General features: G+C 38.2%; 1 protein-coding gene across 2 annotated transcripts; it reads right to left on the bottom strand.

The window, feature by feature from the left end:
* Nucleotides 1-338: 338 nt before the first annotated feature.
* On the bottom strand, nt 339-27,271 carry LOC149775785 (vacuolar protein sorting-associated protein 37B-like). 2 transcript variants are annotated; one of them, XM_089943685.1, is made up of 6 exons: nt 27,147-27,271; nt 21,756-21,845; nt 18,944-19,184; nt 14,188-14,359; nt 10,360-10,442; nt 339-4,925 (listed from the first exon to the last, which is right to left on the bottom strand). In XM_089943685.1, exons 3-6 carry the CDS (start codon nt 19,106-19,108, stop codon nt 4,659-4,661), a joined length of 687 nt encoding a protein of 228 aa, XP_089799811.1. In that variant the 5' UTR covers nt 19,109-19,184; nt 21,756-21,845; nt 27,147-27,271; the 3' UTR covers nt 339-4,658. The 2 variants fall into 2 exon arrangements, with proteins under 2 accessions (XP_089799811.1, XP_089799812.1); XM_089943686.1 differs by having other exon boundaries at nt 21,756-21,842; nt 27,147-27,255.
* Nucleotides 27,272-51,649: the final 24,378 nt, after the last annotated feature.

Here is a 51,649-nt window from a genome sequence, read left to right as displayed (position 1 = left end):
CCACTGCTGATTGGGACTTTTCAAAGTCCATGCCAGTCCACTCTTTGATATTATCTTCCCATCTGTTCTTCTGTCTGCCTCATTTTCTCTTTCCTTTCACTGTGCCCTGTAGCAGTGTATCCCCCAGGGGTGTAAAATTGAGGGTAAAAAAAAAAACTTCTTGTCAGAACTGAGGGTCAAATAAAAAATGTGGGGGTCAAAAATGTACTGACAAATTTTTATATGACTTGTACTTTTTCAGCTTGAAATAGAATATTGCAACTTGCACAACATACTCTCTCTCTCTCTCTCTCTAAACATACAAATAAACCAACATGCAAAATTAACAAACAAATGCATTGTCCATTCAAAGAATAATTTTATTAGTTCATTTTTGTTTTAAAGTCGTGCTTTTAACAGTCTCCTTATAATCATTATGAAGCAATATTATAGCCCAACACAGTATATACAAGCCAATACAAAAAACCAAATAAATCTTTTAAACACAATGGCAGTCAAATAAATGCCTTTCATAAAATGTGTACTATCATTGGTTTCATTGTACTTCGTCCTAGAACATATTTATCCAAATATCAAGGAAGATAATGATTCATCTTCTTTCTAATAAGTTACACTTGAACTTTAAGATCTATCTTTTATTGCAGCAAAGTTAAAAACCAATAAAATCTGCAATGACCCGCTGACTTTGTAATCCAAATAACGCATTTGTCCTGGCAAGTTTACTGATTTCTTTGTTGTGAAAGAATTTCTTGGGTTATAATGTGTTCTCCAGATATCTTGTGGCAAACGAGGGCAGATTTTTAAAACTTCTAAAACCCTGTCATGAAAGGATTATTCACTTTTGCAGTCTTCGCAATCACGCGATCATAAGTCATATCAGTAATCCTAATGTATGAATACCGTATTCCAGTCAAGGGTATTATTTTCTCCATTTTTCATTAAAGTTAGATCCACGGTTACTCTTTTGTGTTCTGCTTCTTTCACTTTCTTCGCTAATAATTTTTAGTGCACGTCGTTTTAATCTGGAGATCACTTTCTAGTGCAACAATCATTGAGATTAAACATCTAGATGACAGTTTGCTGAGCGTGATGGAAATCGCGTGAGAGCTCGCGAGATTAAGGGAAGCTACTCTGTCATAATATTGCCTATGCTACTCTGGTTCATTGTTTCAAATGTTCCCTGCATTGCACTCTGCTATACGAATAGAGGAGCGCAAGGCAAGGAACAAACAAAGTGGGGAACCAGTCAATGCCTATGCTCAAAGTATATACGATGCCATCCCTCGTCCAATGCATTGGGTATTAAATAAATCCTGATCACATTATGAAAATCCTTTGCGTCAAAAAAACGCACGGAAACAAAATGTGTGTGTCAATTTTCTCCAGCATGCGTCTCTGACGCACAAATGTGCGTAAAGGGAAACACTGAATGTGGTCTAAGTATGTTCATGATCCTTTGACAACATCTCATTTCTAAGGCATGTATTCTTCTCTCTAGTTCTGCTGTCAGGGTCTAAGTCTCACATGTATACAGGAATACGGACATGACGAGAGCACATAATATCTTTCAAACAAAACATACTAGTATATATTTCTTCACAGTTTAATATCTGTTCTTAATAACTATTCCCTTATGTCAATTCAAATACAGATACATAATATCAATCAGTTTACAAAAACCGGCTACAAAAGAGCTAACAAGTAGTGTATAATTGTAAAAAGATAAATTTTTTTATCTAATGTTACAAGGTAACATGTAACATATATATATATATATATATATATATATATATATATATATATATATATATATATATATATATATATAGGGCATGAACATAAGTGTATTATTAAAATTAATTCCAAATAATATCATTGACAACTGCATTTATTTATGTTATCCTATTTAGCACCAAATATAGAGCTGCTATTTTTCATTTATCCACTCAAGTTATTAAAGATATGCCTTTTTTCACCAAATTACACAGGGCACTTGAAAAATGGAGCAAGGGTATATTTTCCAAGACGGCAAAATGAAAATATGCCCCAAAGAAAACCACAGCCCCCCCCCCACCAGTGATTACTGCCAAGGGTAAAAATGAAATCATGATAATTTTTCTAAAACATCACATACCAATACATGTATATATTACTCCTTTTATATTTCATTAATAATAGTTATCATAAGCTCAGTTTTTTTCTCCGTTAACTTTACATTGTTAGAATCATGTAGTATTATTTCCATACTGCAAGGCTTCATATTGCATGACATGTCTAAAAATAGCCTAGTATATTAGGAACTAATTTATAAGCAAACACTGTATGCTCATGTAGTTGATGCTTTAGCATTTGGTTTATTAGATTTGTTTGTGGATGAACTAAACAAGTCCATTTGAAAGTAGTGATAATAAAGTTAATGATGTTGATGAGTTCACTAAGTCACAAATGAAATTTCCAAACAAGCAAATGAATGAACATGATATTAGCAATGTCCACAACAAACGTGAGAGATGCAGTATAAAAAATACCATTCTGATCATTTGAGTTATTTAGGAGAAATGTTTCACAAACTGAATGGTTCAGATTATGACCAGTGCTCTCTGTGCTCTATAAAAATGCCATGAAAGGAATATTGAGGCCAACTGAATATCTATCAGATACGGACCATTTTACAAGTCGGTCGAGACTCTAGATTCTAGAAAAAAAATGGAATTGAAGGTTTTGGTAGAAAACTAAGAGCCACAGAGCCAAAAAGCCAAGATGACAGCGAAGTTTTATTTTTGTTAGCTGTCTCACAGTAGCATAGCTGCTTTGAAAATTTCCATTAAGTTTTTGATGCAATGTTTTGTATGTACGCTAGTGATAGAAGCCATACAGGCATAGTACTTAGGTGGGGTCCCTCCAACAGGGAGCATATAAGTGACAGGGCATAAACATGTCTTCCTTAGCTGGTAATCAGAATGGCAATAAAATATGCTTACACTTTTTGCATTTGAATTTCCTCAAAATATGCTTTCTTAGTTCTGCAAATCCAAATTACATCACCCATGTCATGGGTTCCCAACTTTAATATGCCTACACACTGCAAAACTGTATTATAATTTTGACAACAACAGAAATTTTATTCTCCTTACTGCGCTCAGAACATAATGAATGTGACTTTCCATAGCATCTTTGAATAACTTCAGTTAGAAGAATTAATATTTTTTGCACTTTATGAATCCAAACAATCAATGACACAACAGAGGTACAGTTGATTCAATGCCAATCCACTGTTAAAATCACATGTACATCGTATTGGAATTAACTTGGCTAATAAATCCAATCCATCACAAGCAGAAAAGCAAAATTGAGTTGGATAAACAGATAAACAAAATCCACAAAGAAAAGCTTTTAAAACTAATGTTGAGCACATGACGAAGTTCAAAGGTCGATGGGCAGTGCTATGTGCACATTAATATTGTTACTGTGTATTGATGAATCTCAAGTTGTGTATTTATTTTGGAATACAACATAAATTCAATTACTTTATTTTTTGTTGTGTATTCTCTTATTATTAAGCCTTAGGTAGGAAAACAAAATGAGTATATAATAAAAAGGTTACTGTAATTGTATGGGAAAATATAACTTGTTTTTTTCAGACTAATAGTGCACTCCCAATGTTGTTCAGTGTTACTTTAAAACACTTATTCATATTTTCCCATACAGATGTTGCAACCTGTAAATACTGGATGCTAAAGTGTAAATCTAATTTTAGCCTAGATGAATTCAAGTTATGATGAATACAGAAACAAAATGTGTAGCATACATTTCATATACTTTTTGCAGCATGGAGTACAAGTACTGTATTTAAAAGTGATTACCTTAAACCAGCTGTATCACAGAAACTAGTGGAAAAAACCCTACAAATCCTCGATCATGGTCTAACATAGTTGAACAAGAGAAAACCTTTGATGGCACAGCAAAGTCTATCACATATTCCATTTAAAATAGCAAAACATATATTTAAAGAAAGGGTATCTGATGGGCTCTTTGAGTCAGTGTCCCAAATTTCATATCTTTCAGTATAATGGCAAAATATTTACCCTTTTACATTAGATCCTAAAATATCCCAAGATGCATTTTCTCTGGCTGTTTATCCTTATTAATTAATAAGTTGTCTAGAAGGAACAACAGTCAATAGTTGTTAAGGAGTTATATTCAGAGACATATCATTAACAAAAAGCATTAAGTTTGAATATAAAGTGCATTAAAAATCCATTCAATAGACTACACTGTGAAAATTCCACACAAAGATTACGCGTAATGTAGAACTATGCATATTTGTAATTCCCCATGGTTTTCAGATATTGCAGTTGCCCCTGTATTTCAATATGAATGAATTACCATAGTTGCAGTGTCACTCTCATCCATCTATGACAAGCAAATTCCTCTTGTATTAAATGTTCATTCCACTTGTGTTTTGTTTTTTATACAGCAAACAGCATATACCCCAATATGCTGGTTTTCGGTATGATGGCACATATGCCTCTATGGTTTTCAATTTGATATGCTTCATATGCTAATTAAAATGATGAATATGCTGAAAAAGTACCATATATTATCAAGGAAATGTCATTTTTGTAAAAGTCAGACAAAGTTATATGAGTCTCTTCTCTTCATCTTGGATACACATATGGAGCTGGCATTGAAAACTGGTTTCCGGTTGGATAAGGTGCTGGACTACTTGATGGGAATGGAGCCTTTCCCACTGTGGGCCCTGTCCCATACATAGGGTACCCTGATTGTGATGGCCCCTGATTAATCAGTTCTTGCATTTTCTCTGCTTTTGTCCGCCATAAATATGCCTGTGTTCTCATTGGAATATACACACTGACAAACTGATCAACAGGAACTGAGTTCTGGCAGAACTGATCTGCTACTTTCTGAAATAAAAGTAATATACTCAAATACAATAAACTAACATTTTATATTTTCAAAAGATGTCAGACAAGTTTCCAAACTTTCTCCTGATTTCTACTGTTACTTTTTCATTTTCCAATTTTCTCCTTCTACTTTATAACTTCAATTTTACAAACAATATCATGGAAAAAAGCACTGACAACATATTAGGGACCCAATGATGGTCCATTCAAAGTATAGTAGTCACCCAGATATGCAATTTAGAATTTTGAATAATTTTCTTATGAACACTGAACAATCATATCACCCTGGCATATATTTTTGCTGTTGTGGCATTAACACAATTTTTCAGTACATGATATGCCATACATGGCAGCCAGTATGATTGGTGGAGGAAGAAACCAGGAAGTGAATTGCAAGCTTTTTCACATACCCACAATGACCAAGCCTTAAAGAGGTGAGGTGGCAATGCTTGAGACCACTTGGCCACCTGGGGTCTGCATATCTTTTTGGGTACCATGTATGTTTAAATGGAGGAGCCCCAATATTGCTAAAATAAAAGGCTGATACAAGTACCATGTAAGTTTAAATGGAACAGCCCTAATAATACATATCATCTATATTGAATTAAAAGTTGTTTTTAAAAAAGTATGTATCTAAAAATCATATAATTTACATATAATTTCATATGCGAGATTTCTTCGTCAACAAGATAAATGATCGGATGCCCCCAACATGCAAAAATTGGATGAAAGACTGATTCCTGGAGGGAGCATTCCATATGAATGACATGTCCCTTTCTGGAGCATGTGACAGCCAGGACATTGCTGGGAATATGCCAGATTTTTACACTGATTTGGAGTTGGTAACACCAATGTAGAAACTGACAACCAGAACACACAGGTCAGGTGATTTGTTAAACCTCACACCCTTTCAAAAAGATAGACCACCACTATAAAGTATAATCAGGACTCTTTTCCTAAAGAGTTGGTCTTTTTATAACTGAAAGAAACTTCAAGAAGGTTGATGTGAAGAGGCAGTTCCTCTGGCTCCAACATGCTGCTGACTGTACTGCCCCCACCCCCAACAGGTTGGCCACCCAACTGTTCATACTGGCATCTGTATATACTGTCACTTCCAACTTTGGTCTGTTTTAGAAGAATTCCTGTTATGAGTCAACTGACTGAGGAAAAATTATACCTTGTTCATGATCCTGACCTTTTGAATGGAAAATGGGTGCCATCGAGTAAGCGAGGTCATCTGTAAGAGAAGCTGAAAAGACAGCTCAGCAGGATTAAGTGCACTACTGCATTGAGTAATCTGAGGATTTGCAAGAACTGTTGCTGAAATCTAAGTACTGCTGGAAACAGATGCAACAAGTTTGACAATCCATAATATGTGAACATGAAGGAGTTGTCATTCTAGAGTGAGACTGGTAATAAACTCCATACCCAGATGGACAAAACTTAGATTAATGAAAACTGCACTTTCCTGTTCATGAAAAAAACTGACATGATCCAAAAGGTATTGGAGATCATTTCTGCTCTTGAGAAGAACAGAACTTACCTCATGTATCTGAAGGTTGTCTTCCTAGTACGCCACTGTCACTAGATCCAGTTAACTGGAAGTTGACATGATTTTTTGATAAAGACCCAGGTGCTAAAGGTTTGACCAAAATTGAAGACTCTAAAACTGATTAACCTTGTAAACAATAAGAAGAAATTTTCAGGATGCCAGGTGGATAGATATATAAAAATATGCATTGGTCAGATCAAACCTTATGGCATATTCATCCCTGATGGACAGTTATATCAATCTCACCATCTCCATCTTGAACTCAGGCAGAAGAATGTATAGCCTATGATGATTCAGGTTTATGATTTGCCTCAACTTGCTGATGGCTTTTTGTATAAGGAAATGCCTTGATTAAAGCCCCCAAGATTGTGGTTTTATCACAATCTCCACAGCCATTTGTCAACAAGTGATGGGATCTCCTGTTGTAGAATGTTGTTATTCTTCTGAACTGTTGGTACATCTGTCAAAAATGAGATAGAAAAAAGAGGAAAGGGAATAAACAAAATCAAAAGCCCTCCAAAATGACCTGGATCACCCATTCATTTTGAAAAAAATAGACTGATCCAATGAGAAGGGAATTGCAGGAGTCTGGTACCCACTGGTAGCCTGCCTGTGAGGTCAGTGTTGCTAATTAGTAGCGATGGAACAGGAGAAACATATTTTTGTTCCCCCACCCATGCAATATGAGCCACTGCTGACCAGGAATGCTCCCTGCCCAATTTTTCAGCCAGTTGGAAAATCACAAGTGAGACCAAGTTTAACATATAAAACATAGTGGCATTTCAAACCAGTTTTGATGTGGCAAGAAACACTTTCTTATCCACTTTGTAAAATAGTGGAATGGACTGCTACTAAATTCTTATCCAAAGCCAGGAGTTCAGTATGGATTGTGTTTTGTATCAGCGCAATGAAAACATCACTGGTACCTGACTTTCTGAAAAGAAACACTTAGCATCCCTCTGATCACAGATTTTTCCAGACATTAATCTCTCTGAGCTTCACTGACTTTGGAAGCTGCTGGACGGATGAAGTCTCATCCTCATCATCAATATCTTCAAGATGCCTTGATTGTCATGTGTGGCTGTTGAGGGTGGAAGGCATTCTAAAGCCAAACAACACCTAGTATATATTTTTAATGGCAGCCTTATAGGTGAAATCAGTCTGCTCCATGGTTGGATCAGAGTAAGGCTGTTGTTCAAAAGAATCTTCACACTCCCTGAAGGTATCAGCCTGTTCAGGTTCTGTCTGCATATCCTGACAAAATCCCTGGTGGCAAAGATGACTTAATGCTGTCATCTATATGTAAGACAATGTAACTTTCTGCAGGTACGCAGTGAACATGTGGTAAGCTGGTTCTGCCACATGAACGAGTACAGATATCTGGCTCACTGGAAGTCTGGTTGGCATGGCTGCCAGCCATAAAGAGGCTGTCTAGTTGTTACAGCAGGAAAGACAAATAAAAAAGGAAGGATAGATAACATAAATCCCCATCATGGTAGGTATGTGCAGCAGTAGGCCTGGCAAAAGAGATGGATCTATCACAAAGATCCTCATAACTGTAGTGAGATAAAGCCAAAGGCATGGCAAATGCAGATGGATCCAGCAATAAAATCCCCAAACAGAGATGAACAGACTGGCGGAATACCTTATTATGGCGATATTGTAGTATAGGCCATATGGATCCGTAACAAATTCCATGTACCTTGACTTAAAGGCCTGAAGGCCATGCATGCAATGTGGGGGAACTTATGTCCACAGGGCTACCTAAAATGGTGTGAACACTTCCCCAATGTTCCAGAATTACCTAGGGGCCCCACGTGGCAGAGTGGCCTAAAGCACTCTCTGTTATGGATCACTGCCATCTCACCTCTTGTCTGCGTGGGTTCGAGTCTTGGATTCAGCCAATGTGGGTATGTGAGAAAGCTTGCCAGTAGCTTCTCATGGGTCAGTGGTTCTTTACTGGGTTTTCCTGAGTTCTTCCTCCACCATTAATACTGGCTGCCATGTATAGCCTATCATGTGCTAAAAAATGGCATTAAACCCTATAACAACAACAACAACAACCAGAATTACCTGTAAAGAAAGAGGGATACAAGGGCAAAATCTGCCATGAATTTTTGACAATTACATTGCCATCTTCTGAACCAGACAACTCATTTGTAACTCAAAGTCCAACATATATAGCTGTGACTACAGAACCTCCAATTTCTGCATGAGTGACATTTTCTGATGGCTGTAAATGCAGCACTTTATGAACTCCTGACCTTGAACTTTACTGCTCTTCACTGACATGTTTCTACCTGAAGTAAACTAATCTCCGAGGCTGAATCTTAAATTCATAAATCTGTGCATTTGGCACTAGACTGAAACCGGATCTCAACAGCCACTAAACTCCATGGTAAGAAATGTAGGATCTTGGATGTGGGAATTTTGACTACCCAAACTATGTAAATAAATGCTTAACAAGATGTACTAGACATACTCCCAAAGAAATTCATCTGCCATCTTTTTGTTCGTACACATGCACTGTGTTCTTTAAGATGCTTTTCTGCTCTAGAAAGCTTTGTCAGTGAAGCATTCAAAGCAAAGAGCAGAAGACATTAAGTAATTTAAGCACACATCTGCAATCTAAAAAATTATTGCATGGGTAAATCCATTATTGTAGCCTACACTTTACACGTTTCCTGTGACTGATCATTTTAAAATACACCCTTTAAATATTGAAGATATTGTGTATTGGACTCTCTGCACTATTATAAGCCCCTATCATATCTTGTAATTCTCCCCAAGTGTTAATCAGTATTAATAAAAGCTGGAAAACATAGATGGTTCTAAAATATAGGTAACAATTACATTGCAAAATTTAGTACACAAAAACAATATAGAAAATATAGCAAATGTGACATATACCGGAATCTGAAGCTTTTGTGCCACAACAACAAGACCCCATACAATAAATGTAGGTTACAAAGTATTAAAATTAGTGAAACAGGTCAATTTTAACTGAGAATTAAATATTGATTTAAGAGAAGAAAAAAAATTTCACTGCAAATCTGATCAAACTTTATATTTATCTCACATAAAGAGTTACACAAAATCATTAAGAAAAATGAAAAGAAATGTTCAAAACAACAAATATTTTTAATTTTATAAGACACAAGTGGTCAATATTGGACTTTGGGGAAATATAAAGGACATTAAGGGAAAATTGCAACTTTTTATGTTTCACTGGAATATATAGGACTGCCCGACACCCTGTAATGTTTACAAAGTAGTTTTGTTGTTGTGGGTTTATGCCATTTTTTCAGCAATGATAATGATAAATGGTATTGCCAGGAAACCCCCAGTAAGAACCACGGACCCACCAAAAGCTATTGGCATGTTTTTTCACATACCCACATTAGCTCAACCTGATATTCGAACAAGCATACACAGCCACGAGATGGCAGTGCACTTTAAAGACAAGTGCTTTAAACCAATCAGCCGCCTGGGGCCTCACTGATTTAGTTTAGCTTGTCTTTTACTTTAAGACAGCAATGAAAATATATATAATTTTGTGATTCGCCTTCTTGAAATATTATCTTAAAATAACGCCATAATCATTCTCAGCTGCTGAAATTTAAAAGCAATCAGACTTAAAATACAGTGTGAAGTTTTAGTGGTGGAAAACTTTTGTCATTCAGCAGTCTTAAGGGCAATCAGAAAAAGAAAAAAAATCCAACTGAAATTTATCACTTCAAATCAGTAACCTCTTGAGATCAGTAACTGCTGAAATATAATGAAGTAAAAATAGCTACTGTTGGTGAACAAATTGCAAACTTTACACCTGTAAAAGAATTAGCAACTTTATGGTATATATCTGCTTGTAATTTGCAAGCTCACCTCAGACTCCTCATCTGTTTCAGCTGCTTTAGCCTGCAATACTGCTAGCATAGCCTCTGTAGACTGCTTGCCTACCTTAGATTCTGAAAACAATATATATGCACAAGCATTATTTAACAGGCAAAAAAATTAATTAGTGTACATACCATTTGTTTTGCTTTGTTTCGATAGTGTGTGAATATACAAATACATGTCTGCAGCTGCAAAAAAAGTGAATACAGATGCAAAGGAAAGAACTTAAGGTAACTGGAGGGACTGTTCATAATTAAAATATGATATATTATAAATATTTAATGTGTTTTGTAAGCAAGTTTTTTTGTAGGCTTGGGTGTTTATTTATCTCTTAGATAAATAAAAGTTTATTGATGGTGATAATGATGCAAAAACTGTGAGATGATTTTTTGTAACAGCCAAAACATATGCAAACTGCATTCACAAAACTCCATCAATCAGCACCATTGAAATTAATATCTTAGTTCAAAACCACCTTTATTGTCAAAATATTTTTGTCTTTTGTTGGTTTTAAAGGCACTTTTAACACATTACTGGCTGTATCATTCAGAGGAAATCGAATCATAGTGCCTTTTACAAGGACACACTTAAGCAAACATCGGCTGGCCAAGGTGGGTACTGAAGCTACAACCCTGGGATTACAAGCTTGATGCTCTACCAGCTGAGCACAGTCCACATAATTATAAACCCAGAACTGGATAGCTAAGTCACTTTTAAAAAAAACAGTTGCATCAAATTTAATGGGACAAAAAATTAGTTAACTCGACTATTATATTGACATAATAGTGGAACATGTCTTAAGTATACACCCCTCTTTTGGGACAAAACTTGCAAAACAGTTTCGTAAATCAACACATTTTTCTATCCCATCATACATTGCTGGAGGAAAGCAGTTGCAAAAACATCATGATTGCTGAGAGAACGTGTTACTATGTACATCTGATGTCTCATTGGCACGAGTTAAATTAGCCTAAAACTTGTCCTACATATGCTTTATTCATCTCAGCTCCCTACAAAGACAAAGGGTGTTTAGACTCTTCAAGTATTTAAGTACACAAAAGAGGGGTGGGGGTGGGGGTGGGGGGTTGTGACCACATCTCATTGGTGTATACTTACAATGAGCTTATAGCAAAATCTTTCCAAAAGTTATCCTTAACACATGGTGCCGATATCATATCAAATATGGTATATATATATATATATATATATATATATATATATATATATATATATATATATATATATATATGTATAGAGAGAGAGAGAGATTCTCATTTGAAATTAAATTTATGAGACAAATCAAATAATTTATATCCTTTGCAGGCAAAAGAGTTGAAACCATTTGATGAGTTTGATGAATTTCATTTGAAATGAGCAGATATGGAAAATTCTATTCATTGTAAGATGGAAAACTACTGATTTAAAAAAAATAAACCAGAGAATAGTGTAGCAAAATGCATTTGAAATACATTCAGATGCCTTGGTCATTATGCCTATCCTTTTTATTACTTAATGTCAAAATTTTTATGCAAGATAACTGCTGCTATAACCTTTTTTTGGCTAAAAATATGAAACCTGTGTTTTGCTATTCACTTGCAAAATAAAAAACAGGTCTGAGCAAATCCCACAGCCTGATGTCTCAAATGATTCATTCTCCAAATCAATAGTCTGGGGCAAGTGCTATTTTTTGATTTTTTTAAAAGTCAGGCAAGTGCTTGTTTTCATGCCATAATCACTTTATCTACCTTTATCTGGCCATTCATGCACTTCAGGTGTACTGAATGATTGATTCTACCCGTTTCTATGTATTTATTTACATCCTGTATCACACCTCAGTGGCCATTTATAACTGTTGCATGTGTGCATGTTCTATTACTGCCCGCCTACAAATTGGGCTAAGTACCCAAATTATTGGCCAATCAAAACATGTGAAACAAAACAAAAGCCAATATGATTAATTATCAGTATTTGAAACAGCTTCACTGTATTGTGTTTACTTAAACCTGATCCCCATGAATGATTCAACCTTTGATTTTAATGCAAGCAAGTAAATCCAACCGAATCAATGAAATTGCAGTTATGATTCTTACAATTTTAATTCATTATACAGATGATTAACTTGCACATTCTGATATTATGTCTGAAGTGAAATAAGTATGCTAATTAAGGAGCCATCTCTGTTAATATTTAAAGGATAAAATGCATGTTATAGTTACTTTAGAAGAACTTATCAAGCAAAGTTATATTTACACACAGATAAAATGATCTTACTAAATTATTGTCACAAGGAAGTTAGTAAGTAATATTCAGAGAAGGAAAACTCATGAAAGTGGAAGGGTAAAATGTTAATCTGCCACTGTGCATGAGGCAGTTATTTCTCCAAAAGGCAGACATTGTGGCAATAAAGAATGTCAGTTATTACACTACGAAGACACCGAGTTATTTTCAGCTGCGTTGGGTTGATATTTATCCCAGGCATGAATTCACAGACTCAGAAGGAAAAATATTTAGTAGTTATTGCAAACCAGGCCCCAAAAGCAGCACAGGTTGGCCACTGTATTTTTCAATGTAACTAAAAAATTTAAGGTTATTGAATACATATGACACAAGCCAGAATGTGCATAAAATCCTTAAGATCCTGACATTCCACTAGGAAAGGTCCTTTCAAAAGTGAGACTGAAATGAAATAAAATAAGAGCTCTCTTTAAGTCTACAGCCTAGCCTGTTATGGAAAACTGTTTTCTGATATGGAAAAGATGTGTGCATTCCAGGAGTGTGTGTGACTTGGATTTTTAATGTAGCGTTAACAATTTTTCAGTCATATCGCTACAATGTCTGTAGTGTGGCAGTGTATAGTGATTCCTAGCACTGGGGTATCATGTCACAGACATGTAGCATGATGTCCCACCCAGTCACATTATCCTGACACCAGGTCGACCAGTCCTAACACAAACCTCTTAATGCTGAGTGCCAAGCAAGGCTGCTGTTACTACCATTTTTAAAAGTCTTTGGTATGACTCAGACGGGGATCGAACCCACGACCTCCCACATCCGAGGCAGACACTCTAACCACTTGGACACCAGAGCGGTCTGCACTCCAGGAGAAGAATGTTGTTGGTGCTAATCATAAGAACAGATTCAGGGCAAGAGTCTTCATTCTATTTATGAATCAAGCCTTGAGAGAAGAAGTAAGGGAAAGTCTGAATTCCAGTAAATTTCTTTCCATTCTTGCTAATGGAAGCACCATGCTACCAAATCAGAACAATAGACAGTACACATAAGATACTTGGAAAACTGAAACCTCTCCTGTTGTTGTTGTTGTTGGGTTTAATGCCATTTTTCAGCACACAATAGGCTACGCATGGCAGCCAGTATTAATGGTGAAGGAAGAACCCGGGAAAACACCAGGAAGAACCACTGACCCACGAGAAGCTACTGGCAAGCTTTCTCACATACCCACATTGGCCAAATCCTAGACTCGAACCCACGCTGACAGAGGTGAGATGGCAGTGATCCATAATGGAGAGCGCTTTAGACCACTCGGGGCTCCTTGAAACCTCTGCTGTAACAAAATGTATATCATCCTATGTTTCAGAGCAATTAAATTCTTTTAAAAAAGAAATATGCTATACAGTATTTCATTTATTTTTTCTATGGATTAAAGTACATACATTTAATCAAATCTTGAGAAGTGAATTTAATTTTGGGGCAAGTGTAAAGGAAAATGGCACAAGTGCATTTTCTTAAACCACTTGTCCTGGACAAGTGGATCAGAATAATTTGCTCAGCCCTGTTGTTATCATTCATTGTATGTACCTAACAAAGCAACATTTTTCCCCAGTGAGAGTTTCAGTTTATTGCAATCCTCATAGTTCGTCCCTACTATTCTCTTCATATCAGCCAGCCGAGGCTGCAGGGCCAGGTTAGTCTCAGCCAGGCTTTTGTTTTTGACAATCTGGATTTCTCTTGCCGTTGTAAGACTTTTAACCTGTGAATAGGAATAAAGTTGGGCTACAAGTAATACAAGCAAAATAACTGTAAAATTAGAACTGCTTTAAATTAATTTGCCATTAATAAATTAACAAAATGTAAAACAGATTCTTGAAAATGCCAATTTAAAAAATTAAAAGAAAAGTCCTTGCCCATAATGATTACTAACTTCATTTTGCTAACATATAAAGAAGAAACTACACGTCAAACAACTACAAGACAAGTCCGAAATTCACAAACCACCACAGCACTGAATCTGAACTGACTTGCCAATATTGCTGACTTTTAAAGGCACAATTAAGTCTATATTGTAACTGAATATACTGAAGGGCTCTTCAGCTATACTATAGTTTTTGCATACATCCCTGATTTTTTGTAACCCCTCATCGAATTTCAATACCCAAATTCTCTACTGTAATAAAAAAATGCACAGAACTTAGTCATTTCATTCACTGATTTTGTAATTTCTTACCTGAGTGTGACCAGAGTGGCACTAACACTGGCATCATCTGCACATTTCATGCTTAACAGAGTTACAATACTAAAACGACATCATACTGCATACAATATAGGTTAGGCTATTTTCCTCAGACAAGAGAGTGATGCAGTTCATCATATGCAGTAACTGCCAGATAATTTCGTAAATTACCATAAAGTGGAGAGTTGTATCCCTTGTCACATACACAGAAATTACACCCCTTGTTAAATACACGTGAAAGGCAAATTTGTAGCCCTTTTCCTTTGTTTGATTCAACATTGTAAATATCGGAAGTAGATGAAGTTGTTGTTGTTGTTTTAGGGTTTAATGCCATTTTTCAGCACATGATAGGCTATACATGGCGGCCAGTATTAATGGTGGAGGAAGAACCCGGGAAAACCCCGGAAAGAACCACCGACCCACGAGAAGATACTGGCAAGCTTTCTCACATACCAACATTAGCCGAATCCGAAACTCGACTGCACGCAGACACTGGTGAGATGGCAGTGATCCGTAATGGGGAGCGCTTTAGACCACTCGGGGCCCCAGCAGACAAAGTAATATTTTCCTTCTATCTACATACATATGAAGTTGTGCATCCACCCCTTCAATGAAAATGGACTTGTCAAGGAACAGGAGATGACTGACAAGCAGGGCAATCCTTTACAATGAAAACTTTCATTTTGTATGAAATGAACAGATGAGAATGGAGTTAGGGCCCCCCATGTCATAAACAGGTTTGAAATTATAAATCAATGAATGAACTAAGTTCTATGCATTTTTTAATCTCATTTTTGAATTTTGTTTTTTTTACATTGGTAGGGGGTTACAAACAAACCTGGACTATAGTTACAAGCAACATTCCATGAATAACTATGAATTTGGTCAAAGATCATAATTTTACTCAAAATGTCGGTGTCAAGACAAATCTCATAAAAGGCACATCAACATGTAATTGGCAATTCAGCTACTTGAAATGACATCCAACTATGTACAAGGGTTGCTGAGCTGTGCTGGTTACAATTCTTCATACATGATATCAGAAGATATGACTGTCAAGTGCCACAACTGTTCCAAAATTGAGTAGATAAGACAAAATTTACAAAAGGCACATCAAGAAATGAGAAGTGAGAAAATGTACACACCAAACTGCATCAGGATATGTGAATGGTTCCCAAACTATGCTGATTACAAGGACCTGCTGTATGAAAGATATAACATTGATGGAAAATGGACAATAACTTCATCAAAACAATGTACAAGGGTAGCAAAGTTACACTGGTAACAAAAAGCATCCAATGTGAAGATACGAAGCTAATTATCAAGGGTCATAACTCCATTAAAATGGTGTAGGCAAGAGAAAATACCTAAAAAGCACATCTAGATCTACTAGATTATGTACACACCAAACTATATCATAATATATTGTATGATTCCCCCATGCTAATTACAAGGATTTGCAATAATGAAATACTGATGGAAAAGAAGGCAAAACTCAAATCAAAATCTGACCGCAAGAGACACGACAGTTAAAACACACATCTGTGTGTCATAAGCAATTCAACAACCAAAAAGCATCCTTTAAATACGAGGGTTGCCGATTTGTTCTAGTTACAAGTACGTGAATGGACAGACAGACAGATCAAGTCACTAGTATATGGATCGGGGCCCTGAGTGGCCGAGTGGTAGGTCTAAAGCGCTCTCTCTTATGGATCACTGCCATCTCACATCTGCCTGTGTGGGTTCGAGTCAAGGATTCTGCCAATGTGGGTATGTGGGAAAGCTTGCCAGCTGCTTCTCGTGGGTCGGTGGTTCATCCCGGGTTCTTCCTCCACCATTAATACTGGCCACCATGCATAGCCTATTGTGTGCTGAAAAATGGCATTAAACCCAACAACAACAACAACAACATCAATATGGAGCCCACATCTTGATGCAGTGCCCTAACAACGGTCACATCAAAATGCATCAGAATATGTTGACTGGTTCTTAAGCCATGCTCATTACAGCAACATCGATGTAAAGGTATGATGCAGATCAATGACAGACATACCTCTGTCCAATACTGAACAGACAAGACAAAACCCATAAAAGGCACAGATAGAGACAATGTTCTTAATACCTCCCAGCTGAAAGTTCTTGAACTATTCTGATTGCAAGCATCATTCCAAATTTTCATGTCAAGACAAGAATTTTGCTCCACAAGGGCCATAACTCTATAAAAAAATGAATTCAACAAGACTAAACCCATAAAAATGACATGCAAGTCTGTTCATAGTCCTACAATGTAAGACATAGCACATGTTGTCTTTGTTTTAGTGCACTGTCTTACTATCCAAATAACAGCCTTGTACAGCATGTTCCAATGTTGGTTAACATCAGAATAAGTAGTCAAAGTTTCAAGAATATCTCACACACTTAACAACCTATATCGCGACTCTTTTCCACTAATTTATGTGTAATTAATATACTTACTGTGCTGTCTTTATCATGGCGGAATGAAAATATGACACTAGTAAATGGACGCATTTTCATATTCCAATGACATGCATTTGAATTTGTTGCAATGCAACAGTAGTAGAGGTATGCCAAAGTATGTTCGTGGGGGGATATGTTTTTTGAACAAAAGGAAACATTGTTTACAGTTCCAATAGGCATAATATATTTTTATTCATTTCATTAAAGAATAATATTTAAACTTAACCCAATTTCAGCATTCCCAGCTTTCCAGCAAACTGAAATGTAGGCCAACGAAACTTGAAAACAGGTCCATTTCTTTCGTAAGAATTTGAATTTATCAGAGAAAAGACTTCTGGGTAAGTAAATTCTGACAAAAACAATATAACTTTACTTTGTAGAAAATGTCGTTATTGGTTGCCAGTTGTGTGTGATATTTCTAAAAATCTGACTTTCCTTACACTATTAGTTAATGTCAAAACACGCTACACAGCGCTGTTAGTTAGGCAGTAAGACCCATCACCCCCCAGAACAAAAATATCGGGTTTGGTGTCTTACATTGTAGGACTAGTCTGTTCATACAGTGCTCCAAAAACAAGATACGTAAAATCTCTCTAAATTAATTTTTCTATATGCATCAATTATGTCATTATCTTTTATTAAAACCCTCATATGTTTACTGTTTTTCGATCACTTTCAGTAAATGCTGTACCCTTTTTTATTTCTTTTCCTACACTAATGTAACTGCAACCATTATTAGGTTTTCCACTGACTATAATCATTAAGCCTTGTCATAAATCTTTAGGGTTCTTATACATTTGCAAGATACAATTTATTTATCTAAGATGGATGAGCCCTCCCTTGAAAGTATCTTCTATCATTACATGTTGATATCTTAAATTACTTCATTTATTGCTAGACAACTGGTGCTACTCCTGACTTATTTCCATCCTTTTATTTACATGTACAACAGAGATCAGTTGTTGTTCCATATGTAACTTTAAATTTTCACTGGTAGACTGTCTCTCTTATATGAAGAATATTGCATACTTTTTATAATTATGTGCGCTTATCCACTTTATTTACAGTCTACTACATTATTCTAATTGAAAATCAATTCTGCATTCTAATACTATATCTTTTGTAATATTATATTTCTGTTACAATGTTTTGTGATTCATTCTCTTTTGAGTTTCGTATACTGGCTTTCTCTGTGATCTCAGTTTGGGTTATTGTTGATTTTTATTCCAAATTTTTCCTATTTCTAAGTTTGAACACACTCTATAGAGGACTCTTATGAAGCTCTTGAAAAGATCATCAGAAGCCAATAAATTCAAAAATGCTTTTATTTACAGCGTTTTGACATTGTTCCAAAATAAATTTGTTTTTCATTTTTGAAACAATCATTACAGCATGACCTGTCGGAATTATTTTCATATAAAATCATAAATCAAGTGGAAATTTTTGGTCACCAATTTGAGGTTTTAATAATGATTTTTCTTTCTTAGTCAAATACAGGTTTCAGAACATGTGCTCTGGAAAATACCAATTTCTATTGTGCAGTTATGTAGTGTCAATCTAAGAATTTGATTGTACTGAAAGTTTAGGTGTATAATAATACATAGTGTGCTACCATAAAGTAATTACCTGTGGAAGTACCTGAACGATGTCATTTATTTTGGCTTCATTATCCAAAAAGTTTTGAAGCTCAGCTCTACTGCATTGCTGTAATGCATTTGAAATTTCCAGTTCATTTATCTGTGGACCAGATGTGTAGCCTTGTGGATATCCTGGGAAGGAGTTAATATTCATATCTGAATCAGTCTCGAGTCCCACCGTTTTTATTAACTACAAACTGGATTAGGAAACAGTTCTACAGGATCTATGTCTGAAATAAATGATAAGTGAAAGAAAAGATATCAAAATTCCTGCAGTAACAATTGTGCAAACATTTTACAAATTTAAATCAAGACTGATTATTTCACTCTAATGAAGGCTTTTCAATAAATGTTATGTAATAATTTGTCCTAACAGTGTGCAGACGATACAAAGTTGAATCATGAGAGTGCAAAATCAAATGGAACATTTACAACATGACTAAGAAACACAGGAAAAACAAAGTCAAACTTAAACAACAGTGACACTTTAAGGTCATACAGTGGCTTAATTACATCATTAGGTAAATGCAAGACGAGAACACTTGCATGGTAAATACAATTCTACTGAGAATGCTAGCTTTAAGGAAAAAAATAAAATGACTAACATGAAATTACTTAGATTACTGGCTCAAAAAAGGCAATGATTAATTGACAAATTATTTGAAATTTTAATTACATTAATATATTGCTTTATAGTTACAATAATATACTGCTTTAATTCAAAAGTACTTTGCTGAAAACAAAAGTTTCTGTCCATACTAATAAGTCATAAGACCAGGCTTATTTAAACAACATTCCTCATTCCCCTGTCAGAGAACAATGGTTCCTCATTATAAAGCCCCTCAGTATACCACTGCCTTTTGTATGAATGTACAGGGATTCACAGTACATCAGCACAATCCTGGCTATATAAAGCTGAATCAGTTTAGGTATCCCCCCAAAGGTATACAAATCAAATATAAAGGTAAAAAGGACAAAATCCTTACAATACAAATGACAAATTCTTCATATAATCTGTGCCCATTAAAGTGTCCAATCACATCTTAGTTGGAGCATCATTAAAGGATATATCCCAATGCAAAAAGGCAACCTAAATTAGTTGACTCTTATAACATGCTGGAGTGCACATGGGATTTATTCTACATTCCCAAACCCACAGGGAGCTTTATAAGATGTAATAGATTTCAAAACTGACATAATCTCTCAGAGTCAACATGAAAATCTCTGGTGTCAAAACTTAAAATCCCAATTGTGCATTTTTGAGTCATAAGCTCATAGCTGTGACTGTTCATTATTTGTGAAGTCATTTGTAAACAGAATTAAGTATATCCTCCTATTATAACTCTTTCCAGACTTAGCAATAACCCTCTCTGCATTAAAGTTTTCAATGACGGACCTTGTGACTTAACAAGTCAATAATACATCTAATATAACAAAATTATTTTTTACAGGTCAACAATACATGTAATATAAAAAGAAAATATTTTTAACAGGTCAATAATACATCTAATATAACAAAATTATTCAATCTCATTATTCAGTTTCAAGTTCAATTCCAAAGCACAAAATAAATCATAGAGCATCATGTCCAGTAAATTGTTATTGAATGATACATTAATTAAAACACCCGAATTGTTAAATGTTTCACCAATTGAAGCAAATATCTTGCCAATAAAACACAATTAGGATTTGTCCAAATGGCTTTGTAAGCCACTAAATTTTCCATGGATTTGTCAAACTGATTATAATTTAATAGGCAATCAAACAAATGCTAATATCTATTTCTTATCCAAAGTTAATCCAATCAAGTCATAAGTGATTCCATCTACCTTTCTCGTATACATCAAAGATAATCTCAATAAATATCTATCCTTGATTCAGTTATGCACATCTAAGCGTGAAACTAGTGACCAATATCATTGGTTGATAAGGTGTAAACAGTGGTCTAGCTAATATCAATCACTGGTCCAATGGGTAAATTTGTTATCTATGGCACATGCTCAAAAGGAAATTATGCCCAAGGCGAATCGAAGGTAATTATGACCAATACTTCTTTCCAAATGAACAGGTGTAATAAAAAGTCACAGGCTGGAATTTCCATGTATCAGAAATGGGTCACATATAAATTCAAAGCAACAAAATCCAAGGTTGCATATCTATTGATAACCCTGGGAATATGAATCTTATTGAATTGGTCAGATCATTTTTATCATTGATGCCGAATTTACTGAACATTATTTCCAGTCTGGGATCATGAAAACCAGTTAAAAGATGATTTCATATCCATCAATACAGTAAGTTATTTGTTTTAATGCACTATTGGGACAAAGTCTTGTTTTTATATAAGACTCCCTGACAACACTGGTCATTCTGGTGGCTTACATGAACAGCACTATCAAGAGGGAGCACTGTTCTTATTGAGAACTTTTCCTCAAATTAAAACTGTTTTCCTAAACTAAATCCTGAAACTTGAATAAAGACTTAAACGACTGCAATTCCTTCATAAATTGGTGACTCTGGGTGGCTAAATTTTCTAAAACACTAACCTTTACTGGCCACTCACACCTCACCTCTGTCTACATGGGTTCAAGCCAGCTTGACCACCATGCCAGTAGCTTCCCATGGGTCAGTGGTTCTTCCCAGGTTCTTTGCCACCAAATATACAGGTAACCATGTATAGCCCTATAATGTGCTGAAAAATGGCATTAAACCCCACAAAACCAAACCAATCCTTCATAAACTAAATGTAATAAACATATTAAAAATGGTTCCTGCAATAACATAAGTGAAATTTCATATACCTGTAATTAATTATTTTGCCCCTATCACAGCCCCTCTTTTCTCAACCAGGTTTTGATACGAATCTTCAATGTTCTATATCAGGCCATCTGCTGTGAATGAAGAAAAACAAAATTAGGATCAAGTAACTAAAAATATAAACAATTTGAAGAATGCTTACTTGTGAGTAAAAATACTGATTAATTTACTCTCATAAAGGAGTAGATTAATCACTAAGAACAAACTAGACACCAAGATATCTTCCAGGGAAAATCCCATATCGATCGAATTTTCATTTTGGAGGATGAAAATATCAGAACATCTATAGTACTCGCTCATTAAAATACAGACCAAAGGAGCTATAGATTATAGTGCCTCATAGAGAGATCACTGTATAGTGAAGTACATGATATATATTCCTCATATTCCTATATGTGTGTGAATGTGTTTTCCAATGGAGACCACCAGTGGAGAATATCTTTCATTGCATGAGTGCTGTTCTTTATCAAATGATCGTCTATAAAATGCATTAATGTCAAGTTAATAAATTTTAGATCAACAATTGTTATGTATATCTATATTATGTATATTATAATTCATGTTAATAGTTTGTGAGGTTATAGTTTATAATTATAGTTTATAAGTTAATATTTTAAATACTAATTTTCTCTGTTCATCTTAAGTTCACACTTTAAGATGTCATTCTTGTATAGTGTGTAAATCCATTCAGAAGTTCCAAGGTTGAGCTGTAATCTTGTTCAAGTAAACATCACATGATCTGATTTTCAGGACACTAGTTCTTGAAGGGTCATCTAACATACTTCCTGTTTGGCCACAGTCAAAACAGTTGATCTTGCTTACAGCTGAGATTATCAACAGATATGTTCTCTGTACTGCATGTTAGTTATGTATATAAGAGATGTTTACTGGAAAATTAGGCATTTTTAGTAGCACCACCAGTCTTGGAGGATATTAATTGAGAGGATTCATTTATTTAATTCAATCATTCACTTGAATTATCAGATTTTAGAATTATAGCTATTACAGAATTACTGTCAATTCATTTCAAGACATTTTGGGATAATATCAGTGATTCATTCATTGTTATTGATACACCAGTATATTAGCAAACATCATGCAGAATAAACTGGAATTCATTTGGATTACTCAATACTTCGAGACTTGATAGAACTATTTAGGACCATATTGGATTTCATTTACCATGAATTATTTTAGTTTATCACTATGTATTTTAGGCGAAAAAAATTATACTTTACATTGTACAAAACTTAATGGTTTTCACTCTTTATGTTACTCACTTTAAGACCACAGAATTGTAAGACAATGAATAGAAGGCTACATCATTACTTTTTGCCTGTCTTGATTCATCTAGTGGATAAAAGGTTAATATATTTTTCTGACTCTTTCATATTTGCATATCTTTGCTAATTATAATACACAATTTAAATATTGCGTATTGACATTACCTTAGCAGTTTCAACCTCTGTTCTTTTTAATGCCAGTGTAAGTGTTTGCATGCCATTTAAAGTTCACATTGATTTTCAGTGGAAACCTAACTCTGTACTCTCTGTATTAAGGTAAGGACATTTTCAATGCATGTTTTTCTCTTCCAAAGTTAGATCAGCATCCACAACATACCATTTTGACTTCAATTCTAACTTTTAATTCAGGAATGTGAGAAAAATAATCCATCTTATGAATCATATGTTGGATGGAAAGAGTCCCCACTCAGAATCAAAATTTGTAACATACACTCAGCAAAGCCTGTCAGATGCAAAATTCTGCCCCCTGAGTGGAATATTTCTTTACAACACCAGTGCCTAATGAAGGATTCTACTAAATTGTATGATCAATTAATGAAACACGATCCATAACAATGCTTTCCTTATGTAAGGAACCTTCTTGTAATGATGGGTGTTAAAGTGAGGGAGTGATCTATTATTGCTGGCGCTCAAGTAGACCGTACAAATAAAAGCTTTGATTCCGTACATTCATGTGTCATATTTGAAATTAATTTTTTGTGTTTCTCATATATATGGATTATTATAAAACACTAAAACACTTGTGTGTTCATTAGTACTTTCAAGACTGGACTATTGTAACTCAATTCTGTCTGGTTCATCTCAATATCTGCTCCAGAAACTTCAAAAAGTTCAAAACACAGCTGCTCGGATCATACTTAGAGTACCACGATCAGAGCACACCTCCCCGCTGCTCTGTACCCTACAACAGCTATCCATTCGATCCAGAATCAAAGACAAAATTTGTTCTCTGTGCTACGTTTCACTGACGGACTCTAGTCCAACATACCTATCCGACCTCACCCATGTGCACACACCAGCAAGATACTTACGCTCCTCTTCTGACAATCGTATACTTATTATTCCCACTACGAAAACAAAGTCATATGGACAGAGTTCTTTTGCATACCAGGGCCCAGCAATGTGGAATGAATTGCCCACTGAACTCAGACACAAAGACACAGTGATCCCATTCAAGAGTGCTCTCAAAACTCACTTATTTCGACTGCAAGAACAAACTTAAAGACCTAATAATGTTTCCTACCTTAAATATTCTCAGCATGTTTTTTTTTTCTTTCTAATTTCATGGTGTTTATTTTGTAATCATATCATTATGTTTTTTATCTTATAGGTGTTGTCTAATGTTGTAATGCGCTTAGAGCTTCTAAAGATAAGATGCTATACAAAGTCCTCATTATTATTATTATCATATATGCTTGTTAGTACTTAATTGTTGATTAAGGACCCAAATCTTTGGAAAATATGTAAGTAAAAAAAAATCTGAATTTAGAGTGATATATTTTAATTCAGTTTAAATAATCTGTATTTCATCAGATGAATATAAGGAGGTTTAGCAAAATTCAAGACAACCCCTCAAATTGATAGGCTATTAAAGATTGTATGAACCATGTACTGTAAACTATGTTCGAATAATGCCTATAGCAATAAATGAGTTATGCAACAATTTTGCAGAATGAAACGAAAATCTCTAACACTTTCAAAAGCTTAATCAGTATTTTTTTAATTTGGCTCAAAGGTTTAGTAAAATGTTTGTTGTACACAAATTAGAGACAATTTAGACCAAGACAAGTTGACCCAGGTTTAAGACAACCTGGGCCCAACCATGATTCAGTTCAGTTCTGTATACTTAATGCAATTGTTTAAGACAAATTGGATCAATTTTCTGAAGACAGAGTAAATCAGCATTGTGTCCAAGTTGTCTTAAACTTGGAATGAATAATGTCTTAATTCCAATATTGCTTTTGTAAATGCATTAAACATGCAAAATATTTACCAGTCTACACTGGTATACAATACCACAACTTCACCCTACTCTAGTTTTGTCTAGCATGGATTGTGATTGTACACTTTCTTCTAACCTTCCCATCACATTTTAGACATTTTAACATTTTTCACAATATCTAAAATGGAGTCATTAAGATCAGAGGAAACTCGACTAGGATTCATGGAAGCAAATCAAATGCATGCAAGACTTAAAAATGAGAATGCATTTCAAAGCTACAGTAGCAACAATTTGAATTTTGAAAGGGAGGAATTTAAAATCTACACCAAGTAAAGCCAAAATTTAATATATATCCTGGAATAAACAGCTCTGACACACTTAAGCAGTTACTTAAATCTTTTCAGAAACTGACCTTCTTTTAAAGTGCTACATCTCATTTCACTTGAAATATTAGTTATTTTTGCATAGCAAGCATATCAAGTGATATTGATATAGTCCCACATATTCTCCTTGGCATGCTTTCAAATGGATTACCACTTGTCAGAAAGTCGAGAGTCTAATTCTGCCTGTCACATCAATGAACATATGATCTATTAAAAATGATATTACAAAGCAACACCGAAAGCACATAAAAAGAACAAGTTTGTACAAACAATTATATAATAAAAATTTAATTAAGCATTCCAAATGCTTTTATTATATGTATCATTATATTCTCTCAAAAACTACAATAATCAAAATGGGAAAATCATGATGGTATTGTAATAAAATTGCTCAATTGTGAGCAAAATAACGTTAGATTTAGCTCATGACCTGTTTCTAAACTTAAATGGGAATGGGAATATGCAACCTCTTTTTAAAACCTAAATGGAAAAGGGAATATGCAAAACCTCAAGCCAATGTGGGTATGTGAGAAAGTGGGCCAGTAGCATCTCATGGGTCGGAGGTTTTTTCCAGGGTTTTCCCAGGTTCATCCTCCACCATTTATACTGGCCACCACGTATAGCTTATCTTGTGCTGAAAAATGGCATTAAACCCTACAGCAACAACAACAAAACTACAATCCTTGAATATGTTGGTTTTGGAACGTCAAAACTGTTTTACATCCTTCATACCACATTTCTCAAGACAAAAAATTAGGGACAGACAACATAAACAACAGGAGATTTTTATTTTCAGTTTCCTACCATTAATTAACTGCAAATTAAGAAAACTAAAGAAGTCAAAATATGTTAAATATGAAAATTCTCTTAAAGGATGATTTAAAATTTACTGTTAAAGTAAAATTCATGGTTTGTTCTCATATAAAACTTTTAACCATTTGATATAAATAAGACACTAAGGAACAGGATGTTGATTTGAATATGAAATAAATTGTCAAAATATGCTTTTCTTGTAAATTTGCAAAAATTATAATAACAAAGAACCCTCTATGCACATGAGTAACAACAGCTTCACAGTCAAACTTCATGTGACATACTATTCTCAACAGTGTTACTAATGTAGTTACTGGCTGTGAGTCATGTTGTTATCACAGGCTGAATAGCCTCTTAAAGTTATAGTGGGAATTGCCGCATCAGAATATTTAGTAAGAAATACAACGAGGGCTTAACTGATTGGAAAAGTGAGAATTAGTGAAAACGAGTTTGTTTTCATAATATGTATATTTGTTTCAATTCACAGATGATAATGGTAGGATTCGTGACGTTATTTTTGTCTCCATATGAATCGGTGTTTATTAGAGTAAACAAATATACTGTAGTGACGTCATTGAGAGATACGTTCTCTCGAAAAAGGGAGTTTTGGACACCGCGTCAAAACAGGCGGCGTAACGGCATCACAAATGTATGATATTAAGAACTAACGGTACCAAAATGATACTATTAACAATTAAGATAAGTAAGCTAAGACTGCTGAGATACGCTGAAAATAAACTTTAAAGGCGAGTGACAACTTTTACTTACAATTCTGTCTACTTGTCACAAGACTTGTGTTTGGTAAAAAGAGTGACATACAGCTTAATAACGAACTATGCAAGAATTTGTACTTCATTTTATCTTTCCAAGACAACCTAATTTTACAATCTTTACAGTTTCACTATAAGTATGGGACAAGAAGAAATAGATTACCAAACAAGATCCTGAAATCTTAAAATTCAGTTCTCCAACGAATGGCTGTCATCCTGTTCGGTTTTCGGTTTGCTTACTTCAATCGGAACATTGCCCGGCCATTTCCGTCAAATCAACAAGTAACCTCGGATGTCGCTGTAGGAATACACATAAATATAATTGGCTTGGTGATTCGCCTCTGGCGGAGTGCACTACATACATTTATAACAGAAAAGGCTGTGGTCATTCTGATTGTGATTTTGTCTCTACGCTCGTGTTATATATATATATATATATATATATATATATATATATATATATATATATATATATATATATATATATATATATATTGTTGATGTTTTTAACTCCATTTTCAGCACACAGTAGGCTATACATGGCGGCCAGTATAGGTGATGGGGAAAGAACCCGGGAAAATCCCAGAAAGAACCACCGACCCACGAGAAGCTATTGGCAAGCTTTCTCACATATACACATTGGCCGAATCCGAGACTCTAACCCACGCATACAGAGGAGACATGACAGTCATCCGTTATGGTGAGCGCTTTAGAACACTCGGCAACTCGGGACCCATATATATATATATATATATATATATATATATATATATATATATATATATATATATATATATATATATATATGCACGAAACTAGTCAATTCATTATTTAAAAAAAAGTTATAAATCAGTTATTTAAATGACTAGGTTTTATGCATATATAGAAACAAATACTTCTAACCTGAGGGATCAAACACTGTCAACTTGTTGGCGTTTTGAATCAAACGGGAGTTTCTGTACTAAACACGGTCGCCATATCTGCATGGGCGAGTCTATCGCTGCAAGCAACAGGTGTGATGTGGTTTACCGTCTTTGACAATCTCAGTAACTCCTTAAGTTTTGGAGTTATGTTTCTTTTAACACACGTATATAAGAATCTATCCTTTTAAAAATACTAAAACGAGACATGCAAATGTTGGAAGCAGAAGACAATTTTTACTTAAATTAACTATTCTTGAAACCAGAAACGGCCAGTAAGCACTCTGCCTGCTTGTTTTTACATCGGGGGCATTTGTTTGCTTTGAAACACCAATAAGTCAACAGTGTTAGAGACTCCTTGACACTGTCGGGTTTGAAATTATCAATCAACGAATTAAACGATTTTGTTTTATGCATTTTTTAATATCTTTAATGATTTTCCTTTTTAAAATCGGTAGAAAATAACTAATATTCTCACACACACACACGCCGTTTGTTTGCAATCACCTACTGAATTTAAAAACAAAAGCATAATACTAGACTACGTAAGGGTTCATTGTGACGTTCATAGTATATTGTGTTTTCGCAAGTAAAGACTTGCTTAATTTTTTCTCCTACATATCCCATACGGTTCCGGGTCAAAACGGACTAGTGCTTAAAAAGGCCCGGTCCGAAAAGGCCCGACCCAAAAAGGACCATTTATGTATTAATTACCAACTACTGGTACCATGTCTAATAAAAGTAACTAATACGTAATATCAAATCCATGTTTTACTGGTAAATGTCTATAAACAATTTGCAGTAGAAAATCATTGTACCGTATGTCAAGTGATCATGAAAATAATTGCGACACGCTACTACATGTTCTATGTAAAATGAACAAAGAAGGCAAATAATAATTGTTAGAAAATATTGTATGTAAAGCGAATCAATAATATCTTTGTTATAACATATCAAGACTGAATACGAGTTAGTGTCACCCATCTGTGGGTTGTGCATGCCAACTTTGTCATGGTAATGCCTTAATTAAGTAATGACGATTTCATTTATGATGGATGAATATTTTCATTTGCGAAGACTATTGACTTTTCCTGTTTTACATACATTCAATATCGTTAATACATGTGTATGCGTATTTTATTTGCGTTGATTATTATTTATACTTTCAATAGAGATTTGTTATATTCTGTGCCTTGTATGCACCGTTTCTGCGTTGTGATTGCAATGAATGTCAAGTCACAATTGGAAAAGAATTAAGAGGTTATTTGGACAAAAATTAACAACATAAAATTGTATGATGGGTTAGAAAGAGAAAAAGAAGAAAAGATATCATGTCTAACTAATATAAGTACCGAAAAAAGACAAAACGCTATTGCCATTTCAGATTTATAAATTTGTTAATAATAACAATCATTACTGCTAATACATGAATATTAAAATCTAATATCAAATACTACAACAATATTGCTCATAATGTCTGTCAAATAAATTTAACAGCAAAGTATAGTAAACAATTATACAATAACAGCAACAAATAATCATCGAACTATAAAAACATGCATACACATGTACTCACTTTTCAACCAATAAACTTAACAAAATTGCACAACAGTGGCTGCCGACGTTACTATTACGATATAGGATGCAATCCTGAAATAACAGAGGGATATAGTAATGTTGTTCACATAAATTTTCATGTCATTTCCAGGGTTTTTCCAGGATGAAATTACTTTTCAACGTTCAAATATGACCATTACTGAATAGAATTAAAGAACATTTTAGATTATAAAACATGCATTTTCTAAATCTAGAAATGTTTCTCTTTCAAAGATCTCCAAAAGCATCAAAGTCAGAAAAGATGATCATGCACAAACCACAAAATGTATCACACGAAACAAATTTGATTCTATTCCTATAAATTGGCATGTAAAGTCATTTCAATGTGCAGAATAAAAATTCTAACTTTATTTTGCTGCATTATGCTGCTAAGTGGGAATGTCATGTTTACCCCGATCCAGAGTAGCCCCAGTTTGAAACATGTATAATCAAGGTAATTCTGACAAGCCATTGTTTGATATTAAACATTGCCGCAGGCTAGCACTAATCCCTTACGTAAGATTGCCGTGGCTAGAAGTGGAGAGCCAGACCTAGGAGGTGCGAGCAGCGGCGTCGCTAGGGTTGGTGTCGCCCAGTGCGGTAAACTCATGGTGTCACCCCTCCAGATTTCCAAATAAGCACCAGACGCTCTGCAGACTGCATGGTGGCACCCTGTGCCTGCTAGTCATGTATTTAACTATGATCGGTTATCCGCTTATGAAATCCGACTTGACCGAGCAGTGTGTGCTCTGTAAAATTTGCAGTTTTTCATTTTGGTGTCGCCCCTCTGAGATGGTGTCACCCGGTGCGGTCCGCACCCCCCGCACCCCCCTAGCGACGCCACTGGGTGCGAGGCCGCCAGAGAGTCAATTATCACCTAGATGTGGAAACGTTTGTCCAGATCAAAAGAAGTTGCCCGAAGAAGTGGGAGTGTTTTAACTTTTTTTCCCTGCAGACAGACAGCCAGGTTGAACTGGCCGCTAAGACGATTGGACAGGGTCACAGCGCCACCCAGTCAGAATCGAGATAGGGGAGAGACCCTGATTTGGCTAGAATGATATCTCCACGTCTTCCGGCAAGAATTAGTTCGCTAGAGAGATTGCCCAGAGGAGGATAGTGTAACTCCGAACAGCCATTCGTTATTGGCGGGAATATCTTAGAACAAGAAATTCTAAGTATAGACGTCTTCAAATAAGGAAGCTTTGAGGGACAGACTAGTTACAGTTTGGTCCCGTAGAGAGACGGAGGAAAGGAGAAGAAAGGAGAGAAGTCAGGAGAAGTTGAAGTCTAGGAGGAAAAGGGGAGAGAAGGGAGGAAGAGGAAACTGGGAGCGAAATTGGAGGAGGAGATAGTCGAGAGGGAAACGGAGTCGAAGGAGGTGTTGGAGGAACGGAAGCAAGGAAGGAATTAGCGGGAAAGAAAGAGATGAGTAGACGCAAGGACAGGGGGAAAATCGAACTCACACTGTAAATCACGGGATGAATTAGGCTGTCACTTGGTCGAGGGAAAGACGGGTGATTGAGAGTTTATCGTTTTTAATTATCGAATTTATTAAATTGTTATTAATTGAATTTCATCTTCGTGTTCTCTATAATTTAGCCGTCGGAATTGCTGTCTGGGGGCTCAGAGCTGTAAATCTACTTCGTCACTAATTTAACTTTCTAACCCCACGAGCCCGGGTGGAACTTTCATCATAATTTAATTAATATATATTGGAAGAACCCCACCCCAATGCGTGCAACCGTCACAGGGAACAACATAATGAACATAAATTATATTTTGTTTCCTTTCAAACCTTTAATTCTAAAGAATTCTATAGCAAAATATATATATATATATATATATATATATATATATATATATATATATATATATATATATATATATATATATATATATATATATATATATATATATGTATGTATGTATGTATGTATGTATGTATGTATGTATATTAGCATCTCATAGAAAGTAACATTTCCTATTACAGTATATATATAAAATTACAATAAACACAAATAATATGAATCTTGTCTTGTAACGAAAAGAGTTTAACCCTGAATTTACCTGTCCCAATAAAATCCCGAACAAGGCTTTCAAACAACTTAATCTCCTTAAGACGATATGGTTAAAAATCCATCATTGAAAATATTTTCAAACGGGTTGATTTAAATTTTGACAAAAGACCATCAAAATTATATACTGTTGTATAAACAAGGACTGAATTTTCTGTAAAATCAACTTTTCTTCTTGTAATTTGTTAACCAGTCCCCAGTAGTGGATAGGGACTATGTAGCGACAAGGGAACTTTCATGTTAAAATAGTAGGTATGCCTTATAGCGACAAGGGAAATTTAACATGGGAATATGGGGCTGTATAGCGTCAAGAGAAATTGAACATGGGAGGAAATGTTACTTTGTACTATGGCCTCAAGGGAAATGAAACATGGTGGAACTATATAGCGTCAAGGGAAATGGAACATTTAAAAAAGAAAAAAAGAAATTTAGGCATGAAAGTTAATTTCTTTTCGAGGCATTGGATTGACCCTGAAAAGGGCCTTTGGTTTTCTTCTTCTTCTTCTAATTTCTTCTATTCCTCCACCAGATTCTTATTTTCTCTCCTACACTTTTTCTCTTCTTACTTTTTTTTCCTCCTTTTTCTTTTTTTCTCCTCTTTCTGCTTCTCCTCCTCCTCTTTCTTCCTCTTCTAATTTTCCTCTTCCTTTTCAATTTTTTTCGTTCCAAGCTCTCATCCTTATTCTTTCCTCTTCATCCTCCTTCTCCTCCTTTATTTCTTTAGCAGATCACTGATTATTTCCTTTAGCTTTTTTATGTTGTTGATCTCCATCTTTATTTTATGTGGACTATACGAATAGCGATCCTCGTCCAGTTTTACTAACATTTGCTCAATCATGCCCAAATTGTCCAAAACGTCTTGTAACTTCTTCATTTTATCAAGGTGGTTCGAAGCCATCTTCTTTTTTATTCTTTGTAGAATTCCGCGAACGACAAACGCTATGGATTCTTTTATAAAAAGCGCGGACGTGAAGGAAAACATCCCCTACTTTTCTTTTCTCATATTATCTACTATTCACACAAAGGTGATTAGCCATATAATCTAACCTCATTATGTACTTTCCACACACGGGAAGCAGCAAAACCAAACCCAAATATACTATTCACACACGCCTGCAGCAAAAACATAACCATAATCTACTATCCAAACAGACTCACAAAATCCAATGATCTACCATCCACACACTCTAAGCAGCAAAAAACAAAAACAAATTATACTATCCACACACGCCAAGCAGCAAAATCAAATCCATAATCTACCATCCACACAAACGTACGTGAGCGCTTACAAACACACATAATCACACCAGAAAGGAGTGAGTGTTTATATTCACACTACTCCACACTCATACATGGGCAAATTGATTACTATTTCTTTTCTAGAGTTTTGGTTAGCCCTGAAAAGGGCTGTTTTTATTTAACTCCAGATGCACCGATCTAATGCTGACATCTTCCAGGTCTGGCACCGCACACGCATCTTCGACTCCAGTCTCCTTGCCAATTCACCCTTGTCACTGGGAGCGCAGAGACTGGTTGAGTGGCTTCACTATTCCAATCTTCTGTCTCTGGGATAGTGAAGACTTCCCTTTCTCTTCTCCTATTTCAAACTCTAGGATGAATTGGCATCCTTACCTCCTGTTGTGGTTGTGGCTGTGGTGCAGCTACAGGCTCTGGTGCTGCTATCGCCTGTGGAGGCGTCCTTGCCTCAGGTGTCACCTTGCACAGAGGGTTCGTCACAGGGTGACACGTGGTCTCACTCTTTTTTCTTCCTCTTTTTTCTTTCTTCTCTCTTCCTCCTCCTCTTTCATTCTGTCTTCTTCGACGATGGCTTCAGCTGCCAGTTCATTAAGTAGGCGCCTGGTGTATTCCAGGTGCATCTGGAGTTCAAGAAGTTTTGCAATTTTTGTGTTCATTGTCTTGCTGTTAACAGGTCAACGATGGGTAGCCAGACTGCCGACTAGTTTTGTATTTATATGAAAAGCACGGACGTGAAGGAAAACACCCCGTAAGACCCAAAATTTATATTACCTAGATGATGACCAAAAACGCGCGGACCTAAAAGAAACACTTATTCACTTTTTATACTAACCATCACAATTCTAAAAATTTTGACAAGCCATTTAAAGAAAATACACACACACACACACACACACACACACACACACACACACACTTTCTAAGCAAGATAAACAATTCATGTGCTTATACACGCACTTCTAATTTTTTAACTTATCATAGGCAGTAGATTGTTATTTCTTTTCTAGAGTATGGGGTAGCCCTGAAAAGGACAGTTTTTTGTGTGAACTTGAAGCTATGGCAATCTTTTAGGATCTAAGATTGCGGCCTCCTCTGACGACAGGCTTTCTCACAGGATAAGGTCTGCTTCTTCGGAAAGAGAAGAAGAACTCTTTGGTGTCGATACGACAATCGACAACACCTCTGTCAGGTTCAGGTTGCTGATGCTGCTGTTGTTGCTGTTGCTGCTCTCTCTGCTGTTTCTGAAGTCTGTACTTCTCTGTCCATTCTTCTTTCTCCCTGTTAATTTCTTCTCTGAAGAGCTCTTCTATCAGGTCTTCAGTGACTTTTAACATTCTAACATTCTCTATCTCTTCAGGCTTCGGTGTCAGACTGTGTCTGACCCTATGCAAATTCACGTAGGCTTCGTTTAGCTTAGCTAGTCTTGAGCACATCTCCGTAGGAGGATGAGTCGACAATGGATGGTTAGACTTTGTTGTTGTTGTTGAGTTGAATTATAGTGGTGTGCGCTCGCATTGAGCATGTACCACTGGTTTATGATGCCACAGGCACCTAATTGATTATTCTTTGGGGGAAGGAATGGAGCCACTTCCTCCAGTCATTTCTGTGTGTTCACAGAACACTAATTGATTGGGCCGTTAGGTCGAAGTACTTTTGTGTACACATCGATCTGATTGTAAGGCCTATGTTTTTGGTTGAGTGGGATTGGACCCAGCACACACTCTGTCATTCATTTGCATTGATTAGCGACTAGTGGGATTGGACCCGATCTAGTTCGCATTTTTAATTTATGATGCGTGCACTGCACGTATGGGTTTTGATGTCTGTCCATGGCAAAGGGTGAAAGTGGTTGGGCTCGGGCGGAGTTGTCTTGCCACAGGTTAGCAGGGTTTTTCCGATCCAGGATATTTTGTTCTAAATTTCCGTCTTTGGAATTTGAATAATAAAAAGCTCTGTGCTGTTTTTAAGAGAGATAGAGTCTATTGAGGTCGATGTTAGCTTCTAGGTGACAGCATTTTTGTCGATTGGATTTGCAGCCTTGTGCTGCTGGCCCTGGATGGAGTTGGTGTTTTTTCCATCTTATTGAGTAATTGATTTTTGGGTCCTATTTTTCTAGTTGTAAATTTTGGTTGCAGCCTTATGCTGCTGGCCCTGATAGTCGTTGGGTTATTTGACTACCTTATACGAGTAATGTTTGGGGTAGTATTCTATATATTTGTTATATTTGCAGCATTGTGCCGCCGGGCCTGATAGTGATGGTTAGACTGGAGATTACCCCTGTTTTATGGTCAAAGCGCGGACGTGAAGGAAAACATCCCTACACGGTTTTCGCGTCGGAACATTCAAATAGTGTCATGGGAGGGATAGAGAGAAGTGAAAGAGCACGAATCATGATACCTATAGCAAAACAAACCACAAAGACATTTTTTCTTCAAAGCACAACATTTTTATTCAAAATCACTTAACACTAACAAGTAACCATAAAATTTTAACATTAACCATTCAATATAACATTAAACATTTTTTTTCAAATAACAAACATTTTTTCCTCAAATAACACTCTATTTTGGACAGGGTTGACAACGTTGTGAATGAAATTGTGATTTCCACTGTTGGAAGTCATTAGGCCATTGATAGACACTACGTTTCCTAGCTAAATACAAAAGATAAGCATAATGGTCACAAAACAATCGATCTACTTTCACATCGTTTCTAGAAGAAGAATGACGATCAAAATAAGTCACTAAATGTTCTAAGGAATATCCCAGGCTGCGATGATGCAGAAAATACACACAATATTGTCCACACACCAAGGAATCTGTGCCTTGTAATTTCACACTATTGAATCGTGTGGTCTGAGCATTTATTCTCATAAAGTCAATGATATCATGTTCCAAAGGAGGCAATCCGTACGAATCAAAATATTCCACACATCCTTCTTGAGGAAAGTAGAGAGCTACCCAGTGGGTTCCTGGGAGATGACTGTCGCCCGTGTTGATCACATAAGCTTGATGGTCTTGAGGTTTGCGATGAGGGAGTTCATCTTTAGCACATACAACAGGATTCCAAGAAGCAGTATGCGAACTGTGGTTCAAAAGATAATAAAGTTCCCAGGTATCCATTTATTTGTGTTGTGTTTTTTTTCTTCACAGGTGATAATAAGTGATCAATTCGATCCTGATTTTCTCTTGGTAAATGTCTGTCAAGTAAAGGGGTACGAGCTCCGACTTCGGACCCTGGTTCACGCGAGTTTCGATGCGACGGATCTCCAGAGATGTTAATGGAGGAGAAGAATATTCACGCAAGCCTTTATACCACTGATCAAACACGGATCCTATCTCGATGAGACTCCAAGCTTTTTCCAGATACTCTTCCAATTTTTCTTCTTGACTCAGCATTAGACATTTATCGTGTTGAATTTGACTGGGATGATCGTTTTGACATCCATAGCAATCTTTCTTGATCAATTCCTTCATTTCATCTCCCAGGACTGTAGCAAAACAAAAGACTAAATGCGCTTCTTGTTCTGGCCATCGGGACTTCATCATGATGACTTCTTCGTCTTTGTCTTCGTCTTTTTCGTCTCCTTCCACAGTCTCCTCACATTCCATGTCCAAAGTTTCTCCACTAGGTAAAGAGGGATAACAGTCTTCCATGGTTTCTAATAATCTAGAATGACTTCTCTCAAACTGTTGATTTCTATGGTAATGTCGAATTCTGCATACAGGATGACTTTCACCGTTTCATCAGGGTCTCGGTTTGCAAACTGAATTTCCACACGAATCTGACGGGATTTTAAAGAGTGGAAATGTCCCTCGTCGCTGCCTTGGTCTGGAGTGAAATCAAAAGCCCACAAAGCATATCCTCCTGCATAATCTTCGTATGTAATACCGTGAGTGGTGTTGGTTCCAAACTGTCCGGTGGCTTCAGACAGGGACAAGTACGATCTCAAGTAATTCTTCTTGTCAAAGTCAGGCTCGAAAGGTCGGGTACACAAGGTCTTGCCATCGCGACTCACTTCAGTCTTGGACACGCCAAAGTGATGAAAGTAGAAAGGATTCTTATCGACAGCTCCGTTCAAGGCTGTATTCTCGACGATACCAGCGATCAAACGTTTGGGTAACTGTCCTTGGAACAGATGTTCTTCGATCATGGATCGCTGACCCTTGGGAATGGCGAAGGTTTCCACTTCCACGCGTCGTATCGGATACTTGGCGGTCGTTCTACTCAATGTGTGACTAATGTCGTTTCCCACTTTAGGTAACACTTCCACACGGCGTACGTAGAGTCTGGCTTCTTGGGTTTTGGTTTTGTGATCGGAACTATCAGCCATTAAATGGAAAGCGGTACTGCTACTTTTCAGTCTCATGCAAACATCCACCCCGTTCAGCAAATATTTCTCTTGCAGCCACATGTCAAAATGCAAACGATCCATCAGTTCTAAACTCTGTCCGTCTTTGATTTTGTCTCTTCGTTCTACAGATCCCTCATTGTGGTCTTTCATTGTATCAATTTCCAATTTTTCAAACTCGCCCGCATCGTCAGGTTCTCATACCACACAGGCATTGTGATGGGTGTTCTTGGCGTCTATTCCGTACGTCAAGAGATTTTCCAGGTAGGCACGGTAAGGGTAAGTATCCATGCTGCTACTGACTAGTTTGTTATTTAAGTACAAGTCCACTCCACTGAACAAGGAATGCATGAAATTGTTGACGGGAGTTACTGCTTCAGTGTCTATAGGACCTCCAATCTTATCTAGAAATTTGACTTTCAGGTACAAGTAACTGCTGTTCAGATCGATGTAATCTTCTGGTTGTCCTTTGATTTCAAACTCGATGGGAGCTGAATCCGTCAAAGGGGAGACGGGGTGAAATTCCACCAATTGGGATTCTTGCATGGTCATCATGGTGGGTAGCATGGCAAACAGATCCAGTTCCGACTTGGAACAGGCGCAAGACTCTCGGTGCATCATTTTTTCGGTTTCTCAATTTTAATAATCGAAAACGTCTTGGTCTCGAACGGTTCTTCTTTTCTTTGTCTTTCTAGCTTTAGAAGTGTGAAGTCTGGTGAAAGGGTGTTTTCTTCGTCGTCTCTTTCTGCCTTGTCCTTGCTGTGGCGTCAGGGAAGTAGGAATGCCTGACTCGGCAGCGTGAAGGACATTTATATGTGTTTCTCGTCGGCCCAAAAGGTCTTTCCCGTTTGCAGCAAGACATTTTTGCCTGCCCTCAAGAAGGCTTCTTTATGGTTTTGTTTGTCGATGATGACATTTTGGAGAAATTATTTACCGTGTGTCAATGCCGCATCTTTCAAGGAGTGCAATCCTCGTGTCACCATCGGTTTCAACACGGGGGCCACCGAACGAAAGGCTGACTTTAACATATCTCCTAAACCGTGTCCTCGCTATCGAGCAACCCCTCGGTACACTGGATACATGACTTATGAGTCATTAGAGGACCGTTTTCGAGAATGGAGTTTCACCGTGACTTTCCCTTTGGTGAATGGATATTTTGTCCCAGATCTCCTTTTATAGCAATGTTGACCGTGTCCAAATAAGACTTGCTGGCCGGCAAATAATGAGGATGTATAAATTCGCGGTGTACATGATAAGTGTTTCCACCTTCCTCGTCAGCATTCGTGGCAGAATTCACTTTGAAAGGAATGACACGCAGTAACGGTACGGAGGTGTGTCCCACGACGTTATACTCCACCACATCGGAGTACACAAAGATCAAATTCAGTCCTTGGTTTAGTTCTACCGGGAAACGAAAAAACTTGGTAAAAGAATCGTTGTCAGAAATGACTGGTATTTCGCCTTTTTGTTCTACTTTCTTCATCATCTCCATATCCCCGCCCAACATGTCAAATAATCAGGACAAAATAAAATGGACAACACTTTGTACCCCTCAGGAAATTTCATCAAGAAGCGACGAGCTACTTTATGGTACTCCAGGGTGACACTTTTTCTGACACTCTCCAGAGCTTTAAGAAACACGACATTAAACCTGGAGGCAATGGTGCTCACTTCACCAAATGTTGACCACTAAAATAATAGCCTGGAGGAATGAACAAGTGATAGGTGGTCCACTGTTGAGTTTTTGTGCTAGGGGTTTTCTTATCACATTTGAAGTTGGTATCCAAGTACTGCTGCAATTGTTCGTCATGAACTTCCACCGTAAAAAAATTTTGATTGGGAAGGACATTGAGGACTTGAGTCAGGTGAATCATTTCTACCAAAGCCACTTCCCAATGGGCTTCGTGGTCTAATTGGATGGCCTGAGGTAATTTGGCCGTGTAACAGCACAACGTGTTGTTGGAAAACACCACCATGGAACTGTCACTGGGTGCACCTTGATGCAAACTCAAATTGGCAATGGCTGCACCGATGACATAATACACCACAAAGATTTGGCAGAAAAAGACGATTTGCATTTTAGGCACACTTTCTCCACACCACACCCGCAAGGGTTGTTTTTGTAAATCTTGCAGAGAAGAACTGATTGAAGGAGTGGTCGCAGTAGCTGAGTCTCTGTGAAAGGGCATGATGGTCACTTCTTTTTATAGTCGATGACTTGCGAAGCGTCGATCCAAGAATCAAAACTGGGTGGATATCCTTTCCAACGTACTTTGACTTCTTTGACACGTCGTTTACCTATTTTACGGGTTCTGCGTTCGAGAATGCTTTCGATGTCGTACACGTCGTCTTCTTTTTTGGTGACACGTTGTAACTCGGGCATTTAAAACGTTCCTTTTAACACTTCTTCGTTCATGTCTTCCAATTTATAGACGGCAGGATGACGGCCATGCACTCGTCCAGTGACACGAAACAGTTCGGTGGTCCAGTTAGGTAAGTAACCTTTTTCGAAAGTGCGTTTGGTTTTGCCAATGCGTACCCAATCTCCTACGGCCAACACTCCACTTTTCTTGGGGACAGCCCTCGTCGGGGACGTACCAAACAGGCGATCACACACCAGCACTTTGTTGTCGGAAGTCACCTTTTGCGGGGCACGTCCAATGCTTCGATGGTAAGATTGGTTGTACGCTTGCACCAGATGCGGTAAGATGTTGATGTACTTCAGAGTGTAGTGATGCATAAAATATTTCCACATGCGTTCTTTCAAAGTGCGTTGAAATCGTTCCACAATGCTGGCCTTGGTTTCAGAATTCTCGGTGGTAAAAAAATGAATGTCACGTTTCTTTAATTCTTTTTGGAAAGCTTGGTTCAGAAATTCGGTGCCTTTGTCCGTTTGCCATCGAAGAGGGTGACGACCACTTTGTTTCAACACCCGTTGCAGGGCTCGCACTAACTCGCTGCTCGATTTGGAAGTCAATGGTACGACGCAGGCAAATTTGAAAAAGACGTCGATGACACAAAAAAATTATTTGTAGATGCGATTGTAGCTGGCCAAATGAGAGACATCGGCTAAATCGGCTTGCCATTGATGATCGATGCCTTCCACTTGGGTGCGACTTCAAGAAAACTTGCGTCGAATGGGTTTGTGTAAAGTGTAGGTAGCTTGTTCTTGTAACCATCGTTGCACTTGAGGTAAACGGAGACTTTTCAGTCGCGTTTTGGCAGCACGATACAATTTTTGAACTCCTGCGTAACCTGCAGGATGGGATGGGTCGTAGTAAATGCTGGCTAACACTTTTTCCATTTTTTGTTAATAAGTGACCCACTCTTCGCTGATCCTACTTGGAGCGGGGCGAAAGGGTGGTTTGGAAACGGATTTACGTGTCCGATGGGCTACGGGAGTAGAAGTCGAAGGTAGTGGTGGAGGTGGCAATGGAATGGCTTTGGTCTTTTTTTCTTTATTCTCTTCTGGTTTCCCTTCTTTCTTTTTCACTTCTGTCGAAGAAGGAGTTGACATCATCTTTTTAACCCAAGCTTTCATTTCTTCTCGTTGGGGCGTGGGGGAAGGGGTCAACAAGGATGCTGCAATCTTACTAGAAATGGGAGCTGCTGACGGTGTTTGAAAAACTTCTCGTATCTCTTCTTCCTCAGGTCTTCGTGGGGTAGCGTCTCTGGTGACCCCTGGGGATGGTATTAGTAGTGGTGGTGGCAGTGTGGGGGATGGACTTTTCATCAAGGTCTTAAAATCTTTCAGAGTGGGAAGAGCTGTTTCGCCTAAAGCTTTTTGGTGAAAGAGTTGCAGTCGTTGCAAGAGTTGACCGTACTTTTGCGATTTTTATGTTTCGGACAAATCTTGGCGATCCATCAAGGACTGCAATTCTTGTTGTAACTGGGACATCTCATTCAAATTGGGATTGAGAGGTAAATGCGGGGTCCGTTGTTCTTGCCAACGATGGTATTCCATCCATCGTTTGTAAGGCACTAAAGTTAGTTTTCGTCCTTCCATTGAATGTCAAGGGTTACGTCTGAGATCTTCGGACTTCAGAGGGCCTTTTTATCTTGCTCCCATGAGTCCTCCCAACATGGTTCCCAAGACTCCTTTGAGCAAAGGTCCTAACAAGAGTGGCAAAATTCCTCCACGTTGGACCAACATCTTTTTCTTTTGACGAATGGGGATTTTTTTTTTGAACCATTTGACGAAGAACGTGACGATGTTTGCCTAAGCATTGTTTCTGGTGTTTGGACAAAGGGATCGTGCCTTTCAAAACGTTCAAACAACATTCGCACACGGTATCGATGACCTCGTTGGAAGCCGTTTGAATGAGTGTTTTTCGCATGGGTGGAGAAGCTTTAGACAGGAAAGATAACATGTCCCCATGTTTGCCTAAACGAGGAGGCAGTCTTTTCCTTTTCTTTCCTTGGGGTGTAGAAGAGGGATGTTTTCTGGAGGGTGACATCTTTGGTTATTCAGGAGCACCAAAACACTGATACCCTTATTTTGTCACAGACCTTTTTTATACTGGAACGCTTCGCCACTGATTGTCTTTACCTCGTATCAACTTGAGGACAGGCATGACACGTCGTGCAGGGGTACGTAACGGACTAAATCGAGCCAGTTCTTGCTTGGACAAATCCAGTAAACTCTGTAACATGCCCGATCTCTCTTGAACTTTGATTTTTGGAGCAGATACTTTGTGAGTAGCTGCCACTGCCACTAAAGAGGAGGGTCCTGCCACTGGAGAAGTTCTTGGTGTCATCAACGGAGAAGTTCTTGGTGTCATCAACGTCTCCAAGTACTTCTCAGTTCTTGGTGTCATCAACGGAGAAGTGGATGAACCTGAGGCTACCGGAGACGCGGTCACCGCCGTTGCAGGCCGTGATTTGCGAGTGTAAGGTTGCGTCCTGGCCGAAGTGCCTATCTTGCGACTAGTTTTCTGTGCGCTTTTCTTTTTCGGAGGACTTCTCTGTTTCTTTTTCTGTGTTCTTTACTTTGTTGAAACAAATTTTGAGTGATGTAAATGACACTGGCATTACGATGATGCCCTTTGCGCGTAAACCAAAGTTTAATTTCTTCTTCGTCTTCTCCTAACATGTCGTCGAAAATGACCAAATGGGTTTGACGGGAGTCAGACACGATTCCGTCGTCTTCGTTACGAATACCTTCCACAAACACTATGGAATCACCTTGACTTTCTCGCAAGAGGCTGTGCTCCGATTGCCACTCTTTGTAACGCCACACGATGCGTTGAGGTCGACGATCGATCAAATGATGTTTATGTTCGATCAGACGTTTGACAAATTCGGTTTTGCCTGAACCGCTAGGTCCAGCAATGAGCTTGTTAAAGGGATGGCGAAGATACAAAGCCTCCCAAATGGCACGATCTAAGTGTTCGTCGATGACTTTGAAAGTGGAGGAAGAGGGAGCAGAGACAGCAGAGGTAGCCATAGTGTCAGGAATGTCACTTGTGACACGAAAACAGACAAGACAAGAGTTTTTATACTATTTTCAGGACACGTTTATTGATGTTTTAAAAATGAACACGAAAGACAAAAATACATAAAAGCCAAAGGCTTAAGTACAACGATAAAATGCACATGAAAACGATCAAAGTGGAATAGAAACAAGTTTCTGTACAACATGTTTTGGGTAATGTTCTGACAAGTTCAACAGGGGGTAAGGTCACACAAGTGTCCTCCCGAAAGGGTTTTTCAGGAATGTCCACGACAGTCCTGTCCTGAGTGACAAGTTCTTCTTCTGGTACTGTCACTAACACAGGTTGAAAAGTGACTTTTTTCTTTGGACGTTGAAAGGAAGGATCACAACTCTCGAGCATACTGGGCCACTTCTTGGGTCCAAGCCCCAAAACCCCCTTTTTCCAGGCACGTACATCTGTCCAGTGGGGATGTAAGTCACAAGCTACACACACATCGTCATACACGTCTTCGGTAGCTAAAAGTTGACGAATCATTTTTTCCCGTAGAGGTCGAGAAGTATCCAGATGAAAACGCAAGGCTTTGAGCAAAATGAGTCTTTCGTGAACATTTAAAGGCGCCACTTTCATGTTTAATTGGGTGGTAAGTACTGTTCGTAAAGAGTCCACAAGGAATCGGCTGGTAAACGAAATCCCAGAAAACAAGTTACTAAGACACACACCACTTGTCGACCCAAATTGAATGGATACAGTTGTCGTACTAAGTGTTGGTAATCTTCCACGGTTTGAATATGGTCATTGAGTTCCTTCCACGGAATCTGTTCAATCACATGTGATAAAAGTCTTGGCATGGCAGCCTGTTTTTATATTCTCTTTTTTACGGAAGCAATACATATACTTTCTAGCCAAAGATCTTCGTTCTCCAGTGGGAAATTTAAATGCTGCATACTGTAACCTACACTTCAAAGTTCGATCAGAAGTTTCCTCTTCCACTCAGTAGATTCCACGTAAAATATGTTGGTAACATTGGTCAACAGTGAAATCATTACTGACTTGAAAAGGCCCTAATCTGTAGTATTTTGGTGTGCCGAACACGAATATAACCGTGAAAAATTTGTATTGGCTCTCGTTTTGAAGATATTCATATACCTCATTTTCTATGTTTCACTGTGTAAATTTCTCCAGTAGGACTGCAGCAACATCCGGAATAATGATGTAACATTGCATAATACCATCATGCTCACATCATCCACAGTTGATTGCATCATTTTCTGATGCAATGCAATACTAATGCCATGCGGCTGCTGAAGTAAGTTGACGTCAGCAGTGTACTATACATGTGTAGGCCTATTATACTAATGCCAGGCGGCTGCTGAAGCTGACGTAAGCAGTGTACTATATAAAGCCCAATCAGATAGGTTCAGCATTTAAAATATTTTAGACGTTGTGCGAGACAGTTCAAGCTACTGTTACATAAAACTTATTATTTTATCCATTTACGTACAATAAAGAACAGTAATGCCTCGAAAGTGTGTTAATACCGCGGACAATTTTTGCTATATTTGTGGGGAAGTGACATTTGCCAACCAGAAGAAAAGTATCAATTCTCAAGTGAAGAAGGCATATCATCTTTACTTCGGATGCAAGGTTGGTGACCAAGACAAGCCTTGGGCTCCGCATATATGCTGTGCTACATGTACAACACAGCTTTCACAGTGGTTGAATTGCAAAAGGTCATCAATGCCGTTTGCAGTCCCAATGGTGTGGAGAGAGCCAAGCAACCACCTAAATGACTGTTACTTCTGCTTGGTTCCTCCTCTTTCCGGCGGAATAACGAAGCGAAAGAAGTCGAGAATAGTCTACCCAAACATTCCGTCTGCATTGAGACCAGTTCCACATGGTGAGGGACTTCCTATTCCAGAACCTCCAGCAAAATATTCTCTTGATTCATCTGACGAAGACAAAGGTGAGTCGACCTGTTCTTCTCCTGGTCCATCAGCATGCAGTGATCCAGATTTTCACTGTGGTGCATCATCAACCCCACACAGAATAACACAGGAAGAACTAAATGACCTGATTCGTGATTTGGATACTTATCAAAGAACAAGGCAGAATTGCTAGGATCAAGACTCCAACAATGGAATCTTCTAGAAGAAGATGTCACAATTACTGCATATCGAAAGCGCCACCAGCAATTGGAGCCTTTCTTCAGAAAGGAAAGTAATCTGATATTCTGTTCCGATATTGAGGGCCTCATGAATGCTTTAAAAATCACTCATGACCCACAAGAATGGAGACTATTTGTGGACTCTTCGAAACTGAGTCTCAAGGCTGTGCTTTTGCACAATGGAAACATTCTTCCATCTATTCCAGTAGCGTATGCTGTCCACATGAAAGAGACATACGATAACTTAAGGCAGCTACTGAATTCCATTGAGTATAACAAGTACAGCTGGCACCTCTGTGGTGATTTGAAGGTAGTTGCCCTTTTAATGGGACTGCAGCAAGGATATACAAAATACATGTGTTTCTTATGCGAGTGGGATAGCCGAGCAAGGGAAATGCACTACATGAGGAAGGAATGGACTCACAGGCAGAATGTAGCCATTGGAGAGAAGAATATCCAACACCCAGCTCTGGTTGAGGCTCAGAAAATCTTGCTACCACCCCTTCACATCAAACTAGGTTTGATGAAGAACTTCGTGAAAGCCATTGACCGGACTTTGCCAGCATTCCGATACCTGCATGAAAAATTCCCTCGACTCAGCGAAGCAAAGATTAAAGAGGGAGTTTTTGTGGGTCCTCAGATTCGAGAGCTTTTCAAAGATGACCGGTTCAACAACTTGCTGGAAGGTGACGCGAAACAAGTATGGAATGCTTTTCGCCTAGTTTCTACAAACTTCCTCGGAAATGTTAGGGCAGAAAACTATAAGGAACTAGTAGAAGACATGTTGATGAAGTATAAGAAACTTGGCTGCAATATGTCTCTAAAGATTCACTTCCTTCATTCCCATTTGGATTTCTTTCCTAGCAACTGTGGTATTGTTAGTGATGAACACGGCGAACGTTTTCATCAAGATATCGCAACAATGGAACAAAGATACCAGGGAAAATGGTCCACTACAATGCTGGCTGACTACTGCTGGACACTCCTCAGAGATGCTCCCGAACAGCTGTACAAGAGACAGGCGAAGAAATCTAAGATGTAGTCAATGACTTGATTTTTTATAGGTAGGCTATTACAGTTGACCTTTTACTATTGGAATGCATTTCGTTATGTAAACATTAATTTCTTGCAGATTACAAAAAAACTAGAGCCAATTTTGCAATTTGACTGTCATATTCGTGTTCAGCACATAAAAATTGATAAGAATTGACTAATTTTATTTCAGTAACATGACTTTTGTAAAAATTTGTTGTCCAGTGTAATCCTTTAACTCTTCTTCCTCAGTTCGTTGCTCTAGGTGAATCTCGAAGTAACCCAAATTATGAACATGTCGATCATTTGCGACCTGGAAGTATTGAACAAGGTCTGACCACTGGAACAATTTCTGACGAATCAGTTCTCTTATACCATTTAGGTACCAGTGGTTCAAACACCGGAGACGTAACGGATGCAATTGTTCTTTACGTTTGACTTGTATTTTGACCAGTTCTCGGTAAATGCGTTCTCTCAATTCCACAGGCAAGCCACGAATGTTCTCTTGTAAAGTATCCATGAATAGGTCATACTAAATCCTCTTTTGTCTGATCCGAGAAATGTACTGTTTGTACAGACATGGTTTTACTTCAGTGTCGAATCTAAATGGTTTAGTCACTAATTTGCACATCACAATTCGTTCAGAAGTTTCCTCTTTCACTAAGCTGACGTTGTGTAAAAGATGCTGGTAAGTCTTTAATTCTTCATCTGGAATTCAATGCAGTAAATTTACAATGCAGTACATAGAATCATCAATACCAAACCAATCCTTTCTTAAACCAAGGGGCCGTTCATGAATGTCTGTCCAATGGAGCACTTTCAACTGAATCAGTCCTTGTATTGCATTCAGGTACCAATGATTCAAACACCGGTGACGTAACGGATGCAATTGTTCTTTACGTTTCACTTGTATTTTGACCAGTTCTCGGTAAATGCGTTCTCTCAGCTCCACAGGCAAAGCACGAAAGTTCTCTTGTAAAGTATCCATGAATAGGTCAGTCAGTACAATTGAATTTACAATCTTCTCATAGAGCAAAAGTAATCCACATAGTAAGTAATTTCTGACCACTGCCACTCAGGGTAACGTCCAAGAATCTCACTGAAATCTTTTGATGTAAACGGTCTAAAGCGGTATAATAGGATGAACGCACCCTATCTAACACATTGGTTGAGTTTTTTCACTTTCCTCTTATGATTTTCTCGGCACAAAAGTTCTACAGTTACCCACTGAGATTTCACTCTGGCAAGTCCCTGCCAAACTTCCTTGTAGATCTTCTCTTGCAGTTCTATTCAATCTCATTTTTGAAATGAAGTTTAAATACTGGTCTCGGTGATGTCCAACATTTGACTCCTAGCCAATCTGGTTTCTTCAACGACATGGTAAGTTACTTCAATGTCTTGGTCCCACTAAGGGTAAGTAATGACAATCCAATTCGGTGACCATCGAGCATGTTCTAGGTAGGCCGAATCTTGTGGTTCCCAGTGGTGAAGTGACACACCGCAAGTGAAGCACTTGACTTTATCCTCTTCACCCAAGTAGAAAAGTCCGGCTCTGGCTAATTCTTCGGGGGTCGGTCCTCCCAAATACATAGGCCATTTTCCTTTGAACGATTGAAGACGATTTTCAAAGTCGCAGTATTCCGACAAACGCACAGGGAACGAATATTCGTCTTTCACAGGTTCGTTTCGCTGAGGGCAGGGTGACATCGACAGGAGTTTACTCAGGGCTGGATGACATCCGTAGGGTGGTAGACGTGAAGGGTGACATCCACGGTTAAAATGAAACCCAGTAAAGTGTCCAAGAGGACGAGTGGCATCGCTTTCGCATCCATCAGGTTTGACACGTACAGCATCACTTTCCATGATAGGGGTAGTGAGAACAAAGTTCCCATGATGCTTTACGGCATCGCTAAGGTTACAGCGTACAGCATCGCTCAGATCGCAAGGCTCACAATCGCATTCCACTTCAGAGGCCCCAAACTTGAATTATGCCTGTCTGAACTTGTTTTGTGTTTCTCTGAAAGTATTCATCTTGTTCGCTTGGTCTCGGTAGTCACAATGAACTTGTTGTTGTTGTTGTTGTTGTTGTAGGGTTTAACGCCATTTTTCAGCACACGATAGGCTATACATGGCGGCCAGTATTAATGGTGGAGGAAGAACCCGGGAAAACCCCCGGAAAGAACCACCAACCCACGAGAAGCTACTGGCAGGCTTTCTCACATAATCACGTTGGCTGAATCCGAGACTCGAACATACGCAGACAGAGGTGAGATGGCAGTGATCCGTAACGGAGAGCGCTTTAGACCACTCGGCCACTCGGGGCCCCTCACAATGAACTATTGATCTTGCCTATGGTTCCTATTTATATACATACCAATACCGATGTGTCCATACGGCAAAGTGAAGTGTTTGGGAAGTTGCACTCGCTTCTGGTACACGATTTGATAGACTTTTTCCAAGGGTCGACTGACAATGTGGTGAGTGGGTAAACGTACAATCTTTTTTGGCTGATAGGCGGTCACTTTAAAGTTTTCATTTTCTCCAGACTGCAAGGCTTCTTTCAATACGCCAAAGTTCACCACTCGACTGGTACGATAATTCAAAGTCAATCCTTTCACTTTACACTCCGTGTGCACGTAATTTTTAGGACCGCCACTCACGAAACTTAGAATCTTGTCGTCGGGATGCTCGTCTGTCCAGGCTCCTAAACGGTCTCCTTCGATGTCAGGGTGCTGTTGACTCGGGTGATGGATGTAAATGCAACTGTCCGTGTCAAAGTACAGGACACGTTCCCCTAACAGTTCTAAACCTTCGTACAATTTTAAGCGAGCATGAGCTGTCACGTAAGCCGCAATGATGACATTTCCAAAAGGGTCGTCTTGTACAAAATCCAGATCTTCTTCGTAATTGACCAAGATCAAATTCTCTCGAACGACGTCCACGTGTTTCATGTATTTGGTTTTGTCGTGAATCATCTGGAAGTAGCGGGAAGGTTCTGTCAAATATTCCGTCTTGGGTAAACACGGTCGTTGTGCCATTTTACCCCACAAGCAATTTAACATCACTTTGGCAAACGATCGCCTGCCTTCGTTTTTCTCGATGTGATCTAAAGTGATGCCTTCTTGTTCATAGTATTTCTCTTTGAATTGTATTTGGTCTTCGGGAGTGTGACACCAGGAAGGATAGCCGCTGGCTTCTTGCTTCAGTTTCAAAAAGGCATCCACGTAGTCAGCGAAAATGCCTTTCTGACTGGGATCACCCTTGTGGTATTGTTGTGTCTTGGGAAAGTGGCAAATTTCGTACACTTCTAACAGTTGGTATCCCATGTCCAGAGCTTTGAACAATTCTACGCTGACCCAGGTTCCCGTCAAGGCACGTTCTTCCTGGGTGTGCTGATAAGGTTGGTCTTGGTTGCACGTTTCGGCACAAGTACGGCACAATGGAAACATCAGTTTGCCTTGACAATGGTGAGGTAACACGGGATGGTACAAGTCCGTGGGAGGCAAAACTTTACACTTGATCAAGCCTTCGTATTGTCGAATGTTTTTCAGGTCGATGTGGTCCGTCAGCAATTGTGGGTGCCCTACAGGAAAGCGACAATATTTGCACACGTAAGGATACAGCGAACACACGTCCAAGTATTTGATTTCTTCTCCTTTCTCTTCGTCGGCTTGGTACAGCAAACAGGTGGCATTGGTCCTTCCTCCGTACAAATTATCCCTCGGGTTCAGCGGGTCCATGAACTGGTAACTTTCCACGAGGCGTTTAAACTCGGGATCGGTTTTCAAACGGTGATCGTACTCGTGTTCCCACATTTCCACCACTTGGTATCCTTCCTGTTCTAACTTTAGGCGTCGCTGACAAGTGTCCTGGTACAAGTCTTCCATGGTTCGTTGCAAAAACTGATTTTTAGTGCTACGATCAGGGTAGCAGACGGGACATCCGTGAAATAAGCAACCGTTAAACTCGTACACGATCTTGGGGTTTTCTAAGTCCCAGTCATCTACCGAATACGTTCCGATGGTCTTTTCGCCTCCTCCGTTGCGGGCATGCTGAATCCATTTGTCTTCCTTGTCGCACAAGTAATGTAACCAACGTAGGGCTTTGACCGAGTATTGACGTTTGACATAGTTGGTCGTTTGAGGGCTGATGACAGCCACGGTGTTTTCAGGCATGAATCGTTGTGTGTACACTAAGGAACACTCTTCGGCAATGGTGCAAGCTTCTTTCAAAGGATCGACCCCTCCGTGTTCCATGAACAGTTCTCGAAATTTTCCACAGCAACGCCGTAAAATGTCCACGTCGGAACGACAATACTTTAGCATTTCTTCCTGAAAGTCTAAAGGGTCAGAGGCGTGAGCCTGGTACCAAGCGTAGAAAGCTTCTCGTTGTTCGGTACGCATGTTGTCGGGGTCGTAATAGTGAGTTTCAGGTAAATGGGGTAGAACGGCGTGTTGATTGGCTTCCGTATTGAAAAAGTGTGGAAAGTACCCTTTAGCCATTTCTGTCACGCCAAACGTTTTAGGCATTCGACTCAAAGGCATGGCCAAATAGCTCATCGAATCTTTAAACTGTACTTGTCCCACTTGCATGAAAATGATTTTGGCTCCGTTCAAAGTCACTTTAGGAGATTCCGTATAGTATCTCAAAAGAAACTGTCCATCGTATCCGGAGAAATTGTGAGCCATCACTGTGGCATGACGATGACAATCTCCGTAACGTTCGATGTCCTCTTGGCTCCACGTCTTGTCGATGGGGTCTAAGATCCATTGGGCAAAATCGGCTAACGTTTTCGGTCCTCGAAAGATTTTTTCACGCCCTCCAGGAATCTTGCTGCAGTGAGGGCAATGACTGAAAATAGGTTCTTGAATGCACTTCTCGCACACTCGATGAGCCACGCAGAAATTAGGAATGTGAATGCCAGTCTCTTGCATGCATTCGAAATCGAAAAAGATGAAATTGCCTTTATTCTTCTTCTTGTGACCGTCCTCTTCCTCTTGTGGGGGTTGGTATTTTTGCACGTAACATTGATGTTCCAAGTCCACGATGTGGTGACAAATGTGACATTTTTTCTTTCCTGAACATACGTGTGCCTTGGCATTATTGGTACGTATGCCTTGTCCACACGTAGGGCACAATCTCAACAGTTGACAAGCGCATTTCTGCTGTGAACCTTGCGTCTTCAAATGTTGTTGGTAACAGGTAGGGCTGACAAACGTGCGCAGACAAGTTGAACAAGGCACTGGTCCTTCGCTCAGACAGGGTGGAGAGGCCAAACATCCTGAGCATTTCAATCCACAATACTTGTGTTGCTCTCGATTATTATAACCATGGTCACATTTCTCACAGTAATATCTGTATCTTAGAAATCCGGTGATACTGGTAATGGTATCGAAATGTTCATCGTGATGATAAAGGTGAATGTATTTTCCATCCTTAAAATCTTGGCCTCGAAACAACAGAGGCCCACGCACTTCTTGAGGGTGCACTTTCAAGGTGTAGCGTGGAGCTAGGACATCTTGCAATTTTTGCATTTCAGGAATGCCACAGGGTGTGTCTTTGGACAGGCCAGCTTGTTGCAACAGGAGTTCTGCTTCGTTTCGTTGTTTGGCTCGGTCCGATTGTTGAATAGTTTTCCAGGCTCTTTTCCATTCTACCGTGTCGTTCTTGTTGGCATAGGTTCGTCCCACCACGATGGCACGGGCTAAACATATCTGGTCTTGAGGGTTGTTAATTCGGACGAGACTTGTTTTGGTGTTGCGAAGGTCGTCCACCAATAAGACCTTTTTGCGTCCAGTCCCTTGAGGAGGAGAGACGTGGGTCATGTCCAGTGTGG

This window comes from Sinohyriopsis cumingii, chromosome 19 (assembly GCF_028554795.1).
Source record: "Sinohyriopsis cumingii isolate HCF-2022 chromosome 19, ASM2855479v2, whole genome shotgun sequence".
In the NCBI taxonomy this organism is placed as follows: Eukaryota; Metazoa; Mollusca; class Bivalvia; order Unionida; family Unionidae; genus Sinohyriopsis; species Sinohyriopsis cumingii.
This window is presented reverse-complemented; position numbering and strand designations above follow the sequence as displayed.

Bases quoted from the DNA above. Each gene is read 5' to 3' on its own strand.
- LOC149775785 (XM_089943685.1), bottom strand. From the start codon at position 19,108: ATGAATATTAACTCCTTCCCAGGATATCCACAAGGCTACACATCTGGT. The intron at 14,360-18,943 runs GTAATTACTTTA...TCCTATTCACAG, and splicing joins TCGTTCAGGTACTTCCACAG to GTTAAAAGTCTTACAACGGC. The intron at 4,926-10,359 runs GTGAGCTTGCAA...CTTTTATTTCAG, and splicing joins AAACAGATGAGGAGTCTGAG to AAAGTAGCAGATCAGTTCTG.